Here is a 67080-nt window from a genome sequence, read left to right on the forward strand (position 1 = left end):
ATTATTAATTTACATTCGATATTTTAAGTGATAAATAATATTTTTTAACAAAGAATTTTTTGACGTAAACTTCAAATGAAAAATTTATTTAAATGGACCCAGACAAACCAAATTGGTGGATGAGGTGCAACAAGTTACTCTAGTAAAACGTAACAATTGTAAAATAGATATAAGTTGACTTATTCAAGATTAGTTACGTAGTTAATTAATCATATTTAATATATATGTTTTCAATTTCAATTGAAAAATTATTTCATAAGTTATATCATTCATATCTAACTAGCTAAAATTGATTTTTTTTTTTGTTTTGTTTAGGGAAGCTAAAATTGATTTTGTTGGCCGCCACAACTATGTACTAAGAACTAAACCAAAACAAGCATGAGTAAAAAAAGTTTGAAAATTCTACCAAAAAAAAAAAAAAAAAGTTTGAAAATAAACAAAACAATTAATAAGTGGTATTAGTTCTAGACTAGATTTCTACAAGCGCTTGGAATTTTTTTGCCGTCAGGTCTAAAACACTAACAACTCTAATCTTTACACACCAAATCCCATATTATAGTATCATTTCAAGCACTAGTAGTGGGTAAAATACTTGGTCAAAAAAATAAAAATAGTAGTGGGTACAATACCGATTGGTTAAGGTAGTACCTAAATATGTCCTTAAGTTCTTTTTTTTGACGTGAATATGTCATGAAAGTTGATTTGTAGCATTTTATTACTCTAAACTTTTGACAAACTTGCTTGTCGCTAAAGAATGCTTCCTCCTTGAAATAGTTAATTCCAACATTAATAAAAACATATATACTCTTGACCAAAAAAAAAAATCTAAAGTTTCTCTTAAAAAAATGCTAAAGTTTAACTTTCCAATTTTAACAATATTTAAAAAAAAAAAAGACAATGTATAACGTGTCAATTTTGCATATGTACATTTTCTAAACTCAAAATTACGTCCAAGTCCTTTAAGTTTAAATTTTTGTGTATTGATCCTTTATTAAAATTTATATTTTTTGGATAGATCTTTTATGTTAACTTTTGTTCCACCTAGAGATAAACAACATTAAGATGTCAATTCAATTCGTAAATTCGATTTATATTTTTGACTGAAGATATTGTTTTGAAAAATTAAGTACTCTGGTTTTAAGGTTTTTAAATTTGGGAATTTGGATTTAAAGAAGCAGAAGTTGAAGTGAAAGGAAATGAACGGGTTTGACATGTCTACATAAGTTTTTTCAATATTAAAAAATTATGCGTACTTTTTTTTAGCTATTAACAAGACTGGCGGCCGTGCAAACACAATGTAACATAAAAGACCAACTTAAGAAAAATAAAATTAAAAGACCAATCTAAAAATACGCTCAAATTTTAAAAAGGTTTAAATAGGTCTTTCGTCCCTATAAATATAGGTCATTTGAATTTTCGTCACTGAAGTTACTAATCATTCCAATCTGTCATTGCAAAATTTAATCATTTGACTTTCAGTCCTAATTAGGTTTTTTTTTGCTGAGGTGGGTTGTCATTAGCGACATGGTGCCCATGTGGCAAGTGATGATTGGACGGGGTGGTTGGTTTAAATAGGTCTTTCGTCCCTGCAAATATAGACCATTTGAATTTTTGTCGATGAAGTTACTAATCAAATGTAATTAAGACCATTTTTCAAATGATTAATATTTGCAATGACAAAATGGAAGGATTAGTAACTCCAAGGACGAAAATTCAAATAAGATATATTTACAGGAACGAAAGACTTATTTAAGCCTTTTAAAAACTGTTGGTAATTTTACTTTCTAAAATACTCTTGTGTAGTAGATATATGTGTTCAATTCCGACTTTACATCTCATAAGACACTTACTAGCTTAATTATGGGTATATTTATGAGGAAAAAAAAACTATACAATCTAAAATGGTATTTATATTTTGGAACAATTATTTTCTCAACTATAGCTTATATTTAATGTGTTTGGTTTCACATTATAGAGTGTCAAAAAATATTTTAGACGTGTAAAATTAATTGACTTATTTAGGTGATTATTATTTAATTGATTTTGCCTCTATAATTAATCGATTTTAACTTAAATTTATGATTTAATGTTCTTTATTATAAACATAATTTTTACACTCAAAATTAGTGTTCAATTCACTTATACGTGAATAAATTTATTGTTCAAACATAAACAATTTCATACTCAACTGATCGTGATTGTTAACTAAAATCAATATTGAAACAATTTATTTAAAATCATGTTTTATCATTGTAGAACCAAACAAACATTTAAAATATAAAGTAGTCTATGATATCAATGGCTTCCCCCTTCGACCCTTCCTATAAATAGATTCTTAGCTAGCTAGCTTCCCACACAGCAACATTCAATTCTACCAAGAACTCAAACATATATACATACAAAAATGGGAGTTTTTTACTTCATCGTTGCCTTATTGGCTTTAGCATCCTCTGTTGGTTTTGCCTATGATCCCAGCCCATTGCAAGACTTTTGTGTTGCAATCAATGATACTAAAACTGGTGGTATATATTTGTTGTTCAATTGTTCAAAATAAATGAATCCATCCATGTTATTATAGTTTATTTATTTATTTTTTTGTTTAAATGATGATGAGTTTTATGCTTCTATATTAACTAATTAGAAAGTGTCAAAAGTTCACTATAATAATCAATTTTTCTTGTGATTTGGTTTTTTGATTTACAGTGTTTGTGAATGGAAAATTTTGCAAAGATCCTAAGCTTGCAAATGCGGATGATTTCTTCTTTCAAGGATTGGGACCTGGGAATACTTCAAATCCACTCGGATCAAAAGTGACTCCAGTGACGGTTAATGAAATATTAGGACTCAACACACTTGGTATATCTTTGGCTCGCGTCGATTTTGCACCAAAAGGTCTAAATCCTCCTCACACCCACCCAAGAGGCACCGAGATTCTTGTAGTTTTGGAAGGCACACTTTACGTTGGATTTGTTTCCTCAAATCAAGACAATAACCGTCTCTTCACCAAAGTATTGAACAAAGGTGATGTATTTGTGTTTCCAATCGGTCTCATTCACTTCCAATTGAACGTTGGTTATGGGGAGGCTATTGCCATTGCTGGTCTTAGTAGCCAAAACCCTGGAGTGATTACCATTGCAAATGCTGTGTTTGGATCTAAACCACCAATTTCTTTGGAAGTTCTCACCAAAGCCTTTCAAGTGGATAAAAATGTAATCGACTATCTTCAAAAGCAATTCTGGTACAACAATAGTTAATTGTGCTTGAACGTTGAACACGTGATTTCCTTAAGTTTGCCTCATGTTGAGTTGAGTCTAAGAAAATTTGACTAATATAGCAAATAAATGCATGAGGATATGCAGTATGGTTGTTTTCTTTTGTAACCTTTGTTTTGTGTGTACTTTTAACTTGTTTGATTTATCATGCAAGTATAATAAATAGTATTTTGTTTCTGCTTTGGTACTTCATATTGCTTTTTGTCCTTACCACTATTAGAAACATTCTCAGAGATGCTCTTGAAGATAGACGTACAATACTTTATGCAGATGTTGAGTTCATATAGAAGGAATTAAAGGACCACATTTCCGCGTGCATTCGTAAATCAGAGACCCTCTGATTAAGATTGGACACTCCAGATTAAAACTCGATAGTTTAAATTATAAAATAAAAAATCAAATATGTATTTTCTTGAAATCAAGATCAGATGGCCAATATCAACATCAATGTGTGTTTTGATTGACCGCAGAGAATCCAGATTTCTAAATCAAAACAGGCCCCTTAAACAAGTATCATGGAAGATTTAATTTGTGAAAAATTCTCAAGAAGAATATGAAGAAGGATCAAATTATAACGATGTAACTAAGATTTATAAAGATTAACAATTTTCAATAAAAATGCTTATGACATTAATCTTTATACACCTTTTTTTAAAAGGACTAATCTTTATACGCCTTAATGACATACAATTAATCCATATTTATATAAAGGGAATTGTTGCTTATAGCGAAAAGCAACATCACGAAACTTTTACGAGCGTGTATTTAAGTTGATATTTGCAGTAAATTACATCCATGTCATCCCTTATTTTCTGGTCAGCAGGCAATGATACTGGTTAAATGATTGATCGTGATCTGCTCGAGACAAATTTCATCGGGAACAATAGCATTGTTCTGTTAAATTTTATAGAGATGATATATATTGATATAAACATTTTTTTGTGGTGGTCGGGGTTCGAACCCCCGGACCTTGCATAAACATTTAATACAATGGTAAATTTTGTAAAATAGGCATCCGATAAAAAAATTATTTAGCAGTTTAATATTACTTAAGTGTTACATCATTAAGCCTTGCTAATCTCGGCATGTCACAGCAACGTAATATCATTTTATATTTTTATTAAAAAAAAAGCATAGAGAAGGTTCACATGATAAAAATTTTCAAGACAACAACAATTCATGTTGTAATAAAGATATTCGATAAATGTTATTAACGAGTGTAACAATATTCAAACATTACACGAGTGTATCCCTAAAAAAGAAGCATTACACTTACACGAGTGTAATGCCATCTTTATGACTGTAGAGATATATGATCAATTGACATCAAATGTTGAAGTAAAAGCAACAACTTAAATGCATATGGTTAAGTATCTGATTTTCAAGTTGACATGAAGAAGCTAAAAACAAAAATATGTTTTTGATTTATTTTATCTCATATAGAGGTGACAATAAATTATTATGATTTTTGTGTTTTGATCACTATTTTTAATTTTTAAATTGTGATCTTTTTTGTATAATAATGAAGAAGTTCGAAGTACCACTCGTACAAACAAGAACCCCTCGTGTCACATGATTTTTTCTTTAAACATATATAGTATCTATGAAACAATTAGTTAGAAGTAGAATTTGTATAGACAAAAATCCCTCGTGTGACATGATTTCTTCTTTAAATAGATATAAGATCTATGAAACAAGAGTAATTTCTTGAAGTTTTCACTGAAGTTTTCCATGGGTCAGTTTTACATAGACATGATCTTTTTTCTCTCCTAAGGATTTCTCCTCTTACTAATTTGTTCTATCTTCAACCTTTGTGAGAGTCTTTTCAACCGTTTTGATCTTGTCAAAGCTGGTGTTTTTTGTTCTCCTTCTATTATGATATATATCCATTTCTTCCATGATGAATATATATGATGATGATAGAATGGCAGGTTTTATATTATGATTTCAAAGGGACAGCTTCATTTTCATTCTGTCAAGGATACGCTAGGAAATGCAGTTGCCTATAAACAACATGCTGTTTCTTTTGTTCACATGTTATACAGTTCATTATTTAGAAGATTTACTTTTGATGAGTTTTCTACAATGATTCACAACCACCGGATAGAATTCCAGGCAAGCACAAAAAGCTTTGGAAAATGTATTTGGACAATAGTGATTTTTTCTGTGGAAAAATTGAGCAAGGAGGTTTGGATGCACAGGGGAGATTGGAGGCTCAATTTTTCTACTCTTAAAATCATCTGGCGTCTTATTGATTGTTTAAGGGCTGGCACATGCTACATACTACTCTATGAAGATGCATTTTTACACATCAATCTGATATTGATAGCAGCTGATAGTCTGCTTTCATTATTGGATCTGTTCTATTTTCTATGGTACATTCTCTCTTCCAATGCTGACAGTATGCAGGTATGCTCCCTATGTTTCTATTTCCTGTCAGATCACAATATTGATGCCATGATCATAGGCAGTGTCACGAGTCCACACCAGCATCTCAAGCAACCCCTTAATTATTGGCAAAATTACACTAAAACAATTAATAGAGTGCAAGGAGGTATAAGGGGTAGGAGTAATTGGTGGCACCTCTATTTTTTGTTTAATTGTAAATTAATAGCCTTTCAATTAAGAGATCATCTCAGAATCATGATTTTAAAATGCTGGACGTGTACCCTTTATTCCAAGGTAAAGGTATGGAAGGAATTGATACAGAATGTTTATGAGTTGATTTTTCTTTCTATTCTGGAAAGTAACATGGCACAACTCCAGCTGGTAGTAAGCTGCTCTCTGCACCACGATCTATGGCTCCTCAATCACTGGAAAATTGATGCAGAGTTCTGTGAAATATGGTTCAGAGATGGAAATATTTTGACTATTTGCATTGAAGAGATTTTATGGCTCCACTCTCTCTGCAAGGAATTTCCTTATGCTGCGAAATGCTTTAATTCGTATGAGTTTTTGCTGACATCTATTCAGGGCTCTAATCCTATAAATAGCAAGCATGTGCAGGTCTTTCCTCATCACCAAATGCTTTACACCCCCCATTACAACACATTACAGAAGAGTTACATTTTCTTTGCATTGCTAGTCATCATGTCCCAATCCTCAAACTCTGCTCAAAATACCAACTCCACTGAAAATAGCCATCCAACACCCTACAGTCCAGATACGCTTGACTATTGTCTTGTTGGCAGACTCTTAACCACCAAACCTGTCCGTTTCCAAAACTTCAAAACCCGTATGTCAACTCTATGGCAACCAAAGCATCAGGTTGATATTACCTTGATGGAACCAAACCGTTTCATGTTTCAGTTCTTTAACTATGCAGATATGGAACGAGTCACCCAACAAGGACCTTGGTTGTTTGATAGCTACCCGCTAATTTGGAGCAAGGTTTCTGATGGAAAAGATCCGTTCACTATGCCCATAGACTCAATTGAATTATGGATGCAAGTCCATAATCTCCCCTTCGGTTTCATGACTGAGACTATGGGAATTCTGTTGGGCAATCATGTTGGGAAACTAGTGAAATACGATCATGATAACAACTATGGTAACTGGAGAAGATACATGAGGCTGAGAGTATCTTTGCCGGCTAAAGAACCATTAAAGAAGAGCTTTGAATTTGTTTTGGAGGACGGTGCTGTTATAAGGGTGAATTTCCGCTATGAGAAACCGGGGAATTTTTGTTATGAATGTGGTTTGATAGGCCATACAGATGGTTCCTGCCCAAAAAGATTTGAGAAAGGTTTTGTGGAAGGACAACAACAATGGGGACCGTATCTGAGGTCTGATTATGTTGGACCAGAAGGAGGAATGATTGAGAATCCGTGGCTGCATGATGGTAGGAATAGAGGAAGGAGAGCTTCGGGTCGTGCTGCTGAATGTTCTAATGTACACCGTGTTTTTGGTAGAATTAAAATTGGTAGAGACATGATTACTAGAGGACTGGTCTTTTATAGACACATTGGTGCTCTCTATGACTCTAATGAATGGGTGTGCTTCAATGTTGAGAGTGTTAGTCATACACCAGACGCTGCTCCACCGAATGGTTCAGGAACAATTCTGAATAGCAGTGTGCAGATTGCAGGCCCTACAACACGTGAAACTCAGCTGGTAGAAGGAGATGAGGCGCGAATTGCGCACTTGATACAAGAGGCCAGACTTAAGAATCCAGTTATGATTGAGACTGCAATGAATAATCCTTTAGGTTCTGAACAGAATGTGCTTGAACAGCAACCTATTTCTCAATTAGCAGTATCTCTAGCCCAGATTCTACATACAGGACTGCCTAAGGGTGCTGAACCACGAGTGAACGGAAATGGAGTGCTGCAGATCAACAATCCTGATGGTCCGAAGCAATTGAAGCGGTTAAGGTTGGAGGAAAGTGAAACAAGTGCTGAAGAAAATCAGAAAGCTGCAGAGACTGCCGAGATAAATAGGACAGATAGTAGTCATGTTATAGAGTCTGTCGATGTTGTAATGAATGAGTCTGCTACGGCAGCAAATGCTAATGTAATGGCGGGACCTGGACACCAGGCCCGCCCAGAACAATGAGTTTCTTAGTGTGGAACTGTCGGGGTCTTGGTAGCCCGAGTACAGTTCCCAACCTCAAGTACCTTGTCCGGACCTACAAACCGGAAGGGATTTTTCTGTCTGAAACAATGACAGCTCTAAATAAAATTGAAGATTTGAAGTATATTTTGTCTTTTGATTCTTGCTTTATGGTTGATCGAATTGGTAGAGGAGGAGGATTGGCTTTTTTGTGGAAAAAATCAGCTAACTGTAAAATTACTAATTACTCACAAAATCATATTGATGTCGAAGTGGAAGATAAATTACATGGAAACTGGCGTCTAACTGGATTTTATGGAATGCCGGAAATTGGAAGAAGAAAAGAATCATGGAATTTTTTGAGAAGCCTGGCACACACCTCCGCACTACCGTGGTGTGTTATTGGTGATTTTAACGATATATTGTCAACTGAAGAGAAGAAAGGAAGGTCAGAAAGAGCACCGTGGTTGATTCGTGGTTTCCGTCAAGCAGTATTAGATGCTGGGTTGATTGACCTACACATGTGTGGATATGCCTTCACTTGGTTTAAGAGCCTTGGGACTCCTAGAGCTGTTGAAGAAAAATTGGACAGAGCACTAGCAAATTCTGATTGGTGTCATTTATTTCCTGATGCAAGAGTAGAATGCCTCACAACAACTTCATCTGATCATTACCCACTTTTGCTCACCTGCAAACCAGCTATGAATGTACAAAGAAGCCCGCACCGATTCAAGTTCGAAAATTCTTGGCTTGTTGAACCAGAATTTAGTCAAATGGTAAAACAACAGTGGCAGACTTATACAGAAGACAACATCACGCAAAAGCTAAGCAATTGTGCGCATGACCTTGCCCAATGGAACCGCAGTAATAATAAGGTAAGGGGTCAAATAAATCAGGTCCAAAAGAAGCTTGAAAGAGTCAGAACACATGTGTCAGCCTCCAATGTTAATTATTATAATTCTCTTAGAAGGAAGTTAGACAAGCTACTTGTGCAAGATGATTTGTTTTGGAAACAAAGGGCAAAAACTTTTTGGTACCGTGATGGGGATTTAAATACCAAGTTTTTTCATGCTGCTGCAACTTCTAGACGCAAGGTAAATCGAATTGAGCATCTCGAAGACAACAATGGAACGATATGCCGTAAAGAGGAAGAGCTTCAGGTCATTGCTCGTGATTACTTCACGCAGCTGTTCACCAAATTTCCCAGCACTCGTGACACGGTTGTTTCAAAGGTTCACACCTCGATCAATCATGAAGACAATATTTCACTAACAGCAGATTTTACAATTGCTGAGTTTCGAGAGGCTGCGTTTTCTATGCAAGCGGATAAATGCCCGGGACCGAATGGTTTTAATCCTGGCTTTTATCATCATTTTTGGGACATGTGTGGCAAAGAAGTTTTCCAGGCAGGCTGTGAATGGCTTGCTAATGGTGTGTTTCCCCCTCATCTGAACTCAACAAATATTGCTCTAATTCCTAAAGGAGAGTCTCAAGCATCCATGAAAGATTGGCGCCCCATTGCGCTATGCAACGTGGTGTATAAAATAGTGGCAAAGGTTCTAGCTAATAGGCTCAAAGGAGTGCTAGACAAATGTATATCTACTTCTCAATCTGCTTTTGTACCAGGCCGCTCTATCCTTGATAATGCGATTGTGGCCATTGAAGTAATTCATTATATGAAAGCTAAAGCAAAAGGAATACAAGGTGATGTAGCCCTCAAATTAGATATTAGCAAGGCATATGATAGACTAGATTGGGAATATCTTCGGGATGTTATGCTTAAGATGGGATTTTCACATAGATGGGTCCAATGGATTATGTTATGTGTTGAGACTGTGGATTACACAGTGTTGGTTATCGGTGCTCAGGTTGGGCCTTTTGTTCCGGGTCGAGGAATACGACAAGGTGACCCTTTGTCGCCCTATCTTTTTATTATATGTGCTGAAGGCTTATCTGCACTTATCTCTGATGCGGAAAGAAGGGGTGTTCTCAATGGTACGCGTATTTGCACAGGAGCTCCCGCAATATCACATCTGTTATTTGCAGATGATTGTTTTCTATTCTTTAGAGCTTGTGAGCAGGAAGCTATGGCAATGAAGAACATTCTAACCACTTATGAAGCTGCGTCGGGACAAGCGATTAATCTGCAAAAATCTGAGATGTATTGTAGCAGGAACACGCACACAGATTGTAAGGAGAGAATAGCACAAGTGCTTGGAGTTAGGCAAGTTATTGGTACAGGAAAATACCTAGGTCTCCCATCAATGGTTGGAAGAAGCAAAAAAGCGACCTTTAAATTTGTGAAAGATCGAATTTGGAATAGGATAAATTCTTGGAGTAGCAGATGTCTGTCGCAAGCAGGAAGAGAGATTCTTATCAAATCAGTCCTCCAATCTATACCTTCGTATGTTATGAGTGTTTTCTTACTGCCAGGTACTTTTATTAGTGAAATTGAAAAAATGCTAAATACATTCTGGTGGGGACACAATTCGAACAACTCAAAAGGCTTGCATTGGATGTCCTGGGAACGTCTCTCAGTTCCTAAAGTCTTTGGAGGAATGGGTTTCAAGAGCCTTCGAGCTTTCAATTTGGCCATGATTGGAAAACAAGCTTGGAAACTGGTTACTCATCCTGATTCACTCCTCACTAGATTACTCAAAGCTAGATATTATCCAAATGGTGATTACTTTAGTGCTTCCATAGGCCATAATCCTAGTTATGTATGGAGAAGTTTATGGAATGCTAGAGAAGTGATTAACCAAGGGCTCAGATGGAGTATAGGAACAGGTGAAACTATATCTGTATGGAACCAACCTTGGTTACAAGATGTTGTTCGTCTTCAACCTTTAACGGAAGTTCAAGTCATGTGGGATGCTCTCACGGTTGCTCACCTTTTCAAGCCAAACACGAAGGAATGGAATGAGAATTTCATCCGGTATGTATTCGATACAGGAATAGCTACTCAAATTTTAAATACACCGCTTCTCCCTTCTGTTCGTGTGGATAAAGCTACTTGGCGTTTTGAAAAGAATGGGATTTATTCAGTGCGTAGTGCATACAGGAATATTGTTAATAATGATATTGTCATGCTGCAACATAGAGTACCTGGGCATCCAATTCTATTTGGAATCTTAAACTCCCACCAAAGGTTAAGAACTTCATATGGCGGGTTTGTAGAAATTGTCTTCCAACTCGGATGCGTCTCATTACAAAAGGGGTGAACTGTCCTACCTCCTGTGCTATCTGCGATATTTGCGATGAAGATGCTAAACATCTGTTCTTCGAGTGCAGCAAGAGTGTTGTGTGCTGGCAACAGGTTGGTCTTTGGCATACAATCCAACAGGTACGGTTACCCACATCTTCCTGCACTGACATGATTTTTACTTTGCTCAAGCATCTTGATATTCCCCAACAACAGTTGTTCGCGGTTATTCTCTGGAGTCTATGGAAACATAGAAATAACAAAGTTTGGAATAACGTCACGGAAACGGCTCGACAAATAGGTGAACGCGCCGGGAATTTTTTGAGCAGTTGGAAGAATGCTCAAGACGTGAGGAATCGGAACACCAACAGAAACACACATGGTGCGATTGACACTTGGGAAAAACCGAGTCCAGGGAGGTTCAAGTGTAATGTTGACGCATCCTTTTCCACTACCCTTAACAAAGTTGGATTTGGAGCTTGTATTCGTGATGCCGAAGGAAATTTTGTGATAGCAAGAACTGCTTGGACTACCCCTCTACTTGATGTCGATATGGGGGAGGCTATGGGTCTTTTAGCTGCATTGAAGTGGGTAAAAGAGTTAAACATGGTGCATATGGAATTCGAAACAGACTCAAAAGTTGTGGCTGATAGCATATATGGCAAGGAGGGTGTCTCTGATTTCATGGCAATAATCAATGATTGTAGACACTTGTTGAGTACCGATTTAGTGAACTCTGATGTGAAGTTCATTAGGAGACAAGTCAATGGTGTTGCTCATAGTTTAGCTAAGGAAGCACTACACCACGCTAGTCTCCACATTCATCTTAACATTCCACATTGTATTTCTTCTTTGATCAATAATGAAAAGCTATAAGCTTCTTTCCGTCAAAAAATAAAATAAAAATAAAAAAAAAATGAAACAATTAGATTTTGCGAACGACCTCCATGATCCTAAACTTTCTCTTAATCTAAAATCCCAAAATAAATTACAATTTGTGTTTTGATTACAATTTTTTATTAATTTTTTTTTTAAATTGCAATGTTTATTGAATTATATATATATATATATATATATATATATATATATATATATATATATATATATATATATATATATATATTAATGAAGAATAATCAATGCATATGCCTTTCAAGTATTGAGATTAATTCGAATAGACTGACGATATAAAACAACTTTACACGGACAACCAATTAAAATAACTTAATAAGACACATAATCTTGTTTTTTTTTTTTTTTTTAAATATAATCTTAAATATTAAAAATAGAAAAAATCAAATAAAATCTTTTGTAATAATTGTCTTCTACCATGTTTCTTAGTTTAAGATTGCTGTTTTCTCCCCCTCCTTTATCATCATTCTTGTTCGTCTCTTCTTCTTTTAAATCCCTCTAAATTCATGTAACTTATCTTTTCAATTTGTTTATTCCTGCAAGATTAAATGTTTTTCTTGTGAAAACACTTCCCCTGTTTTTTTTTTTGTAAATGGGTTGAGTTTTTTTTATTAAAAAATGAAATTGTTTAGTCTATGGTCATTGGGATGATCTTTTGGTACTAAATTAATGACAGAAACAAAAAGGGTTGTTTATAGGAAGAGATTTACTCATAGGAAATGCAAGTCAATCCATCGCGTACATGTTAGTAAGAAAAAAAAAATCCTTTGATTTTTCAAGATGATGTGTCTAATAGGATGATTGTGCATTATTCAAAAAAAAAATTGGTTGATTGTGCAAGGTTGTTTTACACCGTCAGTAATTTTACACGAGAGTTTTATGAATTTCAAAATTTTGTATCTTCGTGCATTCCACGTATCCAAACTTCATAGAACTGAAGCCTTCATAAAAATGTAGAGTAATAAAAAAAACGGGTAGAAGTTTTTTTTTTTTTTTTAAAAAAGATTAACTTTCAAAGAATATATATAACATTGTCATTAGGACAAATGTTAATTATGAAATATTTGTTTGACAGAACCTATACCAGTATATATGACTTCTTCAATACAATGAGAAATATCAACCATTTAAAATTTTAATAACAGGAATGACTCTTTAACAGAGGCTCCGAAGGCACAGAGCAAAAGCAAACATCTTCTAATAACATAAATATAATAAAAACGTCAGTTTTTTCTTTCTTGCTAATACAAGGCCACCCAACAACTGTAACCAAATACGCGACCCAATTTCAAGCAACTAAATTACAACAATGTATATTCTTTGGAATTTTTGGCAACCCTCGAACATGTGGGGTTAACTACAATTTCCTCTTGATTTTCTTATCTACATTCCCGTCTCTAATACGGTATTCCTATGTCTATTTATCATAAGGACATTCATTATCATTTTCAGTGACCTTAAAATGTTGTGGCCGTTGACCAGTGCAATGCAGGTTCCACATTTTAAAATATGCTCTGTCAAGATTTCTCACCTATAAAATTTTCAGCATCGAACTTCAGGTTAAGCAACCGTTTAGGGAACCGAAAAATTAAATTGTACAAAATATAATTTGAACTCACCCATCGGTTTGTGTCAAAGAGAGGACAGGTCAGACGCACAGATTTGAGCTTATCGGTTAGAGCTTGAAGCTTTGGGCGATTCAGAGCAAGTGATACAGCTCTATCTTCATACTCTTTCATACTACATGGTTTCATGGAAGTTCAAAATTACAAATGCAAGAAATTTAAAAAAAAAAATAAAAATTCAATTCCATTAGGCAAAAGCACAAAGGCACTGTCTAATATTTACAAGGGAGGTTAGGAAGTCTATATTCTATATCATCAACGGAACTCAAGCAGCAACTAACAAAACATTAAATTGGAAAACAGCTCACCTGCTGACAATCATCTCCTCACCCAGTCCAGTGGAAATACAGAGTGAGCCAGCAACCCTAGTAGCCATTTTCTCAAGAGGCAGAGTAACCATAGGCAGACCTGCCCATAGTATATCTGTTCCTGTAGTATGTGCATTGCATAAAGGCCTAAAAGAAAACATAATCAGTATATGTATGTCTGAAGAAAACTATGAGTGACAGAGCAACAGCAACTGCAGACTGACGAAACAAAACATGTAGATGAGGAGAATTACGTGTCTAGAAATAAGTCTGCTAAGGAACTCCGTCTAATGTGTTCACCCTTCATTGCAACATCTGTGAAGATAATTTGATCAGGTTGTACCCCTTGTGCAGCAGCATCTGAAAGAAGTACAATAATTATAGAGGAAGTCCACAAAAAAATTAAGCAGCACATACAAATAGGAAGATAAAATCTCCCAGTGGTTTTGAAATGGATAATGCCCACTGAAGAATTGATTAAAAAAAAAACCCAGACATTGCAAACACACACACACATATTTAAGTGCGTTGTGTCATTGTGTGAAAGTATTATGAAAACAAACACACGTACATGCCCTCAGTCTCATTTCTCCTGCTGCGGGAAATTTCAAGAGCCAAAGCGCGCTGTTGGGTACACGTTTAAGTATATTGCACCTAAAACAACACAAACATTAGCAGACATGTAAAGGATGATATGCCAAATATTGAAAACATAAAATACACATGGAAATCATATCTACACAAGAAATAGCTTCCTAGCATTACCATGTATTAAATATTTCAGGATCCATCTTGTAAAGTTGATTGAAGCATGCAAATAAAAACTTATCCTCAGGTAGACCATAATCTGATCGTTTCGGCTGACAGTTAGGATCCAACACATCCTGATTTTTCTGAATAAACAAGTTACCCAGGGCAAAGACATTGAGCGCCATGTATAGTCAACATACATACCTTACAACATGTACATAATTTTATCCAAGTTCAAAACAACAAACCTGTTTATAATCATTTACAAAGTAGCAATGCGGGAGATGGACAATCTTTTCAGAGTAGATATGTGCATACTGAAGAGGTGAAACAAACTACAAGAGAAGTAGCAATAATTCAGAAAGCATGTAAATGTGTAAATGAGTTAATAAGATGGCCAGGTAACACCCAATATTGCTAACCTCATCAGTGACTAAGTAATCTATGTATGTAGCTCCGGTTGTGCCAGGAAATCCCATATATGAAACTTGGACTGGTGCAGGTTTCATAGCAAATATCTCATTTCTCGCACCCTGAAAACAGAAGGACAATTGCACCATGCAATCAGAAATAACCAAAAGATTGAAAATATACCTACACAATTCAAAGCCTTCACTCAATAAGTAAGATCAGCTATATAAATTCATCAGGCCAGGATCTTGGTCTGGTTCCATATATATAAACAATCAAAGCTTTTACCCACTAAGTAGGATTAGCTATATTTATCAATTAGCTTCATAATGACCTCTTATGAAAAGTAGTATGGACCAAAAATTAATTCACAGATAGAAGAAAATTAATAACTAGGGATTTACATTGTAAACAAAACATACATGGATGTATAATCATATTTCATCATCAAAATTGCTAAGCACGATTAAATGTGAGGGACAACTCTATTTTTAGCACAAAACCAACAGAGTAAAATGATAAAAAAAAATAAACATGAGCTTGTTTTCAAGTTGGGTTTGACAATGGCTGAAATTTCCTTCACAATGCCAGTCTGTAACCTCAATATTATAATATGGTGACTTGCCATTGGCACACAAGAAAAACTTCACCTACGTGTGTCCATAAGAGCACTGAATAGTTTGAATTATTGTTTTTATTGGGCGCCCTCTTAACTAATGGGCTATTCTCCCTCTCTTCTATACCTTCCTTACTACTTACTGGTGCTGCTTCTATGAATATCCAGAGTAGACACCCAAACCACATGAGACAAAGCCATACCATCTATATTATAATAATAGGAGCAACATTACCCTACTTCTCATCAAAGGATATTCACTAATTCTGTCTTGTTTTGTGTGACCACTCATATCATAGTATTCTCATCTTAGCAGCAACACTATTTTTATTTTCTTATTAACTATTTACAGTCCAACACTTAATTCCATACAATATTGTATTGTAAATCTTATAGCTGTGATAAAGAAATCTTTAAGGTTGAGGAATACTTTGTTGTCACACATTACATCTGAAGCATTCCTCCATTTCACATACCCTTCACGGATGAAAGTACTAAACACAATCAGAACTGAGTTCAATCATCCATAAATATAACTTCAAATTAGAAAACAAGTCAAACAAAACTAACTTTGACATTAACAACAGCCTTATTTACGAATTTTGATTAGTTAAAAGATCATACAACAATACTCCGGCATAAGGGAGCTACCTTTGTATAACCATTGAGGTTGATAAGGATTTGAATCTTATCCTCGTTGATCAATTTTGCTATCGTATCTGATGTCATGGCAGATACATCCACAAAGTGCTCTGCTTCAGATTGAATACGCTGTCTCCATTCAGTACCATCATTTGGACTCAAGGCATAACAGAATACCTATATATGTATACATTGTCAATACATGAGAACAGAAGAATATTCGGAAGACAACAAGATTGAACGAAGCCAAATTAAATACCTCCACATTCTTTCTGTTGTGCATACCGAAAACAGATCCCATGAGATGTGACAATGGGTGATTACCAAAGTCACTACTCACATACCTGCAGTCCAAAAATTTCCCATGTAATAAAATTGTTACATATCTCTCACAAGGGGGGAAATCATTCAGAGATTTTGCAAAGTAACAATCACATACCCAATCCTTAGTCTTTCATAACCTCCCTCCTGCTTGATTGGAATAGGAGCAGGATGGCTAAACGGTGGAAGAGAGAAACGAGATGCAATTACAGAGCAGTGTGCAGCATATTTGCGGCTGTGAAGAGACAAAGGACATTAAAACAGGCATAGTGAGAATATGATAGAGCATTCCATTTGTTATTGAGTAGATCTTCTGTAAACAAATTAATAGTACCTAATTTCCAGAGCAAGCATTGGGTCAAGTGGGTATGCTATTGCATGGAAAGGCTGGACACTAGGAAGAACTGACATCTGAAAAATAGAAAAACAAAATAACTGAGGAATATTCAAAAAACACGTATGTTCATATTATATGTTGATTTATTAAAAAAAATATTCAAATTGTATACGAATTGCTCCTGACATTAATTTGTCTTCTGATAATCCCTTCTACTTCCTTGAACATTTGATCACGATCCTCCCAACAACAGACACACTGCATTATTGCAAAAGATTATACTGAGATGCAAAGAAACTGCATATATTACGATACATTAGACGCAACAAACATGTTAGGTTAATGGAGTGATAACAAAGGAAATGCCCAAGACTAAACAATAACTAATAACAATGAGAAACAACCACAAACAACAGATCATAACAATAAATACATCATTGAAATAATTATTTCATTTCAATCATTATGCTGAATAGTATATCCAAAATCAACATGACACTGGAGAGTATTATAGTCCAATCAGGTCAAACAGACAGCAATCAAGGTATACTACCATTTCATTCCAAGCGAATGACCCACCAATACAACGACCACTTCCATATTTGAAAAGAATAGAATCACCAAGAATGAATCGGTGATTAAGGCAAAAATAATGGGTTTCTAACTTTGTTGTCAATGCAGAATTGTGGGGCGGCCAACCCAAAAATTGGAGCGGGCGTTATTCAAGCGACATGGACACTAATACTAAAAAATATATTATTAATTAAGGACTGAGAAAGTATGAAAAAAAATATACTTAGCAAATATAAATGAAAAGTTAAAGATAATTAAATGATTTTTAGCATTGATATAAAATGGAATATATAAAAAGTTAAATACTTATTTCTAAATAATTAATATTCATATAATTTATACTGTATAAATAATTTATATTAAATATTTATTTACTGATACCAATTATACACAAGTTATTATTTTGTTATTAATATTTTACTATTCAACTATTGGTCTGTTGTTAATAAATAAGACTATATTCATCTAATTATGTTACTATTACTACTATTATTTTTTTTACCCATTAAAACACTTCACATGTTGCTCTCAAAAAAAAAAAAAAAACTAACATGTTTTAAGTCCACTATACTACAAATCTGGTTATACTACCATTTTGATTGGGCCTAAAGGGCCCATCTAAGTCTTCCTCATACTTAACCCTAGATCTAATCCTTCAAACATGGAGCACCGCAGCCGCATAAACAACCAACAACGACCTTCTTTCACTTTGCTTCTTCTGTTTTTCACAGTACAATCAATCTTCTTCACAGTTGTTTGCTTCTTCTTTCATTTCTTCTCCTACTCTTTGACCGTGAAAAAGGATGAAGCGGCCGCATTGACCCTGCGTGCTCCAAACCGGCCACTGCATAGTGGCCTGCTTTGACCGCTCTCCACTTCCAACATGCCCTGGAGCAGCCTGGCTTGGTGGTGTTGAAATTTTACTCTTCGCGCCGCTTTTGACAACAGAGGTTTCTAATAAGGTGCTTCAGTCATACACATTAAGAAAAGTAATGCAAGTTGCATACTTTCAAACACACTTTATGATTCGACCATATTCTAAAACTTGAACAGCTTTTTGGATAAGCAACCACCATAAGAGATAAGATAAGTATTTACTTTTTAAACAGCTATTGACTAAAATATAACAAATAGTAAAAAAAAACCTGAAGTGTATGTAGAAGATTGCAAGTTGCTTCAGGAAAGTCTGTACGAAGAATCAATGCCTGTCTGTAGCTCTTTACAGCCGCCTCTACATGTCCACTGAAATAAACATAATTTCAATGAGCATGCAGTTTTGACAAAGTAAGTAACTAGACATCATAGTGTTGACAGAAAGTCGCCAACATATGTTACGGATATATATTAAAAGAAGTTCTGGACAAAACAAGAAACCTAAAACTTCTGATGTAGACACAGGAAAAATAATCTCCAAATTAGGCAAAATAACAATTAGCATACCTATCTTTGTAGGCAGAAGCCAAATTAGCATGAGCTTCAGCCATAGTAGGCCTGACAGTGATCGCACGTATGTAATCCTGGATAGCATCACTGACTCTACCAATCTCCTTATAAGTATTGCCTCTGTTTACAAGACCATCAGCTGCCAAGGGATCAATGCGGAGAACCTCATTGTAGCAAGATATGGCATCTGCATAATTCCCCTACAATATTGTCCAAGAAATAAATAAGATAAACAACATTATATTTCTACCAACTTTTTCTCTTAAGTTGATAATCCTTGCAGTTATCCTATGTTCTATCGTGGGTATATAGAACAAAATGCTCTAGGTTTTCATACCTGCTGCTTATATATTATAGCAAGGTTGTTATACGGTGCAGATAATCCAGTGGTTACATTTAGTGTAGCTTTATAATATGAAGCAGCAGCAGCCACCATATTCCTGCATTAACAATTTCAATCAAGTCAATTATACCACAACCCACAAACTACTACCATTAGCATGAAGATAGAGGGATCACATACCATTCCATGTATATATTTCCAAGATTGGTCAACGCTTGTGGGTGGTTGGGCTGTAACGAAAGGCATTGCTACATAGAACCAAAAAAAAATTGAGTAGGAATCTAGTGGGTTGAAAGCATAATGAACTAATGAAAAAAAACTAATCTAACAAAACATACATTATAGCACTGGATTGCTTCCTCCACTCTGCCAACATCTTTCAGAGCATTACCCTAGAAAAACATAGATAATGTTATTTAATTGCATCTAATCTAAGATAGCACAATTAGGGTCTGGCTTTTGTTTCCGAGTGTTGTTTTTGGTTTTCATTACAAAAATAGCACCTTCTTTTATTTACTATTTTCAAAGCTCTGTATGAAAAATCGTGAAAACAATAAAAAACGACATTTTTCTGATACAAAACTTAAAAGACAAAAAAGAAAGTGGCCTTTTATAATTAAAACTGAATACAAAAAGTTTTCCAAAATGAAATCCTCAGCATTTTCAACTAAAAGAAAAACCAACCAAATTATTGTAAGCTTCCAAAAATCTGGGGTCACATGCAATAGCTTGTTTGTAGTGTAGAATTGCCATGTCCAGTTGACCTTGCTCATAATGTATACTGGCCAAATTACCTGTAACATCATTTGTAACACAGTAAAGTCAGTGCAACTAGCACGGATTGAGTTTACTAAATTGCAAGCCATGGTAATTTGAATTGATAAAAAGATACTGGAACTGCCATAGATATCAGAATAAAGGACAAACAACTTTCACCACTATTCAGTGTTTTACTATTTCTCCATTAATAAAAAGATACTGGAACTGCCATAGATATCAGAATAAAGGACAAACAACTTTCACCACTATTCAGTGTTTTACTATTTCTCCATTAATAAAAAGATACTGGAACTGCCATAGATATCAGAATAAAGGACAAACAACTTTCACCACTATTCAGTGTTTTACTATTTCTCCATTACCATCCTCAATTTGCAGCAAAGCATGGTCAACTGGAAATACTATCAAGTAGAACCAGCCATAATTATATATGAAAGCCATGAGGAGCCAACATAACTATGAAACTCCTTCGTTGACATTAATAATGACATGTTTATCAAAGAACGAAGCTCGTTCCCTAGCAAGTTTTTTTTTTTTTTTTTTAATATAAAAAAAGCCAATCCTATTAATATAATATGCAAACGAGTTATGATACAATACATCAATGACTGTTCTTTTTGAGTCATGTTAACATTAGTGATTTTAGAAATAGATACACATCAACCACATGATACTATATCACAGTTTTGCAATGGTTATACAACAAATGGAAACTAGAACTTTTTCGATAGTAATAACTCTTCAGAATAGTTCTATTTAAAGCTCCAGATAAATCCTGGAGACCAAGGTTATCGATCAGTGTTTAGAACACCATAACCATACATTTATAAAGAAAAGGAAAACAAAATGACCTTCAAATGTCCATTTCTTACTATCCCATATCTTTGCACTGATTTTATACAAAGAAAATAAAATTAGCTGCAAACATATAAAGAAGTAAAGCAACAGAACTCACCATAAGCCATGCCATAGTTTGGACGAGTCTGAAGAGCATGTTGATAACATGCAATAGCTTCTTGAGGCATCCCTAAAGCCTAATGAAGGAAAAAAAAAAAAAAAAAAACTTTTAAGGATCCATCAATGCCAACCAAAATTCTAGTTGCATCCAACCTATCATATTCTTAACACGTTACCTTGTATACATTCCCAAGGTTCAAGTATGCATCAGGGAAGGAAGGTTTGAGTTTAACAGCTTCCTGAAATTTTTAAATAATGTAAAATGAGAATATATAATGACAGATAGTCTTGTATACAAAGAAGAAGAAAAAAAACAGAATTAATCCTTGTTTCTATATCAGGTCTTCATGAGCGTGTAGCAAAAATAAGTAAATTTTAGAAAAGACATCACACCAATACATTGCACAACACTAACATATCATGCACCAAAACTGCAATTAGTAACTTCTACAGGTGAGCATTAAAAAGAAAGCAAAATATCAGAAGTAAATACATCATAGCTAATCGGACGGTCTGATTTATAAAAGGTACCAAACAGAAGTTCATTCAAGCATATGAATATGAAAGTAGAGCAGACCTTGTAATACTGCAGGGCTCTGTTGAAATCACCAGACTCCATGAACAGGCCAGCAAGATTTGACCATGCAATAGCAAAGGTGGGTTGTATACGCAATGCCTCGAGGTAACAACTGTATGCCTGCACAAAATGTTAGATTCTGACTATTTGCAGTCTTGCAGATGGAAGTTACAACAAGACCAACCATCATCTGAGTCCATGCTTTGAAGACAACAACTTCATATCTGTATCGAACTGTGAATTTGGACACAGTTCCACCCACCAATTATTTAAATCAGTAACTAAAATGTAAAAAAAAAAAGATGTAGGGAATAAAAGACTAAGTATTGAAGGAACCCTCCAGGCTTCCAGGCCAGCACATGGCCATTTTTATCAGGTATAAATGGGAGACAAGTATGATCGATGGAAGACATATTGGTGTTTTTCATTCTGGGAATCCCAGCAGAGATGTCTCAAACTGGAAGCCAAATTAAGGGTGTTTTGACTCTAACATCAATGTAGTTCCCCAAGATCAGGACTATTATTGTAGAAAACATCTTAGAAATGCCTAACCACCTACATAAAAAACTAAACAATAGATAGAGTACCGCTCATACTGGGAATCCAGTAGAGCCTTGTCTCAAACTATGCAGCAGAGAGAAACTGGACTGGCTATAGCAGCAGGTTGTGGTATAACAAAATCCAATTTCAGATATGTTGCACTGTGGCAGAAAGGTCATTAAGAAAAGACTAATATCCTTATCCATAAGATTTGACAGTTCATAAAATAATTATAGACTGTAAACAACAACGAAATTCCAAAAGATAGATATTAAAACATAAAAAAGCATTTAAATGTTAGGACTTACTTCTTGGACCAACCCTTGAGCTTTCATTAGATTACCCAAGTTACTATGAGCATCAACCTGCAGAACATAGTTAATGACAACAAAAACAATGATATGTCAACAAAGCTAGTAAAACCAAAGTTCAATTAATTAGAGAAGGAAGTAAAAGATTACACCCTATGCCTTAGAGATAATAACTTTTATGTCTATTGCAGTTACTCATCAAACAAATAGTAAAATTACCATTAGAGGGTTGATAGCAAGTGCTTGACGACAACATTGAGCTGCTTCAGTAAGTCTTCCTTTACGCATGTATGCACTAGCTAGGTTTGACCATGCATCAGCAAAATTGGGACGAAGCTGCAGCAGCAGAACCAACAGAGAGATAAATATTGAAGCAACTAATCAAGAATGGAACAAAGCGTATGACATAGCAAAAAAGGAAGAAAAAAAAGCATCAAATATGGGGGAAATACTAACAATTGAAAATGATAATAATTATAACATATATGCATCATTTTCTATTAATAATTGGCATCAAAAAAACTCAAGGTGAGGCTTATATGGTTGTTTATAATGGTAAATTAATGACTCCGAACACGGCTAACATTTGTGACCTACCATTACTAACGACAGCAACAATTAATAATATGTTATGAAAATTAACCAACAGAATCCAGCTTTTTGTTAGTACTTAATTCATACAAGATATAGTCAATCTTATTTTTGGTTATTGGACAACAATAATTGAAAATGAAATTCTATAATTTAGAGTAATGATACAAAAAGATAAAAACTAGACCAAAGCAACACGTAAGTTCACGAAACCATTACATGACAAACTACATTTACAAATCAAGAATAAATACCTCAATGGCAATCAAGTAATAGCGAATTGCAAGGTCAATGTTGCCTTTTTCCTGCAAAATGGGAAGTTCAATTAATTCGAGAAAATGTACTTATTCATCCACTACACACAAAAATAGTACACACGTCCAACAAAGTCATGGCAAGTTAGCAGTGACCTACCTTCCATGCATTTGCCATATTACCGTAACACTCGGCAAAGTGTGGCTCGATCCTAAGTGCTTCTTCATTTTTCGCCACACACATATCAAAATCATGCAGCTGAGCAATATAAGTAGTTCCACGCAATTCACGCAAAAACAACAAATCAGCTCTAAATATTATAAATATGAAGCCAAATAATTAACCAACAAAATAGAAACAAAAGTAGAAAAATAACAAACCTGGTAATAAATTGCACCAAGGAGTAGTAAGTTATCGGTGCGAAGCGGATTTCTCTCATAGACAGTGTTGCTGTGTTCCAACGCTTTCTTATAACTTCCACTCTTGTACATTTGATGTGCAAGAGTCAAATGTAAATCTTCATCAACTGCACAAGTACGACAGTACGAAATAAACGAGTTCACAGTTAACCAATTATATTCCTCGAAAGTGCGAAATTGATTCCACAAGAAATAATAAACTAAAAATTGATGATAAAAAAAAAAAAAATCTACTAAAAATCACCTAATAAACCCTAACTATGAAATTGAAAAACCAAAACCAAAGTATAATTGGCGCGTGTGAAGAGATAAACCACAAGAAGCATGATCTCGAGCTGAATTACAGTGAATTAAAATTCAAAACAAACCTTCACTGGAATCATTAGCGCGTAAAGGCAATAACGTAAGCGACGATGGCTCTTGCTTAACGGCGAACGGTTCAACGCGATCTCCGGTGAACGGCAACCGAGAGCTGTCGGATGAGCCAACAAGCTGAGAGTGGTGGTTGTAGTGGTGGCGATGGTGATCTCCCTGGACGGAGATCATGATTCCTGTGAACGGAGAAAGAACGAAGGATCGGGAAGTGAATCAGTGGACGAAGAAAGGGAACATGAAAGGAATTGGATCGGGAGAGAAGAAGAGAAGAGAAGAGAAAATTCTCAGACCCTAATTGAGAGAGAAAATTCTCGAGTGTTTCTTCTTCTCTACGATTTTGTAAGAGGTCTATAGAGGTGAAGTTTCTGTTAAGATCGGTAATGACAAGAAAACGCGAACTCGAGAAGGAGAAGTGTTTTTATAGGGAGATGAGAATCTTGGTTCGGAAGAGATCTGGGCCGTCGATGTAGGAAAGATAAAGACGCAAATCACGTTATCGTTCGGTAAAGTGAGGTTTCATTTCTGACTGACACGTAAACACGTTTAATATTTTATTAAATATATATATATATATATATATATATATATATATATATATATATATATATATTATTCGATTTTTTTAGAACCCAAATTCAAATGCATATGACACTTACATCTGTTGGACTTCCTAAAAACTAAGGAGAGTGCAATATAGTCGTATTTAAACTAAAGAATTTTTTTTTTCTCTTTTTTTATTGGTTAAAAACAATGGAGAAAGAGAAAAGAATACAAAGAATAAGGGTATAATGTGAGTATAAGAGAGAAAATTATCAAAAAGTGGTTGTACAAATATGATTTCTCTAAGTAAAATTGTTTCTAAAAGTGAGTTTGATCTCCTGAGAAGTAAGTAATGTTTGAACAAGATAAAACACAACAACATAATATAAGACAAAACAACACACGACAAATTTTTATTGTTTGAACAATTTTCATTCTTATAAGATTTTTGGTGAACAAAAGGTTATTTTGTATTTTATGCAACTTGTAATTTGGACAAAAAAATTGTGTGGTTGTTTAGTGAGAGACAAGAATATCGGTTTTTGTCATGTCTCTTGTCTCCATTTTGTTATGTCTCTACAACAGTTTTACAAATCAAACACTATACTATTGAAATTGTTTTGTCATGTCATTTTTTTCGCATATCAAACACTCTAAAAAGCAGGATATGTTGAGGGCAAGTGACGGAACAGAAACATAAAATTTTGTCTCTCACTAAAGCACAACACAACTTTTTGTCTCAAAAGAATCTAAGTTTGAACTCACCCATGCATATGGACATTATGATGTGTTTGACATGTTAAAAACTACATAAATTCTTGTCTCCCACTAAACTACAACACAAATTTTTGTCTCAAAAGAATCCAAGTTTGAACCCACCCATGCATATGACACTATGATGTGTTTGACTTGCTAAAAAATAAGGACAATACAATACAACTTCATTTATAATGTGTTTGATCGTAAAACTATTCCAAATACATAACAAATTTAGGGAAAATGACGGAACAAAAACATAAATTCTTGTCACTCACTAAACAAAAACACAATTTTTTTTTCTTCTCAAATACAGCTTATCTAAAATACCAAAATCGCAATTTATACGTCAAAATTGTATAACACAAAAAATTGTCAAACACCATAAACATTTGTCTTAGGTTAATTATTTATTGGCTAATATATAGTTTTGCCTAAATTTGAGGTTTCAAGCTTTCGCAGCCATATCAATTTTTAGGGGTTTAATTTTTTTTTTCTTTAAAAACTTGATATCCGGTTTAATGAACGATTAACCGATTAATCCAATGAACCAATTAAACCCTCTCGAGGTTTAATTTTTATATTTCTTACAAATATATGGTTTTAAATTTTAAAAAAAAATATTATGTCATGTTATTGGATTAAAATTATTTCAATTTTGCTCTCTTTCCGCTTAAATATTTATTAATTGAAATCATTTGAGCACAAAATTTAAACAATATTTCATTTTTTAAGTTAATAATATTTCATTTAAAACATCGCTAAATTATTAATTTTTTTAAAGAAAGAAACATCGCTAAATTATTAAAAGGAGAGGAAGATAAGAAACATGGATCGACAAATATTATTACATGCTAGCAACACTCACTTTTCAACATCCTCTAGCACTCATTATTTTATTGGATGAAATCAATGTCTCACCACTTTGTGTGGGTTCAATTTTCTTAATGTAGACACACAATGATTTAAACCAATAAGAGAACGAGTATTAGAGAGAGTGTTGATAACATTACTCTTAAACGAGATTAGTTTAAACTAGAAAAATAGGAAAATGAAGTGACAAACACTACCACCCGAATTGGAGAACATTTTTTGTGTGGTTTCCGGGGTTCGAACCGCAGACCTTATATATATTATGCATTATCTATACCAACTGAGCTCACGATGACGAATTATAGAACATTTAAACAAACACAAAACTAAATATACAAAACAAAACATAATCCAACAACAAAGGCGAACTTTACATTTAAAAGCGGTGCTACCACTAAAATTATTTTTTTACAAAGTTTATTCAAGAACTTTATACAAAAACAAAGAGTCAATTATTCTTCTATATTACTTGATTCTTGACATGGAGATAACAAAGATTGCTCTTTCCGTTGACTAGAACTTGTAAGCATTGAGACAACTTTACGCATAGTTGGGCGTCTAGAAGGAGAGTTGTCGGTGCACATTAAAGCAATTTTTAAGACATCAAATACTTGTGCAACATCAATTTCATGTAGTAGGTCCAATTTTGCATCAAGGATGTTGTCTAGTTTCAATGAATATTTGTTGATATTATTTGTCACCCATGTTACGAGATCACCACCACCTTGATCCAATGATTGGACTGGCTTCTTGCCTGTAAGTAACTCCAAAAGGACTACTCCGTAACTGTAGACATCACATTTTTCTGTGATTTTCATTGTGTATGCATACTCTGCATCAACGATGTTACAGTCATTATTATTTTACCATAAAATAAAACCTCTTAACATATTGAAAATATTTGTTTCTAAGATAGGTAAAATCACAATGTAAACATACAAATGAGAGTACTACATGTTTGGAATTTGGATCCTCTCATGCCGAATCTTAACATGAGAGTGTTATGTGATTGATCTCATTGTGTTAAAATTCTTTAGATCCAACAACTTAAAAAAATATGCAAGTAGATTTATTTGGCTAAAATTGAATTTCAACATAAGAATATTCAAATTCCTTAATGCTGACATACGATTTGAGTATAAGAAAAATGAATGGAATAACAATACAAATAAAACAAAAGAACAAATATTTTAAAAAATGTTTGTGTTCGCGCAACATTAATGTTTTTGATGTATGTTTGTCTACAATGCAAGATTGCATTAAACAATGTTTTAAAAATCTGATCAGAGATTGAACTAGCTAATGAGATCTCTAAGTCATGGTTCAATCGGTCCAACTATGGCTAAACATGACAAATAAATAAAAAATAACATCAGCATAAAACCTTGTATAAAATGCAACAATGATTGAAGATGAAAAATAAAATAGAATGTGTTTGGATGAATTCTCACCAGGGGCAATGTAGCCATAAGAACCAACAACAGCAGACATTGATTTAGACCTTGAGATATCAACTAGCTTAGCCAAACCAAAATCACCAACATGAGCTTCAAATTCATGGTCAATAAGTATGTTATTGGACTTGATATCACGGTGGATAATTCTAGGCTTGCAATCATGGTGCAAATAAGAGAGTCCTTGTGCAGTTCCAAGTGCAATCCTAAACCTTGAATACCAATCTAGACTAGAGGAAGATTCTCCATGAAGTAACTCTCCCAAACTACCCTTTTCCATGTACTCATAAAATAGCATACTTGAGCCACTATGGTTGCAGAAACCATATAACTTCACAATGTTTCTATGCCTTATTTTTCCCAAAGTTGAGATTTCGGCACGGAAACAGCTATTTAGATCAATGCTGTTGTTGTGACTGTTTGATGTTAGCTTCTTTATAGCAATTGAATTCATATTTGTATGATCAGTTAATATATCTGCTCTGTATACAGTTCCACTACCCCCCTTTCCAATTTCATATTTGGAATGGAAATTTTCAGTAGCTTCAACCATGTCTTGGAAACTCAACTCCTCTTTTGGAAAAAAGTACATGTTTGAAATATTTGGAGAATTTGGTTTATCTATAACTTGTTGCGGCACAATGAGATTTCTCATGAGATATATAACAACTAGAATTAAAATCAAAGAAACAACACTAACAATAGCTGCAACTATAGCTAGAATTTTTCCTAGTTTATTTGGAGGTGAGTGTGATGGTGACTTTGGACAAGGGACAAGGTTTCCTCCACAGAGACCTTTGTTACCCGAAAAGCAGCTGAATGTTGAGTTTTGTAAGAGTGGTAAAGAAGGTAAAGGGCCTATAAGATAATTGTACGAAAAATTGAAAGAAAGTAAACTTGAAAGTCTGTTAAAAGAGTCTGGAATTTCGCCACTCAAATGGTTGTTATTGAGTTGAAGGGATTCTAGCATAATAAGATTCCCAAGTTTAGAGGGTATTTGGCCTGAAAGTTGATTATAGCTGAGATTAAGTGCAATTTGCAAGGATGAAAGGGAACCTAACTCTTGTGGAATGTAACCACGAAATGAGTTTTCGCTCATTTGTAGTTCGGTCAACCGGAAGAGTTTTCCGACTTCCAATGGAATATTACCAGAAAAGTTGTTATGTGAGAGCCTGAGAAGCTCTAACTGTGAAAGAGTTCCTATCTCACCTGATAAAGTACCTGCAAAGGCGTTGTTGCTGAGGTCAAGTCTTTGTAACTTCCTGCATTTGAAAAGTTCCATAGGCACTCTACCAAAAAGATAATTTGATGAGACATTAAAGTACACCAACTGAGAAAGGTTACCAATTTCTTTGGGCAGTTCAGACGAAAAGTGGTTGTTCGAAATGTGAAGTCTTTTCAAATTTTTGAAGTTACCAATTTGTGGAGGAATAGGGCCTGTGAAGTCATTCTGATCCAAATCAACATTTGAAAGATTTACAAGCTTGCATAAATTAGAAGGAAACTTGCCCTTCAAGTTGTTACTGAAGAGGCGAAGATAAATCAAAGACTTGCAGCTTGTAATTCCATAAGGTATATTTCCGGCGAGTTTGTTTGATCCTAAGTTCAAGATCATCAACTTGGATAGTTGGCAAAGATGAACTGGAATTCTTCCAACCAAAAAGTTGAATGACAAATCAAGCACCCAAAGCGGACTATTTGCTCCAAGTGCATAAGGAATTCTACCACTTAATGAGTTGTTGAAGAGTTGCAAAGAGGTAAGGTTAGTTAAATCTTGAAATCCATTAGGAATAGTGCCATTGAGATAATTGATAGAGAGATCAAGCTCAGTCAAGTTTTTCAATGTGGTGAATTCATTTGGAATCACACCGGTTAACTTGTTCTGAAAGAGATGAAGCAGCCGCAAGCCTTTTATATTAACCAACTCGATCGGTATCTCTCCTGTAAGAAGATTCTCTGAAAAATCAATTTCAATTGCAACAGAAAGGTTTCCAATCTCCCTTGGAATATTACCTGTCAACTCATTCCTGTAAAGGTATAGTTTCTTTAGGACATCAAGGTTTCCAAGCTCCTTTGGAATTGATCCCACAAGCTTGTTCTGATAAAGAGCAAGAATCTCCAAATTTGTACAGTTTCCAAGCTCTTTAGGTATACCACCATGAAGATTATTTTCCCTAAGGACCAAACATTGCAAGTTCTTGAGTAACCCAAGTTCTTTTGGTATTTCACCACTTATCTGATTTTGAGTCAAACCAAGATACTCCAAGCTTTCACATCCACCTATCTCTTGAGGTAGACTTCCTGAGATCATATTCTGTCCGGCTCTAAACCGGATCAATCTTTTAAGGTTCCCGATAGAAGGCGGAAAAGGTCCACTGAGATGATTGGTGTATAGAGTAACTATTGAGAGTGAAGAAAGGTTACCAATTGCATCTGGTAAAGGTCCAGAGAGCTGGTTGTTTGAAAGATGCAACTCGGTTAAATTCGAAAGCCGGCCTATTTCTACAGGAATTTGACCTTCAAATTCATTGATGTTGAGGCCAAGAACTTGCAAACTTGAACAGTTTCCAATTTCCTTTGGTATAGAACCAGAGAAAGTGTTTTGAGACAGATTAAGGTGAAGCAAGTGAACCAAACCACCAATGCTGGAAGACAATGAGCCTGAGAGATTCATTGCATGCAAGTCAAGAGACTCCACCATTGGATTGATGTCACTGTTGCAGATGACACCTTTCCAACCACATGGTGTGGAATCAATTGAATTCCAATTCACAAGATGATTGTATTTGTCAACCAGTGTCACTTTTATGGACATAAGGTATTTTCCCTCTGCATTAAGCCCTTCAGATAGAGAGAAAATAAGAGTAAATATCAACACCACAAATAATGTAGATACATTCCTCTCCATCTGCATCATACACCAAGGACCAATTGCACATGAAAAATATGCACAGGGTTCTATTGGAGGTGAAGTGCTTACTTTTTTTTTATTTCTCCTCTTGGAAGAAAATAGAATTGAAGCACTAGAAGATTCATTAAAACATGCAAATTTTTAAGGAATATTGAGAAGAGGAATGACACTTCCCATAATAATGGGAAGGTGCATAGAACTGTGGAATTTAATTGCCAACTAGTCAAAAGATAATAGTTAAAAATGGATACATAGCATATTAGCATATTGATGGTTGGTGGACAAATGAAGCATTCAAAGATCCCACTTTCTATGAATGGTAAGTTCATCATATAGAGGAAGAAACAGTCTCTATTGGCTAGGCAACCATAACCGGTTATATTTGCAATTTCAGAATCTTATCTTAATGGAAGCCTCTCTAACCAATAATATAAATGATTTAATTCATATACACTTCCGGTGTAAAGAGTTTTTGATAAACTAATCGTAATTCTTAGATCAATAGAAACATTTGACTTTTATCGTAATAATTTCTAAAGTCACATGCATGATTGATTGCGATATGTTGACTTAGTGTATGAAAATAAACTCCAGTGTAAAAAGGATGAAATATTGATTGGAAAGTGAAATGATGTATTAGACAAAAGGATTTATTTGTTAGTTGAAGCTCCATGAAGTTGAAATCCAATTGACTTGAAGTTAAGTGGAATTTCAACTGGCACCACGTCCACTGATCCACATGGTTTAAATTATCAACTTAGTCAAAAAGTTATTATTCTTATACAAACTTAAACCCTTGTGATGAAAGTAAAGCTATCACACACATCATTAAAGATTGATATATTGAAAAGAAAAAAAGTAGAGAGATGGTGAACTATATAATAAACGGCGTAGCACAAAAATTGGTATAAAAAAAGTGGAACAAAAAACAATGTGTTAAATAGTTTATGTTCAAAAGTAGGTTTATTGTAACTTAGCTTGGATTTAGTCTATGTGCATTGCAATGAACCTTTAAACAGACCAAAAACAACTTAAAGATTAACTTAGGAATCTTGTGAGTGGATTAATGACAATGCCTTCCCAAAACTCACATTAAACAATGTAAAAATTCATCTTAGGAATCTTGTGATTAAAATTTTCATGGTATAACATTCTTCATAAATGCTGAAATATAGAATACTTGCTCTGGAATCTATCTCGCTCTAGTTGTGACTCAATGAGAGGTGATGATGATTATGAAACTTGTTTGTAATGACTTTTTTTAGTGAGAAGGACCTGGCAATTTGATGTTCGGCCAGAACATGAATAAAGTCTGGCCAAATATGGTTCCAACTAAAAATTTAAACTTGGAAGCCACAAAACAAAAAAATTAAACTTGGATTCTCCCAAACGATTCGTTCAGAACTGAAACTCATTAACCACTTGAATTCAATCACTTACTTACTTGTAATGGTGTGATCAACACCATTAAGTTTAGCTTTGTTTAAACTTATTGGTTGTAATAGAATATGGTGGAAGTCAAATAAAAGTGAAAAACTATGAGTAGAATAAGCGGCACAAAAGATCTACAAACTTTGTAAGTTTTCAGGTACTGATTCTATACATTAACAGCTCTACTCAAAATTTTCACAAGACTACAACAATGAAATAATTATTATTACATGACAATCAACCACTACCAGTCTCTTTTCCCGTGTAAAATGTTACAACATGAAGGTTATAATATTACAGTCCAGCATCCATGCCATCATTTGAAGGATTGTCAATCCCCTGTTTAGCAGAAATCACCCTGTCCAGAGTCTGGTCTGAAACCAAGATCCCCGTGGTCTCCAAGTCTGCCACAACGGCAACAGCTGCATCTAGTTCCCCAAGATCAAGGCAGAGAGAGATGACCTCGTCATAAAGCGGTCTGCAACATAGGGGAAAGAAGGGAAAACATCAGCTAGAATGCAACAAAGATATCAAGAGTTTTGTTGGCACCGAGTGAGTCTCTATTCTTGGAGATTTCAACTACAAGAGTCTTGTTATATATAGAAAATAGAGTTACCTCCCAAACTTATAACCAAGACCATGAGTTGTCTGCAAAATTGTCAAGAAAGCTGAAGGTAGAGGTGCACTTATAGCCGCACGCAAGATCACGGCACAATCTCCAATAGTTGGCGTCCCTCCCAATTGTATGACCTGAGTAATACAGCCAAATTATGAATATATCTCAATTATGATTTGATACATTAGTCAAATTTCAAAATTGAATGAAATATGCACTATGCTTGAACAGGAACCTACAAGCAGATACATAGACTTCAATGCAGTCTTTTTCTTTTATACTTAATGCCAGACATAAATAAATATCATATTATAACCACGTCGAGTATTTATAAATTCATATTTGAAGCAGCATAAAATCATTCTTTCTAGAGTAGCTGATAATACGAATAATAGAAGTCTGTTATAGACACTTCAAGTTCCTTTTTAGATTTCCTTCTTGATCAATGACGGCCGCTGCATTATCACCATACTTAATCCTTACGACATAGCCAACTTTTAGTTCTTTACACATACTTAGAATTACAGCTCGGACTATTTCTTTTTTGTTCAATTTATCTAAAGGTGTATTTGCTACTGCTTAATTATAGCAACATCAATGTCACCACTATAACAAGCATATCTTCAATTATCTGCTCATATTACACATTAATTCACGGGCTTAGCTGTTCAAATTCAAATGAGTTTGAAGTTAAATCATATAATTTTTTGCTCAGTCCAAAGGTTGGAGTAAAACAATACTGCGTTCACAACAAAAAAACCAGCAATTGCAACAAAATAAAAATCAACTATTTTTTGATTGGTGTTGTTTTCATCTATATAAGATGTACCAAATGTAATGGGTATCCTATATATGCCACTAACCAATACATAGATGGTAGTGATGCTTTAATGGATCTTTCTCACAATATATTTACATAAAATATTCTTTTAGTTTTATGATATTTCAGAATTGAGTGAATGAATAAACTCAGAAATTGGAAGCATACACTGAAACTTTAAAAGTTTACAGAGTTAGCAACTTCACTTAAAACTCTTGAAGTACAGGAACTTCCACAAAGATTTTAAATAGTTTCCATTTTATTCACATGGAGAGGCAGCATTTCTTAAATACGCCTCTTGGAACTTAGAAGCCAAGGCATCTTACCATTTCAAACCAATTCAACAAGAGGAAAGCTTGCAATAAAAAAAAAATTGTCCAGGTTAAGTTACTTGCCTTCTGCATAACTTTGATTGCCAAATCGACTTCCCATTCCTGTGACCACCTATGAGGAGGTCTGTTCTTCAGTTCTTTCTCCCATGTCCATCCCCAAGCATCTGCTAAGGTATACATGTCTGATACATCAAACACTCTTCGATTCCTCATTTCCTTAAATGCCTCAAATATGTCCAAAGGAAACCAATCATCGTCGGCATCATCCTGTAAGGAAACAACTTTAGGTTCTCAAGCAACGCCAAAGTATTCAAAATGTAATGCTGCAACAAAGAGTAAAATAATGTAACATGAAATTCAAGCTCAAGGTCCAAAACAGACTCAGCCTCTCATGCATGATCCCTCAAGGTCCAAAAAACAAATCATCCTGATTGTCAACCCCCCCCCCCCCCCAACCAACCAGAACATGTGTAAAGAAAAAGAAGACACCAAGGGATTATCATACATCGACCATATTCCGTCTTGATCTTCTTCTACTTGACTTTTTAGAAGTGGCAGAGGGTTCATTAGAATCTTTCAACAGCTGGACTCCAATCATTTGAAGGGGTTTTTTAGATTCAACTTCCTTTTCCTTTATCCTCTCTACATCTTGGTTCTCTACTTGTGCTATTTCCTCTTCTATCTGTTCTACTTCCTCCTCCTCGTCCTCATCTGCTTCATCATCTTCAGCCTCTTTTGCATCATCCCCTACAACATCAATATAATCTTGAACATCAGGGGACTCTGATTCACCTTCATCCATTGCATTTCCATTATCACCATTTAAGCCTTCTCCTAAGAAGCGACGTTTCCAATACTCTGTATTTCCTTCCTCCAGCTTTATGCGTGAGATCAATGCTTCCAGCTCTTCATCCACCTGCAACACGAACCATATTTAAGTTTAGGCATTATATATTAAAGATCAAGATGGCAGACAAAAGAAAACGACATTCAAGCACAACAGGTAAAGAATCAACCTCTTCTTCTTCCACTTCAATGGGAGGAACCCAAAGCGGCCGACCACGAGATTGATTTATTCTCCTTGCTTTCTGAACACGCTGGTAAAGAACATTTCTGGTTCCATCGATTGGTAAACCTTGTGCTTCTAGTTCTTCCTTCAATTCATTCACAAGCATTTTACTAGCCGCCTTAGGCTTTAATGCATTCTGTTCAGGCCCCTTTATGATTTTCTTTAGCCACTCAATCACTCTAACATAATCGGATTCAGATGCACCATCCCCTAAAGCTACAATTCCTTCATACCGCAACTTCTTCAGAAGCTTCTTATGGTACACCTTCTTCTCCTCAAGGCATCTTTGTTTGAAGGAAGTCTCCATTGGGTTTGAATATATAAATCCATCAGCATCAGGATCTAGAGGTGTTTTACCACTTCGGGGCACCCACCGTTTGCGCTCTCCAGTAAGGCCACCTTCTTCAACATATCTGTTTCAATAAATAGCAAATTTGCAATCAAGACATCAACAAACATAAATCAATATAATAATATGTACGGAGTCAATTAGCCCATTAACTAATATATACTAGACCAGCGGTAGGACGTGCCTGCATTAAATAGAAAGAAAGGAAGCCAAAATAAAAAAGTTTGGAAATTTTCTAGCAAGAAAAAAATTCAGGAGCTTCTTCAGACCATCACTAGGATTTTGGTCTGCCTATTTTGCCAATAGTCCGATATTGGGTACTACAGAGATTCAGAATTTTATAGTATAACACTGGGTCTAGTGGACATATTGGCCTGCACAGAAATATGAAAGCTATAAAACACAATTTACCATCACAAGGTGAAGCCTCGATCAAAACTAAAAATGACGAGTCAGTTCATTATGATAATTTCAGTTTGGGGTTTAGTGACCTGGCAAAGATTAAGCAATAAAAGTATGTGCAAAAATAAATAAAATTAAAAACTTAGGCCATAATAATATTAAAATAACCAAATACAAAATAGCAACTATTTGCTTACATAAAAACAATACCTAGCAATATAATCAATCTCATAACCAAGTTCAGCCTCCTCTTGTAAAGGTTCAATCCATGAGCTCACTAATGTCCGGTATTTTCTGCTCAAGATCATTGCCCGTGGGGGGATTTGCTGGTTATCGTTGGCCATAGCTTCTAATGCTTCAAGCATGTCAATAATCCTTCCTATAGTAAAAAAATGTGTACCGGCTTGTGTCAAAGCATTCCCAGACACAATTTATGACACTACATATTGAACTCCACAGACAATTACATTTACCATGATCATTATCCATAGTATTGTAAATTATCTGTTTCACCACATAAGCAACAAAATGTAAGAAAATAGCTTCTCAAGGAAATGATCATATCTTGTGGAAGCAAACCTTCTACACAAGATGAAATAGCATATTACCCTTCAACTAGTATACCATGAAAATAATTCTTTCAGCTGAACGTATTTTACACCCTATAGAATGCATGCGTCAAATGCTCTAACATTTTGTACAAAATATTAATGAAATATTAAATTCTTTAACAATAAAGACAACAACTCTAAGAATGACAATAAAAATAAATAACCAGTATAATCATACCTTCCCGACACAATGCCCGAAGGTACAAAGAAAGAGGATCTCCGTGGTTCCCATCCATATGAAGAATTTTTGTACCCCCTTCAAAGTTTTTAAGTGCTCGGAAATGCCTGATAGCTTCTCGTACTACACAGTACTTGGTAAAACACTCCACTAACAGCCTACAGAGACACCAGTTCACAGGGTTACTTAGTCATTGGTCAAAGTAAACTCCTCGTAGAAGGATACTTCACTAAAATCTATACATTAAAGCAGGATACAACAGGGCTTCTGAATTTAAATAGAACAAAAAATCTCAACCTTAACACTCCCCCACCACCAACACTCTCACAGATTATGTTGAATTGCTTGTTTTTTCTGTATTTTAGCAAAAACTTTTTCCACAAAAGGGAAAGCAGCTCAAACTTCCATAAAAAAGTATTTAAAATAATAATTAAATTAAAAAAAACTAATTTTCTAATTTTTAACATAATAACTAATTTGAAGTAAATTAAAGTATCCATAGTGGCAAACTGTGGTGTATTATTTGAAAAACTATTTGAAGTGAAAATTGTATTAAAAAAGAATTTATATAAGATTGCATAAGTTTATCCTCTTATATCAATTTATCTGCTAATTTTGCTGAATATTCTTAGTGGCAGACTGTGGTGTGCGGTCTTTGTGTGGTTACCCTCCGGAATGTATAGTTAGAAAGGAATGCTCACATTTTCAAGGAGTCTCTTAGCGCATACAGTTGTTGGCCTTAAGGTTCATATTTATGGCCTCTATTGTAGCTTCACTCAATGTTGTTTTAATGGAAATCTCAAGACTGATATTCAATAGCTTTGTGATACTCTATAGCCTCATCGCTGATATCTTTTATACTCTGTGGTTTAAGAACCTTCCCCAAGTTTATATTCCCTCTTTGACGATGTTTCTTCTTTTATACAAAGACTCACATATTAAAGCTTCTTTGCAATCTGTTGCTTTGTGATGGGTCTTGATGCAAACTTCAGCTCATTATAACTTCAAATATTTTTCAAATAATTCAGCTACAAATACTAATGAATACAGCTAATAAAAAGCAAAATTCTATACTAATGAATTCAAATTATTCGACATTCAATAAGCTAAAATGGTCAGGTTCGTAAAAAAAAATATAAATAATGTATCTTACGCATGGGTCTTCACATTTGGCTGTACACGCTTATGATCTTCAACCATCATGCCAAGCAACTCAGCGACATCTTGAACTCTACAAGCCAAACGGAAACAAGTTTGATTAGATCAGGCAACAACAAATCCAATTCAATCCAGGAAATATTCATTTTAAGAAATCCAATGGGGACCTCAACGCAGTGTTCTTGAACAGCTATAGCAGCGCTATAGCCTAGTGAAATTTAAACAAACCACTGTTGTTCCACAATTTAGCACAGTGTTCTCAAAAAGCAGTTGTATCAGAACTACAGCACTATAATGTAGCGGAAGTTGAACAGATTTCTATTTTTCAGGATTGACAACACTGCCTCAACTATTAAACTATGGCAGGTGATAGGAGTCAGAATCAAACTCCAAACGTGGACTGTGGAGATATCGACAAATAAAAAGGTAGAATACAAAGATCAAAGAACAATTCTAAACTGTTGAAGAAAAAAGATTATCATGCAATAATGTTGCCTTTTGCCTCTTATTGGCCATGGACACACAACAAACTAACCTGTCATAAGAGTCGGCTCTAGTATACGCTTGAATGACCCAATTGTATGTTTCTGTATCAGGCTTCATATAATCTGTAGCAAAAGAATTAAAGATAATTCACCTCAGATGTAGTTCATAATGGAGAAATAGGCTTATTCAATCTCGAAAAGGGCACACTTATCCCGAACAATATTCATACGTAATTGAAGAAATGAAAAAGAGAGGAAAATTAAAATTTAAAAAGAAGTATTTCACAAGCAATAAGAAATAGAGAAGTGGAATTCAAACCTTCTCCATATTCCATGTTCTCAAATGTTGTAAAGGCTATTTCAGGTATTCCGCAGGTAGCCTATTTAATTTGAAGGATGTAATATTAAGAAAAAAACATAACACAAACAGTCAGGTCAAGACCAAACACACTCATAATTTGTTTTTCCACAGCTAATTGAAATTTGAAAAGTCGAAAAACTCAGCATTGTTCACTTGAAAGACTGAAACATGTAAAAGGGAAGTGACATTACATAGTATTCTATATCAGCAACCTTAACATATTTTACAGTCACAAAAAACCACAATCCATGAAGCAAGGATTTGGTTGGTGTTTTCAGTATGAAATTCATCTAGATAATGATGTATGTATTATGGCTAATACACATGAGTTAATTAATTAACACTCAAAATCAGTTGAGTAAAGAGAACAGTATTTGAACGACGTGTATGATCCCTAAGGGTGTGTTTGGATGGAGGGTTTAAGAGGGGAGGGGGGGAGGGTTTACTTTTCATTTTTAAATTACGGACACTGAAATGTTTTATAAAAAGTTAACATATTAACATGATAAACAATCATATAATACTTCAATAACCCTTAGTTTATTTTAGAAAAAAATGTTATATAGTCCGTAATTTAAAAACGAAAAGTAAACCCTCCCCTCCCTTCCCCTCATAAACCCTTAATCCAAACACACCCTAAATATCTGCAGCCCCATTTTAATAGTAAAAAAGCTAACTTGATCTTATTTTCACCATTACATTTGGGGCTAGAGACAATATACGATGTGAAAAACAATACGGCAGCAATTATTGTATTCGTTTATAAACAGACGCATATTAGTTTATTTAAAATGGAAAGAAAAAAAAATGTCACCTAATAGTTTCTACTTTCTACACCCATTTTTATTGTGATATGAAACTGAACCTTAGAACTGCTCAATAAATAGATTGGGAAAGTTGACCTGCACAGAAAGTAGGCAATTAAAATGGAATGTTGTTGCCATTCGTCCAGCAGCTTCCATCTCATACGAAATTTCCAAAGCATTAGAATGATCTCCAGCTTTGCAATCTTCCTCAATTAGGAGATCATAAAGTTCATCAGTAGCCCTGAGGCCACCCTTAGCACCCTTCAAGAACACTTTGTTAGCATCTTCCAAATGCTTGTTCCGAACAAGTTCCTCTACATCACATAGGATAACAAACACACCATAAACCAGTCATTAACTTAAATAGAATAAAACCATCATCAACTGAGAGTGGAATGAATAACATCATAACCAAAGTAATACCAATAAGAATTATCCAAGCATGACGAATATCATAATTTAGGTTTTCCATAGCTCCAAGTATCTCTAAACCTCTAGTTGAATGACCTTTAGACCCAAACAATCTCACCAATGCAACGAAAGTTTCATGAATCGGTCGAAGCCCTGCACCTAACTCTCTCCTCAACGAATCCATCTGTATAATATTATTAATCAATAACTACGCCTTGTTTGGATAAACAACATAATTAAACGCATATAGCACAAACATTTATCATACAAGTTCTTATTTATAAGCTATTTCTATAACAAAATACAATAAATTGTAACATTTATGATACAACTTGTTTTAGTACTAGCTATAAGTTGTGTTTTCATAAGCTATCCTAAAGAGCTTATGTAAATAAGCTAGCTGAAAACAGCTTATGGACATGTCATAAGTTGTTTCCTCGAGTTCTTCCAAATAGTCTCACGAGTGTGTACGATACTAGATAACTACTAGATAAGGTCAAATAAGTCAATCCAAACAGACCCAAAATATAAATAAATTCAAATTGTTTCAATATTAGCTATAGGTTGTTTTTCACAAGCTATACTAAATAACTTATGTAAATAAGCTGAAAACAGCATGGACACCACATAAGTTGTTTCCTCAAGTTCTTATCCCAAACAATCTTGGATGAGCTTTCGCTACTAGATAAGTTCAAATAAGTCAATCCACACATACCCAAAATAGAAATAAAGTCAAACTTTTCTTACATTAGCTATAAGTTGTCTTCATAAACTATCCTAGAGAGCTTACAAAAATAAGCTGAAAACAACTTATAAACATACCATAAGATTTTTTATTTTTTTTAGGGAATACCATAAGATGTTTCTATAAGTTCATCCAAATAGTCTCAAAAGTACCTACGGTACTAGATAAGTTCAAATAAGTCAATTCAAACAAACGCAAAATATAAATAAAGTCCAAGTGTTAAACATATCTTATATTGGCTATAAGTCCATTTTCATAAACAATCCTATAGAGCTTATAAAAATAAGCTAAAAACTGTTTATGAAAATGTAATAAGATGTTTCTATAAGTTAATCCAAAGAGTCTCAAAAGTATTTACTTCTGTAAATAAGCTGAAAACAAGTGAATTGAAACATTACCGCGGCTTGTTCATTGCCATTAAGAGCATAGGAAACAACCAAACCATGAAACGAGCGAGGACCAGGACTCAAACCAGCAGCAATCATATCATACATAACTTGAGAAACTCCGGTTGAGTCACGGTTCCTAGCCCGGTTCATGAGCTCTTCCATGAAACTGAACCGGAGACTGTTCTCAAGTAAAGTGTCATCATCTTTCACTTGCTTCTTCTTTCTGGTTCGCTTCTCTGGAGAAGATAGCGCTGCTCGAACTGGTCCGGTTCGAGGAGTTAAGCGGTTTAATTTGAAGGGGATGTAAGTGGAGCCGTAACTGTAACATGAATGCATGTGTAAAGAGTTTTGGTTTGAGAGTAGAGTGAAGTGGTTATAGCGTTCAGTGTCGGAAGAAAGAACAAAGTGGTCGTGTGTGTTGATGATAAGGAGATGATAGTACACAAATGACGTTTATCTAAATTCGAACTAAATCCAACTGTGAAGCTTGCTATTTTGAAATTCTTTCCGGAACACATGGAAATGACCAAAAACTAAATTATACTTAACTATAGTTTTCAAGTTATAAGTTAGGGTAGTTAACCACCGCTGGAATGTTTGTGTAAGTTATAAGTTATAAGTTAGGGTAGTTTTCATGTGTTTCTAGAAACAATAAATGTCAAAAAAACAATTATCTAATTGGGTCTTGTCTTTGGACATCACCCCCGCTACCACTTTACACTTTAATTTTGAAAATTTCTCATGTGTTATGCTCTCTAAAAATTACTGAATTTACTCATGTCTGGATTATATAATTCGAATAAAAATTGAACAGATCACTAAAATTTGGACGGCAAAAATCTGATACTAAATTGAACTATGCATTTTGTACATTTGGACTAATTGATTTGGATGTATTAGGAAAGACAAAAACATTGAGAGAACCATAAAATATTAAGTGAATATGCTTGTTTGTCCTTGAATTTGACTAATCGGTCAATTCCATCATCAAATTAATTGAAATAGTTTAAACTCTCTCACAATTATAATGTTCAATCAACATGGTCCCTCCGTTTAGTTGGGTCATTAACGATGGTACTTGTTAACAGCGCTAGCGTTAACCTTAAAGGTGAAGTATGTTATCTGAAAAATGACAATTGCGTCCATGTCTTATAAGCACTTACATTCATTTAGTCATCGTTGGATAATATTTGTTGCAAATTGCAGTAAAGACCTTGGGTTAACTAATACTTGCATAGAGAAATTCTAATATGGACACAAGCATAAATGGATAGTGTTTGGACACACACATCAAAGTAGTTTTTTTTTTTTTAATAATAAAAATGAAATTGATAATATATTGATTTAGTACTTTGAGGGAAAACATTTTTATGTATGTGTGATCAAACACTATACATTTATATTTATTACTATGAAAGAATGTATCTTCTTGTATAATTGATCTATCCTCCTAATAATTATTTCTCACTTTCACCAAGCATAAAAATGAACGATAACAAATGAAGTGGATGATTAATAAGACTCGACATCCCCAACCTTGCCTAAGAAAGAAAAAACCATTTTATCGCAAGACCGATCTAATAACTTTTAATAGTTATTAATAAATGAGACTTAAAATAAGTTTTAATACATGATAAATTTTTGTTTGCATAGGTCTTTTTTGTTTATAAAAAGCTAATGAAAATAATTTTTTTTGTTGGTAACCTTACTCTTGGACCAACCATGTTTATAAGAACTTTTAAGACAATATTCCCACATAGCTTACCAATTATAAGAGATGTCCCAATATTCATCCAAATCAACATAATAAGAATATGAAATCACAGCATAAGTGTAGTGTAGTGATGAAGATTTAAAACAAGAACATATTGAAGGCAAAAGAAAAACACATTTAATTATTATTATTTTTGTAAAAAAGGGTAGTTATTATTCAAACCATAACAACATATATACTACGATACATATTACATAACATTTTTTTGTGGACTCAAAATGATACATAAAACTTATTATTAATCAAGTTCCAATATAGATAATGTACTTATTATACATGGAATCATAATATTGATTGGTGGTTTAGCTAGAGAGGGATCTTAGAATCCAAGGCCAAAATGGTGCTGAGATTCATTGGGTATATAACATCTGTGGAACCTGTCATGATTTGCTTAACGATCATTTTGTTGGCTCTTTCAGATGGATGAAATGCATCCCAAAATAAATGGTCGTCACGGTTTTGACATATGCTTGATGCCAATGTGCACAGTCCAATTCCATTATAAGGTCCTTGACCGCAACATGCCACCTTTGATGTCTTGAATTCTACATATATATATATGCACAATTTTACATCATTCATTTAATAAATAATAATGACTTCTTTAATTAATTGTTAGTATATCAATATTGATAGTATATACTAACAATCTACGTTCATCGAATTAATTCCACATACTAGATATATATATATAGATCAAACTAGGTTTCAATTACGTTAGATTTCACTTATAACAATATCTTAAAATTGATACTTTTTCAACAAAAATAAAAATCATGGTTTAAATATTTCATTAATAAAAACATATATAATTTCATAATTAGTTTTAATTTTGTATTTAAAATTTATTTATTTTTTCTCTTAAAAAACTAATTTAAATCAAATTTAAAACTTTTGTAAAAATATTTTCAAATAACTTTTACCTTATATATAATTTCAGTCCGAAAACAAGCTAAGCTATATATTTGTCCTTATTGAAGTTTAAAGTTATTTGATGAATTATTAAGCAGAAAAAACTAAAAAAATATATTTAATCTTAATAGTTATATATATATTTACTATACCGTTTCCAAAAAGACTGAGTGCATCTATGTTAAGCACAGAGAAAACATCAGATCCAATTTGTTGATTGAGTTCTGTGATCAACTGAACAAGTTTTGGATTGTATAAGGACGCAGCAAGCTGTAACTCAGGTGCACATTCACCATCTGTGCCTCCTATAGCTAATGCTGCTGGAGCACAACCCATTGGACCTGTTCCTGACACCAGAACCCTACGTGCTCCAAGATGATATAGTCTCTGGAAATCACATTTCAAACTAATTACTCAATGTAAACCATTATTATTATTATTAGTATTAATATTATTATTACCATCATTATTATTATTTTTAATTCGAAGAAAATCATGCACACATAAAATATAAAAATTACCCGTAAAATCTTCTTGTACTCAGAGAGCAAATACGTGACATATTCTGGTAAAGCATACTGGCGGGATCTTAGGGAGTTTGGCACCAAGTAGTAGTTATTCACAAAATCATTACCTCCACATGTAATAAGGATTAGTGCTCCATTTATTAATTTCTTAGCTTCTTTTTTACCAATTAGATCACTCACCCTTTTCTGGTATTCTTCGAAAAAATCTAGCTGTTTGTACATTCTGATTACTTCTATCTGCAATAATATATGTATACAATATGATTTCATTGCATCCATAAATAATAAAACTATATACAAAATTCAAATTAATGTTACTTATGTTTCATCAATTTTCACATACAAATTGAAATCCAGTGTCATTGAGAATTCCAATGCCGGCAGAAGCAAAGTTGGCACCATTAAGCATTCTATGCCCTCTGAGCTTAGGACTTAAATATGGCAAAGGAGGAGATGACCCAAGTTCTTTACCTTTAATAATCACAAACATAAATAATTACTATATGAGTTAACTAATTTACACAACACAATGAAAATATGAGAAATGATAATAAAAAAATTGTTTGAAAACGGAGAAATGATCAAATTAATTTACACAACTGATTAAATCAGGAACGTTTAAGCCATTGGAGAAACGTCCAGTGGGTTGACGAGTTGGAAAATCAATGCCATAAGGTGGATAATTGGCTCGCGCCGAGGTAGCCAAAAAATTGTTATTGCCATTATCAACAAGTGAGTCTCCAAACACGAAGAAAGCACGGCGGGCATCTACACCAATAAAACCATTTGCTAGACCAAAAATCACAACAATGCAGAGTGAGAAAACAAGAAAATTAACCATGATTATTTGAATTGGATGAATATGGCTAGGAGAAAAAGGTTTTGATAATTAGTGACAACACTACAAAAGTAGATGTTGATTCATGTGTAACTGTGTATGATAATATGTCTTATTATATATAGTTAGGACTCTAGGGTTGTCACATTTTGAAAACGAATGCTCGACAAATTATACAAGGTATAGTTAGTTACTTTGCATTTATATATGATTTATGAATGATTAACTGTTTATATTAAAATATAAGGTTGTGACTTGTGAGATTATACCAGACAAATTCAAGCAAAAATATGTTCGATATAATGTTGGTAGATTGCACTCACTTTTAGAAGTCACATTTCAGCTTTTAAATGTAACTAATCATGACTATGTTTAGCAATTTCATTCGATTTATATTTCTTCTAGGATTTTCCCTATCAACCAAGTAGGACAATTGGATATTTGTAGCACATTTCGTCTTTTGTTCTGTCTCTAGCCTAAACAAAGGTTAGGAATAATATTTTTGGAGAAATGTTGTTTTCACACGCCTTCATTTCACTTTGTTTTTTTTTATACTTAAATTTGTTTGCATCTTTGTTGATCTCGTACCAAACATCTCATAATTAAAAATGGACATTGTTAGTGCAGTGCAGTAAATAACTAGATTCTTTAATTCATTAAGGATATATGGTTAGAGCATCTATAATGAAGCTTTATATTTTGGATGCTTAAATGATTTACTTATGTACACAACTCTCATTTTATAATTTTTTAAAACTAAGAATTAACGATATTCATTTATTGATAGAGTACATCAATATAATGCAGATTCGTTAATAATAAAAAAATGAATTTGCGAACAAACTCATAAAATCCATACTAATAGCATAAAACAACAAAGCTCATGAACCTACAAATATAACTATATTCAAGTGTCTGTAATATTCATGTTTTCGGATCTGTAATATTAACGACACCAAAGTCATTGATTGGATCTTCATGGATGAAGCTGAGGTGACAATCTGAATCGAACAAACACTATAACAAGACGGAAAAACAAAACAACATTGCACAAAGACGACGAACAAATCAACGTTGCACTAAAACAACAAAATCACAAAAGAAAAATTAAATACACATGAAAATCAATTATTTAAATAAAAGGAAAGGAGAAAAATAATTTAAGGGGTAATTTCAGGTTACAAAATTGACTTTAAGTCATCTCTCTTTGGTAGATAAAGGAGAAACACTAAGGTTGTAAGGAAAGGGTGGCGGCTCCCGGGAGAGTTTATTTATAATTTTATATCGTTACTATTTAGTAAACATTCAATTTCTTCAATAAACATCTTAATTTTTTTTTATTAAATGAGTCTCATAAATAACTTTATATAATTAAATTTCAACACGATTCGTTTATTTGAATACAATTTATTAAGCGGGACAAACTATAAATGAAGAGAGAGTACTCCACAGTAAGAGTAACGTAACACTCATCATGGTGGATGCTTTAGGGGTTAAGAAGATTAGATTAGATCAAATACTTCATTAAAGGATGTGAATTTTTTTTCCCTCAAGTGAATGGTCTACAAACTATAGGTGATCGAGATAAATTAAGTTAGATAAATTTTTTGGATCAATTTTTGTAGATCTTTATTCCGGTGTGAATTGGATATCCACTGCTCGCAACTTCACATAGACTAATATATCGAGCTGAATATGATCACAATGAATATTAAAACTCTTCACTAAAGAAAATTATTGTTCAATCTATCTATTATTATATTAATATTAATGTATCTAAATATAAATATGTTTATATTTAACTTATTTTTAATCAAGTCAATTTTATAAAATTATTTTATCAATTACATGTGGCTAGTTTCATATGTGGTGGGTAAAACTTGACTAGTTGTTCGTTGCATGTACAATAGTAAATTCAATTTTTATTATGAACAATAGTAAACTCATTTGCCCATAATTTGAAAATTCGCAATACATTTAAGAGCTGCATATAAAGCTAGCTCACACCAAAGAATAAAACATCTGATTACTGGCAATAGAAATTTAGGATAAACAAGCTAGCATATTTTGTACCACAAATCACTCTAGCTAGGGACTAAATAAATGGTAACACATACACATATTGTAACTTAATTAATCCCAGCTAGAGATATCTAGAATCAAACCATGGAATCCATGGCGAGAACAGTGCTAAGATTCATAGGGTTCATATACAGGTTGGATCCAATGAACATCTGTTGGACTATGATTCTGCTAGCTTTTTCAGATGGATGAAATGCATCCCAAAATGCATAAAGGTTTCGATTTGGGCACAATTTTGAAATAGGTGTACACAGTCCAATCCCGTTGAATCGCCCTTGACCACAACAAGCATCCTTTGCTGTAACAAATCCTGTTGGTGTCCAAATTTTATTGATAAGTTCAAATATAATTAAGACCTAAATTTAAATAATTGGTTAAAAACTAACTTGGTGCACATACCAAAAGCTTTAGGGTTGGTAATAAAATCCATGTGCATTTTATGTGCATTAACAGCAATGAAGACATCATCACCAATCTCTCTGTTGAGTTGTGTGATCATTTGAACAAGTTGTGGATTATATAAGGACGCAGCTCTCATGAGTTCCGCATCACAATCACCATTTCTACTTTTCAAGGCTAACTCAGCAGGTGCACACCCCATTGGTCCTGTGCCCGTAACAAGAACCCTACGAGCTCCCAAATCATAAAGTCTCTGCATCGATCGTTAACGTGTGTTAAGCATTCTCATAACAGTCGAATACTTAACACGAAAATGAGCATTATATAATAGTTATGTTTTTCCTATGTGAATCTCAAATTCCAATCGACTGTTTGTGGGGTAATGAATGAAATAACACATGCCCTAAAGAGAGTATTTATTGGGAATCAAATAATTACCTGCAGAATTTTTTTGTACTCAGATATGAGATAGGTGACATAGTTTGGAAGAGAAAATTGGCGAGATCTAGCTGAAAATGGGACCAAATAATAATTATTGACAAAATCGTTGCCTCCAAGCATGATGAGTACAATTGCTTTGTTGACTAGTTGTTTAGCTCCCTCTGCACCAATTTGTGCACTTAATTTTTGCTGGTATTGATTGAATAGATCCAATTGCTTGCCAATGTGGATGATTTGTAGCTGCCAAAACATTATTTAATTTACAACTAATTGTCATTTTTCAGTTAAAACTTTTGAAATTGGGTAATAAAGGCCTATATTTAAAAATTTGGGACTAAAATTATGTTTCAGTTAAAATATACCAACCAAAACTGCATTTAAGAAAGAGGTTTAGGATTCAATATATGGAGATAATCTTATATATTGAAGAGGATCCTAATTAACCCTAAAGTATTGGTTGATATCTTTGGTGTATTCTGAATTGTTGTAAACTTGCAAGTGATTGAGTTGTTATTAATAAATTTCTTTGCCTATTCAAAAAAACAAAGATAAAATCATCAATTAAATAGACTTACAAATTGAAATCCGGTATCATTGAGAATTCCAACACCTGCTGATGCAAAATTGGCACCAACTAAAAGTTTTTCACCAACTAATAAGGGACTCAAATAAGGAAGAGATGGTTCTAAACCAAGTCTCTCACCTGCAATTTAATCATTTCACAACATCAAAATTCATCTTAATTTAAGAAATGTATGCAAATGAGAGAATATAATCAAATAAATAAGCATTGTTAAGCAAACAAATATTCTGAACATAGTAAGTAGGCTAATAACAAATTAAGCACATACTAGTTAGGTCAGGAATATTTAGGCCATTAGAAAAACGTCCAGTGGGTTCGTGTGTAGGGAAGTCAATGCCATATGGTGGAGCATCTGCACGAGCTGTGGTTGTTAAGAAATTATTATTGCCATTGTCTGCTACTGAATCACCAAAAACAAAAAAAGCTCTTTTTGGTTGAGCATAAGCTAAATCAAAACCCACAAACAAATTTATCATTAGTATGTAACTGCAACATAACATTAAAGAACTAGCCATGGCTAAGTATGAATAAGTGAATGAAACTTTTTATGCTATGTTGTGGTTATATATCTAATGTTTGAAGAACTGATACGTACCTTCAAAATACATTCATAAATGTTTTCTTGAATTTTCTACCACCTTCCAAGTTTAAAGCAATGCCGAATCAAGTAACAAAATAATTGCACTTGTTCAATGCCCAATTCATAAATATAGTTTTTCTATAAAAAAAATAAAAAATTAAGGTATAGTTTTTTTAAAAAAAAATTTATATCCAATCAAAGATCGATAAATCTGAGAGATTCAATCTCACTGTCTATTTCAGGACCTCATTTAAAGTCAGAGCAAAACCCTATATATTATTCCACCAAAATTGACACCGAAAAAATTAAATCTTAGAAGCACATTCAAAGTCTCAAACCAACACCATCGAAGGTCAAATTATAATAGTTAGTTACATTTGCATTTATATATGATTAATTTTTATTTATATATGATTAATGAATGATTTAACTGACTATATGTATTGAACTTTAAGCCCGTGACTTGGGAGGTTGTACCAGACAAATTCAAGCAAAATGTGTTTGATACAAGGTCGGTAAATTACACTCTCTTTTAGAAGTCACATTTCAGCCTTTAGATGTAACTAATCATGGCCATGTTTGGCAATTTCATTCAATTTATATTTTTTTTAGGATTTTCCCTATCAACCAAGTAGGACAATTGGATATTTGTAGCACATTTCGTCTCTTCTCTGTCTCTAGCCTAAACACAGCAAATAATTGTATATTTGAAGAAATGTTATTTTCACACGCCTTCTTTTCACTTTGTTTTCTATGTACTTATACTCTTGCATCTCTATTGATCTCGTACCAATTCGCTTATTATTTAATTAAAGAGCATTGTTATTGTTATTTATTTAGAGAGATTTTATCAATAATTGATCAAGAAAATGATTTGTAGTTTAGTATCAAATTTTGAACATGATGATAGACACAAGTTAATGTGCATAATATAAATATATATTAAATTTTGGGGAGAATATTAAAAATTGCATATAAATTATTTGCGACAGAATATCTTATATAATTATGTCCCAAAAGATATTTTAAAAAATAATCAGATTTACATTAAGTCCACATCATCACAAACTCTGTCATATCATTGGGACGAAATATAAGTATTTTGTCACAACCTTGGGGGGAAACAAAGATGTGCTAAAAAAATAAATAACTACATTCTGTTCCACATTCCGTCCCCAACCGATTGCGACAACACTATTTACGACGAAAGAAAATTTTCGCAAATTCTGTTCCAGATTTCAATTGGGACGGAAATTTACACTATTATGCGACAGAAAATTCTGTCTCAGATCAATGTTTTTCTTGTAGAGAAAGCTTGTCTGCAAAGAACCTAAACCACCCACCGCTAATATAACTAACTATGCATAAAATATATCGCACAAAACGACTGAACAATAACACCAAAGGAAAACTTGAAACTAAAGTAGCAGTGCAGGGAAAAAAATTACATACATAAAACACACGGTGCAGCATAACACACACTGACAGAGCATCACCTTCTCATCAAAGTCTCACTCTTCATCATCTTCAACCTATGAACTCAAATAGAGCCACACCACCATCCTTCGCATCAAAGTGATATACCTGCCACATTCTCAGTCCCCTCCACTCTTTTTCGGTGCATAATTATATTGATGTAATCAAGAACTACATAAAAAAACAACCAATAAAGCACGAAAAACAAAATACATAGTACAGGTGCAATTTTACTCTTAAAACTCACTAAAATAAAGAGTAGTTATAGATAAACACCCTTAGGTGGACATACACTCTTGTACCACCCCCAAGTGGCATTTTTTCTATTAATTAGAGTGGGGACAATTTTGTAAATGACTCTTCTCATCCTTTCTTCTTTCTTTCTCTTTTTTCCCTTACCTTTTCTTCTTCACTGGTCAGTCCCACCACCACCACTACCGGCAAGCCCACCCATGACCGCCGTCCGCCGTCGTCAACATCAAATCTCACAACCACCAGTCGCCCTCAGATCTAACATCATTCATCCACCACAATCAACCCCATCATCAACAAGGTCGCCTCCGTTTCCGGCGACCTCAGATCTACACCCTCCATCCACCTTCGATCCCCTACGACCACCACCCTCGTTCCCCCTCATCAACACTGTCGCTGTCGTGTTCACCGTTTTCATCACCACCCACGTTTCAGACCTGACCTCTCTTCCCTCAGACTTCCTCCCTCACCAGCCACCACCATCGGCCATACCCACCCCATCTTCCGTCGTCCTCCCCACCACTAGGGGTGGGAATGAGCCGGGCCGAGCCGAGCTTTGCTTATATAGGCTTGGCCTATTTGAAAAAACTAAGGCCTAAGCCTTGACCTTTTACATGTCAAAGACTTTATTTTAAGTATGGTCTGGCCTTTTTAAAAGTCTGGTCTGGTCTATTAGCCTGTCTAAAACCCTAGTTTGTGTTACAAATTTCTAACAGAGTCGATTCATCCATTTTTCTTTCTTTTCAATTTGTGCAACATACTTAATGTAGAGATAAACATTAGTTAGATACACATTAAACTAATAAAACACAATCGTAAAATTTATATATGGATATAAACTCAAGAATATTCATGTCTTATAACAAATTTCAAACTTAATCTGATAATCATACTTAACTTTAGGCATATTAGTACCAAGCCTAAAAAATTCACACAAATCAAATCACAATATGGGTATTTAATGATAACTAAACAAGCTTTCAAACCGTAAGAAACTGAAAACAAAATCAGCACTTAAGCAGGAAAAAAATGCATAAAATCTTCAATGTGATAAAAAAATCACCAACTTAATATGATAATTTGAAGGAACTCTTATTATTATTATTTATTAATATATGAATAATAAATATAGGAAAATGTAATATACTCATATACGGACCAGCTTGATAGGCCTGATAGGCGTTTTTATAAGCCTAAGCCTAGCTCATTTAAATTAATAGGCTTTTTAAAAGCTCATGTCTAACCTATTTATTAAATGAGTTAGGCTGGGCCGGGCTTTTAATGGGTCGGGCCAAAGGCCCCTAACGAGCGGCTTGGCCTATTTCCACCCTTACCCACCACCGTCCTCCACCACCACCATTACTATCGTCCCTCACGACCAACCTCTTCTCCGGTGACATTTTCTGAGGTTCCGAAAGAGAAAGAAAGCGTGGATGGAGCTTCCATGAGAGAGAAAGAGAGCCATATGTTTTGTTTTTTTTTTATTACGAAGTCATTCCAAAACAATTTTTTAAAATTAACACTTGCCACATCAGCAAGTGGTACAAGCTCTGTACAAGTTGGAGTGGTCGATTTATCATTTCCCAAAATAAAAGCTCAAATAATAATGGATAAATTTACATGGACACCCTTTAAAGTTGTACACACTTTGTACCACTCATTATTTGGCAATTAAACCTTTAAAAATTGATCAATGCTGACATGGTAAAGAGTAATTAAAAAACAAAGAAAAAGGAAAAGAAAAATCAGTATGCCACCACCGTTGTTTCCCCTGCTTCTCTCTCTTCGCTTTTTTTCTTTTGTCCTTACTATGCCACCACCACATCGTTACAGTGTTTCACACTTCCTTGAAACATTTGAATGTGAAAACAATGGTTTCAAAAACTATTAGTTGCTTGGTCAACCTTATGATGGTACTGTCTTTCATCATAATAACAATTAACATCACCAGATCTGAATATGAAAACAATGGTTTCAAAACTGAGAGATAACAACAAATTGATTATGGTTGTAAGAAGGTGAATTTGTAAAGGGATAAGCTTCTGTTCAAGAGGGTGAATTTTAGATCTTATAGTTATTGGTGAATTGGAAACAGAATTGGTATTTAGATCTATTCTAGCGAGAATTGGTAACATAAGGTTGCTGAAGCAACTCATGTTTTTTGCGAGGCATGTGAGAAGGAGAACGAACAGTGAAAAAGGTTGCGGCGTTACCGGAGGTGGTGGTTAGTTAGATAGTGTGAAGGAGGGACTCTAGACTGTGTGTTTGGACAGAATTGTCCCTTGTTTTTTGTTAATGGACAAAATTGCCCTGCCACATGGGGGGTGTACAATGATGGTATACCATATAGGATGGTTTACCTATCACCACTCAACAATAATAGGTACAAAATTAAAATCAATACAAAACATTTGTCATGACATAACTACCACAAAACCAAAATTGATTAATTAAATCTTTTGCACCTAACTATTGGGAGAGTTACTTTTCTATCTAGTCTTTTTATTTCCCTCAATTTAAAGCTTTCTCCAACACCAATAGTTGATGGGTCCTCTTGTTTTACATCAATATTACAGTTAAGTTATGCATCCCTCAGTAAACATAATCTAACCGAAAAGGAAAACCTGCAAAGGTGAAGAAAATATAGGGAGAAAAAAAAATCAGAGAAATAATTAGATGGGAGAGAGAGATCAATACATCCAATCCAAAATCAATGAATATTACGATGAATGCCGATCTAGATCATCAACGATCATGACAATCACCTTCCAATGATTTTTTTTGAAATCCCTCTAATTGCTTTTATGTATTGAACATTCACCTTCTGTCACTGTCTTCACTCCCTCTGATTCATAATGGGAGGAAAAACTATAGGAACACGTTCAACAAACACTAATCTTTTGTTATCCCTCATTAAATCAGTCATTGATCACAATGTATAACCATGCATTTAATGATAGCAAGGACGGGAAATCTTTGTTGATTGGGGTTAAGCAATCGCTTAACCTAATAAGCTTTATTAATAAGAGATAAGAGAAGAGAAGAGATAAGATATGGTAACACATACTAGTAGACATATTGTAACTTAATTAATCCCTCAGAGAAATATCTAGAAAACTAATAGTACAATGCATGAATCAAACCATGGGATCCATGGCCAGAACAGTGCTAAGATTCATAGGGTACATATACTCATTGGAGCCATTCAAGATTTGTTGGACTATGATTCTGCAAGCTTTTTCAGATGGATGGATTGAATCCCAAAATGCATAGAGGTCTCGATTTTGGCACAAGTTTGCAAGAGGTGTGCATAATTTAATCCCATTGTATGGGCCATACTCACAACAAGCTTTCTTTGATGTAACAAATCCTGTTCACCAATAATTCGTTGTAAGTTAGAAAATAATTATGAAACCCTTTAATTCCACACAAAAATTCCGTTGATTTAAATTTTTGAAAAAGAAAAATTTAGAGTAATAGAATGATATTTCAATCCAAAGTAGAGAAAACCTTAAATGACTATTTTTTTTAATTAGTTACAATTATATAAAAGAAATAAATCAGAAAGTGATGAAATAGTTTTTCTAAATAATTTTCATTTATGCTTTTTTTAAGCTTAAGTAGTACCTCAGTAAATTGAAATTTAATTTCTTACTGCAAAATTAATAGAAAGATTGATACATAGAGGTTTAGTGCACATACCAAAAGCTTGAGGGTTGTTAACAAAATCCATGAACAGTTTATGTGCAGTAATAGCAATGAAGACATCAGCACCAATCTCTGTGTTGAGTTCTTTGATCATTTCGACAAATTGTCGATCATATAAAGAGGCAGCACTCACGAGTTCAACATCACAATCACCGTTATTACTCCATAAAGGTAACTCTATAGGAATACAACATCCCATTGGTCCCATGCCCATTACAAGAACATTACGACCTCCCAAATCATAAAATTTCTGCACCCGTACGTTAATTAAACATCCTCATAAGAATCAAATATTAATTTAATCGGTCATGCTAACTAATGTCCTTGAGACATTAATTAAGGAAAGAAAAAAATATTAGTTTTTTGGATTCGGATTCTCGGCAGCTCATATTCTCATCCATTGGATTAATCTAGGTGCACATATGTTAGCAAAATTCTTGTATTTTTCAAACAACAAAAATCTATTATATTATTTATAAATTATTAAAAAAAAATTAGCACAAAAAAAATGACATCAATGTTGTTTTTTAAAGAGAAACATAAAATTGGAAAATGCTAACAAGTGTCTTTGGGGTATTGTGTAATTATGACATTTACATATGTTTGACTTATATTTTCAAGATATAATTTCTTATTATGGATTTCTTAAACAATTTTCTTAGGGCACTTGTTAACCTAACCATTTTTTTAAATAATAAAATATATTATGGATGTAACCCCGACATACACTTCTTATTTCGATGATGTGTTCCAAGTACAACACATGTTAGTATTTGAAAGCAACATAACTCAGACATATGTGATTATATTATTTTATTACTTTCTCAAGATATTAACGATATTGATGTACTTCTTCCAATTCTATATTTAAGCACACATTTGACTTTATTTTTGTCCCTAAACGCAAACCCATTTTCAAATTACTAGATGCATTTATTATTATTATTTTCTAAACATACCTTTAATTAATACTGTTAACTTGTCTTAAAATATGAAAAGTCAAATTTAATACACATACAAACAAAAGACAATTTGATAATATTAACACACAAAATAGATACATTACTTACACTAACAACTTTTAGTAAGAAATATGAAAAAAGCAAAAGGGACTTACATTACATATAGAGATAGAGGGAGTATTAGTTTGTATATGATGTATTCCCTCCGTCCCATATTAGAAGCAAAAAAAAAAAAAAAAAAATAACACTTATTAAGAAAACTAAAACATAGTAGTTTGCAACATAGTTTCTTGTGTTATCGTTGAAATAAATTTTATAGAAAGATGTAAAAACAATTTTAATTGGTTATTGGTTATTGATCAAATGATAGAGATAGCAAATTGAATGCACTTTGAATTTAATTTTTCTTTGGAAAATATAATTTTTTGAAACAACATAATTAAATATGATAAAAGTTGATCTTTTTTGCTTATAATTTTGGACAAAGAAAATGAATTCTTGTTTTTTTTTTTTTTGCTTATAACTTGGGACGACATAAGTATGAGTACTATACCAATATAATACATGAATGTCAAAACATGATTTAAATAATAAAAAGAGGAACACATAGAGCAAAAATTTGTGTTACGATTAATCTGAACGCACCTAACAATGAAGTTGTTTTATAAAGCCCTAAAAATGAGATTTGAGATAAATAAACCCTTAAAAATGTTTTTTTTTTTTTTTTTTAAGGAATAAACCCTTAAAAATGTTGAGAACGAGATTGAGAACAACTGAAAACTAATACATTCAGAGACCTAGTGGAACAACATGAGTAAATTGGCTTGGGTATAATTGAGGAATCATTTTCAGTTTTTTTTTTTCAATTGTTTCTAAATCCAATCTAATAGTAAGTCAATTCAATGGTTGATATTAGGCTGCAAATACCATGGCAAACTTGCTAGCTGTTGAGGATCCACACGCAGTTTTTTCATCGAAAACAAGATTTTATACTTTTTCCCTCTATAATAATACACCCTCCGATCACTAATATAAATAAAAATCTAATTTTTAGATACATTCAAAGGTTAAATATGTTTTTAGTCCCTATAAATATACCAACTTTTCGTTAATCCCTCTAAAATTTTCCTTCAACTTTTAGTCCCTTAAAATTTTTTCATCTTCACTTTTGGTCCCTCTTTTAAAGTAAACTCATATATAGAATTAATATTTTTTAATGAAATTTTCCAGAAAAATTCATAATATTATAAGAATCTCTCCCATAAAAATTTAGAATTTTTTAACAAAACATGAATTTAATATAAATTTTTATATTTTTGAAGGTCAAAAATTCATATTTAATTTGTGTTTTGCTAAAAAAATTCTAGTTTTTTTTGGGAATTTTTTTTACAATATTTTTAACATTTCTGCACAATTTCATTTAAAAATACAAAAATTAACTTAAAAATAGGATCAAAAGTAGTGATTGAAAATTTTATAAGGACTAAAAGTTGAAGGAAAATTTTAGAGGGACTAAAACGAAAAGTTGGTATATTTATAGGGACTAAAAACATATTTAACCCTATATTCAATTAATGATGCATGTGGTCTTTATAATATGTCACATACATCATTAATTGAATGTATCTAAAAAATGGATTTTTGCTTATAGTAGTGACCGGAGGGTGTAGTCGTTTAAGCGTTTATGCACGATTATTAAGAAAATGATTAATTGTGTTGATTTTGATGGTAAAATTAGTACTCCCTCCGTCTCACAATTATTGTCTCTTTAGCATTTTTTTCTCAAAATAATTGTCACTTTACAATACCAATGAAACATTTATTAGTCTTTTTCACTATTATACCCTTATTTATTGAATTTCATCTAACTTAACTACTCCACTAACTACAATTAATAAGGGTGTTTTAGTAAATGCTTGTGGCTTTGGCGACCAGACACAATAGTTGGTTTCACAGTTCGTGGAGCGTATCAAATGCTTGTGAGGCAGGAGATACAGGCTGATGATGTCGCTTCGATTGCACCATGACACAAGAATGTCCCTTTAAAAGTCTCTATTTGTGCTTGGCGCCTCATCCGCAATAGATGGCCGACAAAGGACAACTTGGTGCGTCGAGGTGTTATTTCTCATGAAAATCAACTATGCATTTCACGTTGTGGTCAACAAGAAACTATAGATCACTTAATAATTCATTGTAATTTTTTTGGCAATCTTTGGCATCTTGTAAAGTCCTGGATTGGTGTTTATTCAGTGGATCCTCATCAAGTTACGGATCATTTCCATCAATTTATTTACTCTTCAGGTGGTTATGCTCCTCGTCGATCTTTTCTACATTTGATTTGGCTATGTTGCATTTGGGTTATTTGGAATGAAAGGAATCAAAGACTTTTTGCGAACAAAGCCAATACGATGGTACATCTTTTGGAAAAGGTTAAGTTATATTCTCTTCGTTGGTTGAAAGCTAAAAATGTGTGCTTTCCTTTTGGTTATCATTTATGGTGGCAGCATCCCCTTGTTTGTTTAGGGATAGGCTGAGGTTACTTTTTCACTTCTTTTGTAGTTCCGGACAGGTTGTTATTTTGTTGTAACTTTGTTTTGCTTCTTAATGCACTCCTTGTGCTAGAGAGCAAGACTTTTTGTTAACAATATATATCTCATTTTGATTTGTTAAAAAAAAAAAAAAAAGTAGTAGTACATTCACTGTTATCATAAATGCAAAGTAGAAGAATTGAATTGAAAGTGATGCAATTAATATAAATTAAAATGTATAATTTGAAACCAGATGACTGTATTGTATTGAAATATGAAATGAGTTGTTCATTTTGGGACAATTTCTTTTACAAATAAATCATTTTTTGTGAGAGAGATGGAGTAATTAATATGTATTAGATATTTAAGTTTTGGCTTAAATGCTCTTTTGGTCCCTTAAATATTTAATTGGTATCGCTTTGGTCCCTTAATTAAAAAAAATTTGTTTGAGTACTTTAAGTTTTTTTTTAGTCTCGTTTTGGTCCCTTCTGTTAGGTTTATAAAAAACGTTAAGTGTGGACACGTGTCACTTTGTCATTGGCTCTGAGATTTTTTTTTTTTTTTACAAATTTCTTTTTAGTTTTTTATAAAAAAATAATATTTTTAATATATAAAAAACGTTAATAATATTTTTATTTTTTTGACAAAACAAAATATATTTTTTAAATATATATATGTTTTTAAAGTGACACGTGTCACTTTGTCATTGACTTTGGGATTTTTAAATATGTATATATATTTTTAAATTTTTTTTTTTTTTTTTTGTAAAAAAAAATCTCAGAGCCAATAACGGAAACCTAACAGAAAGGACCAAAACGAGACTAAAAAAAACTTAAATACTCAAACAATCTTTTTATTAATTAAGGGATCAAAGCGATATCAATTAAATACTTAAGGAACCAAAATACTCCCTCCGTCCCAAATTGTATGACGTTTCGGCCATTTCACACGTATTAAGAAATATAATTAATATTGTGTAGGGAAGAGAAATTATGAGTTGTTTTACAAAATTATCCTTAATAAATGGTATGGAAAAAAGATAAATGAAATAATTGAAAGAAGAGAGAGTAATTAATAGTTAAGGATATAATAGGAAAAGTAACATTAATATTTCATTGGTATTGTAAAGCGACATATAATTTGGGACAATTTTTTTTTCCAAAACGACATACGATTTGGGACGGAGGGAGTAGCATTTAAGCCTTAAATTTTTTAAGAGAAATGATATTTGAACAATCATTTTTTACAACTTTTGTGACAACTTTCTATCTCATACTCACATTGTCTTTTTACTTTCTCTCTCTATTGCTTTGATTTTTGTGTCACTACCTCATTTCCTTTATAAAATTTTGGTTGTCACAAAAGTTGTCACATATATGGATGTTCAAATAACACACCTCATTTTTTAATTAGTTAGTTAAGATTTCAATTTGTAATTAATGTACACATAAAAAAAAGTTAAGAGAAGTCAATCATGACTTCTCAAAAAAAGAAGTCAGTCTTGACTTATAAAATGAAAAAGTTATTCCTTAAAAATCAAATGTTTAAACTTTCAATTTTCAATGCATTAGATACATATTTTTTATTAAAAATTATTATTTATTATTTTTAAAGAGTGTTATGGATACACTTGTTAACAAGACCATGCTCAAACTTTATATATTCTCTCTAGGCTAATCTTTAGCCAACATTGGAGTTGTACTTTTCTGATGTGAATGATACATTCTCCAATGTGAATTATAAATTCTTGACAATTGAACTATACATGGCACATGCTTCAAAATAATATTTATTGGGAGGTAACAATACTCCCTCTGTCTTAACTTATAAGTTGCTTTGAAATTTTTTTTTTTTATAAATTATAAGTCACTTTACAACATCAGTGAAACATTAATATTATTTTTTATATTAAATCCTTGATTGTTTATCATTCTCTTTTCTTTCAATTCTTTAATTTATATTTTCAATACCATTTATTAAGGATAATTTTATAAAACAATTAAAAATATTTTTTACATACAAAATTAATTACATGTGAAATGACAAACGTCTTATAATTTAGGAGAGAAGGAGTATTACCTTTAGAATATTTTTGAATTCAGATATGACATATGTCACGTAGTCTGGAAGAGAAAATTGGCGAGATCTTGCTGAAAATGGGGCCCAATAATAATTGTTAACAAAATCGTTGCCTCCAATAATGATGAGTACAAGTGCTTTGTTGACTAGTTTCTTAGCTTCCTCTGCACCAATATGTGCTCTCAACCTTCGCTGGTATTGTTCGAATAACTTCAATTGCTTGTGAATGTGTAAGATTTGCAGCTGCCAAAAAATTATTTAATTTACAACTAATTGTCAGCTTTAGTTGTGAATAAAGAAACAAGCGAGCCTTCCATACTCAAACTATGGGCAGAAGTTTTAGACACACTTACATGAAAGCAAAATATTAAAGAAAAATATTAATCAGTGTCTCTAGAAAACTAGCTAAGGAATTAAATATGATAAAACTTTTTTAAAAGATGTATAGTCAAACTCTTAAGAGTTTAAAAAAATGTTTTTTCAATGTAAAATATTTCTTTTTGTTCCTTAACTAGTGTTGTGAAAGCACTAGTTAGCATGATTTAATATTGAAATACTTTTTCAATCGTTCTTTCTAAAATAATTAAAAGATTAAAAGTAAAGTTAACATTTTGTGAGTATGTGTAAGTAATTTATATTTATTCTCATGATCATGTAAGAATAATCCATAAAGAAACAATCATGCACTCTTTATCTAGTATAAAATTATTTAACACATAAATTTAAAGGACTCAAAATACATTATAAAAAAGCCCCCAAATTTGTAGCCCATTGTGGGGATACTTAGGGACGGATCCACCGTTAAGCATAATATGGATATAGCCAACCAGTAGATTTTCCGCAAAAACATTTAAAATTTAAAAAAGATTTTTCCTAAAACAAATAGGATTCAGATAGAATCGTGGGAGACGAGAGGATCTGGACAGTAGAAGGAGAGAAGATTTGTTCACAATTTGAATGAATTAATATATAGAGGGTGTTTGTTTCAAGTTTAAAGATGACATTCTTGGAAATACATGGCTAGAGAATGATTATACCCATGTTTGTTATAAGGTTTTGAAAATATATTCCTGAGTATAGACGTTCCTGGGAATGAAGTACCTTCCTTTATTCCCATGTGAGAAAGTGGGAATGTGCATTCCCATGAAATCCTACATATTTTTTTTTCTGGTTACAAAAATTTTAGGGTGAGGTGAGGGGATGGTGCCCCAGTCCAAGGCAGGGAAGAACTTCGGGCTCAAAGAGCACTTACAAAGGTAATTACATTTACCACTAGACCTGTCTTTCTCCCAGGTTCTTCCTACATAGATTTTTTTTTAAAAAAAATGTAACTTCCAATTTTTTCAGGAATGCCAACTTATTTGTCAAACACTTTTTAAATAAAAATATATCCAGGAATGGAATTTTCATATTTTTATTTTCGGGTAAGTTATTCCTGGGTATAATTTGTGTGTCACCGAAACAAACGTCCCCATAGTATTTAATTTAATTGGACAATTGTTTTGACACTATTATTTTTAATCACACAAAAAATAGTCATGGATCCGCCTCTTGAGACACCGAGGGAATATTGAAAAGGATGATCAAAGTTTGATTCACGTCACTAGCAATTTCGTCATCCTATAACAAAACTAACCAGTCATATTTATAACAATAACAACTAACTAAACTTACAAATTGAATTCCTGTATCATTAAGAATTCCAACGCCCGCAGAAGCAAAATTGGCACCAACTAAAAGTTTTTCACCAAGTAGCAAGGGACTCAAATAAGGGAGAGTCTGTTCTAAACCAAGTTGCTCACCTGCAATTTAACCATTTCATAAAAGCAAATCTCATCTTTAAGCAATGCATGCACATTAGAGACTATAACCAAAACAATTTGTCATTGTTAAGCAAGTAAATTACATGCACTATTTTCACTAGCTTGTATTTAAGTTAAGAACAAGTTAAACACATACTGATTATGTCAGGAATATTTAGGCCATTAGAGAAACGTCCGGTGGGTTTGTGTGTAGGGTAATCAATTCCATATGGGGGAAAATCAGCACGTAATGTGGTAAATAATAAATGATTGTTGCCATTATCTGCTAGTGAATCACCAAAAACGAAAAAAGCTCTTGTTGGTTGAGCATGAGCAAAATCAAAGGCCATAAACAAATTTGTTATCACTATTAAACAACACCTAAACACTACAGAACTAGCCATGGATAAGTTACGAAAATAAGTGAAGTGGAACTTTTTGTGTTATATGCTGTGGTGAGTGATAGTTTGGAAATGTTATGTGTGTGTATATATATACACAATTTGAAAGACTACTACAAGTCTACATTATTTTATAAATAATAAAAATGAAATGAATAGAGATTAGGTTTGTTATTGAAAGCTTGTTGAAAATAATTTCTTGTAATAATTTTGTATTTCTCTCTTACTCAAAGTAAGTCAATTTAAACCAAATTATATAAATAATTCTTTGTGTGATTGTTTCTCTTCACTCTTCATATTTTGTTTGTTTCCCAACCCAAAATTCTCATCCAAAGACACTCAGCTCTTATCCTTCAAGTTTCCCTAAAAACTTAGAGGCTACTTTAATTGTATTTTTACTAAATTCTCCGATGGGAATCATAAATTCTTGACAATTGAACTATACATGGCACATGCTTCAAAGTAGTATATAATGGAAAGTAATAGTATTACCTTGAGAATTTTTATGAATTCAGATATGACATATGTCACATCCTTCTTTAATGCAAAAACCGTAAAAGGCTTGGAAAGAGTTAAGGGAAAAAAAGAAAGAAAGAAAACATGAAGTAACTAATCTTGATATGAACAAGATGACATTAATATTCAACATGGTTGTATGGTCAAGAAAGATCTGATTGATTTGGAACAATGTCTAGTTAAATGTTACTTTCCGGTATCATATATATTAATCTCGCGAATAATAGTAGGAATGATAAAATGGAAGAATTGAATGGATGTGAATTTGGATCCTAATAAATAAATAAATAAAAATCAATGAAATCATTAAAATTTCACTAACTTTTTTTTAAAAAAAAATCATCCAATCAAATCCATCAAATATTAAATTAATTTGATTCATCCATTATTAAATTATGGGTTAAATATGTTTTTGGTCTCTATAAATATACCAACTTTTCGTTTTAGTCCCTCTAAAATTTTCCTTTAATTTTTAGTCCTCCAAAAATTTTCCATCTTCACTTTTGCTCCCTCTTTTAAATTAAACTCATATGTAGAATTCACATTTTTGAATAAAAGTTTGCAGAAATTTATAATATTATAAGAATCTCTCCTAAAAAAATTTAGAATTTTTCAACAAAACATGAATTTAATATGAATTTTTATATTTTTTATGGTTAAAAATTCATATTAAATTTATGTTTTGTTAAAAAATTCTAATTTTTTTTGGGAAATATTTTTACAATATGCTACACATTTCTGCACAATTTCATTAAAAAAAAATACTAAAATTAACTTAAAAATAGGGACTATAAGTAGCGATTGAAAATTTTATAGGGACTAAAAGTTGAAGGAAAATTTTAGAGGGACTAAAACGAAAAAGTTGATATATTTATAGGGACTAAAAACATATTTAACCCTTAAATTATTAATGGATGAATATCCATCCGATCTATATATTAATGTCCATTACTTTTTTTTGTCGAAATTAATATGTATTATTTATTTTTCCATGAATTCAGTGTAAATACTGATTTTTTGTTTACCCCATTGACTTTTTTTTTGGCATAAGGCCAATTAAACTAATAGATCAGAAATATTTGATGTTAATCATTAAATAATAATTAATGGGGTGGCAGTCGGTGGTCAAAGGGCCGCCGTCGACGTTGGCCACTGCAGAGCTCTGGTGATTCACGACAGAGCTCCGATCAAATTCCGACGAGTCACAATTGAGATATGGTGGTCCGGCGGCGGAGCTTCGGTGACCGTGGTGGTTCTCCAGTGTTTTGCAGGTGGTGGTGGAATTTTAATTTTTTTATTTTTATTAAAATAACAAATTATTAATCATATTAAAATTAATTTAAAAATCTATAGTTTTAAACAAATCAAGAAAAAAGTTTATATTTTCAGATTTTTTTATTCCTTTTTCTTATTTCTAAATTAATTTAATAATTTTTTAGTATTTTAAATCGGTCCTAGTCGCTCTGATACCAACTGATAAGTGATCGATTAGGAACATCTTGAAAACAGGCAAGAAACTTGACCCTAAATACGACCTATCGGTAGAATCAAAATTATCAAACAAAGTGCGACCATAACCACGACTTACCGTTAGAACCAACACTATAAAAGTTCTTGGACCAAGAACAAAGAAAAAGTTCTCACAATATTGAAAGCTCAAATTGATTAATCTTCAAAGTGTCATTTGAGAAGTACACGAGCATTTATAGTCTAGGCTTGAAATACTAGAAATAAATTTCCATTACCATGCATTTACCACATACATTGATAAATGCATGGTTATTACCTAGAAAAAAAAGACACTAACATATTAAAATTCCCACTAGCCACTATAATTAGGGGTGTTCGTGGTACAGTTTGGTTCAATTTTAGGGTTAAAAGTTATTCGAACCGTAAGATTAAAAAGCATGCGGTATAGTTTGGTTTGTTTGACTTTTAAAATAAAATCCGAACCAAACAAAACCAAACTAATCCGGTTTGGTTTGGATCAGTTGATGCGGTTTTTATGAGACAATAAATTTTTCCCAACATTAAAATCAAGTTATAAATATATTTTCAACAATGTTTTAGATTTTATCCAACATTACAATTTCATTTTCAAATAAAAAATTCCCAACTACAAAGACAAAATTTAAAACGTGAACAAAAAGTAATCATATTTTATAAGAAATACAAAAGTCTAATATTTTAACATTCACTAAAAGTTCAAGTAGCATATGAATACACTTTTGAATTAAAGAGCAAATAAGAAACTTTTTAATAGGAAAAAATATGTCATTTTATAAAAGTTTCCATTGAGTTTCTATAAGTATTGGTCAAGATGGCATATGTTTAATTAATGTTTTTCTTATGTTGGCAGTTTGGTTTGGTTAGGTTGGTAAAATAAAAACCGCAAACCAAACAAAACCATGCGGTTGAGTAAAAAAATGATCTGAATACATTCGAACCAAATGTGGTTTTTTGCGATTTCGGTTTGGATTGGTTTGCGGTTTTTCTATTGCACTGGTTCAGTTTTGAATACCCCTAACCATTACTTTGAAGCATTTAGAGAGCCTAAGAGAATATAAAAGATCATCTAAAAATCCATCCAAAAATAAAATCGAAAATTACATATTAAAATGAAGAAAATTAAACTTTTAATGATTATTTTATTTAGCACTAATCAGCCCACTAAAGTTTCTTGTCATGTGAATTTGGGCTACACACCATATGTCTTCACACACTAAAGAATACAACATTTTATTATTGGCAATAGAGCAATTGCAATTTATGAGATACAAGCCATGCGTTTTGTACCACAAATAACACTAGCTAGGGGACTAAGGAGTCAAAATACATAGAATAAGATACATGGTAATATCCCTGAGAGAAATGTCTAAAAAACTAATAGTGCAATGCATGAATCAAACTATGGGATCCATGGCGAGAACAGTGCTTAGATTCATAGGGTACATATACTCATTGGAGCCAGTCAAGATCTGTTGCACTATGATTCTGCTAGCTTTTTCAGATGGATGGAATGGATCCCAAAATGCATAAAGGTCTCGATTTTGGCACAAGTTTGAAAGGGGTGTGCATAGTCCAATCCCATTGTAAGGGCCTTGTCCACAACAAGCTATCTTTGATGTAACAAATCCTGTTGATTTAAATTTTCAAAATTACTATATTAGATATAGGGTTTCTAAATTATGTTTTTTTACTACAAAATTAACAGAAAAATTGAAAAAATTGAAGTTTAGTGCACATACCAAAAGCTTGAGGGTTGGTAATAAAATCCATGTGCATTTGACGTGCATTAGCAGCAATGAAGACATCAGAACCAATCTCTGTGTTGAGTTCTTTGATCATTTCGACAAGTTGTGGATTATATAAGGAGGCAGCTCTCACGAGTTCCACATCACAATCACCATTTCTACTTCTCAAAGCTAACTCTGCAGGTACACACCCCATTGGTCCCGTGCCCGTTACAAGAACCTTACGACCTCCCAAATCATAAAGTTTCTGCACCCATTAATTAAACATCATCGGAAGAATCAAATAGTAATTTAATTTATTATGATGTTATGCGACTTCGAATTTGCAATTCTTAACTTTACTACACGAATGTGTTTGAGTTTCATCGCTAAGAAGAGTGTTATCTAAGCTTTATACTCCATGTTTTATTTGACTAATGTTTTGCCAACATGGGAGTTGTATTTTTCCAATGTGAATCTCAAATTCTTGACCATTACGAGTAATGAACATATAATAATTACCTTTAGAACTTTTTTGTACTCAGATATGAGATAGGTCACGTAATCTGGAAGAGAAAATTGGCGAGATCTTGCTGAAAATGGGACCAAATAATAATTGTTGACAAAATCGTTGCCTCCAAGAACGATGAGTACAATTGCTTTGTGGACTAGTTTCTTAGCTTCCTCTGCACCAATATGTGCACTCAACCTTTGCTGGTAATGATCGAACAACTTCAATTGCTTATCAATGTGTATGATGTCTAGCTGCCAAACAATTATTTAATTTACAACCTATTGTCAGCTTCAGTTGTGTGAATAAAGAAACAACCATGCATTCTTTATGGACTACAAATTTACTTAACATATATTCCTTCCGTCCCTTTTTACAGGAGTAGTTTATAAAAATAACGGCTATTAAGAAAAGTTGATGGAGTAATAAAGTTGTCTCAAATGTCTGTGACCATTACTAGATTACCCTTAATTAAATATAGATTTAATGTTAACTTTTCATGTACCAAGTCCTTCAAAAAAACTTTTCATATACCAAGACAAATTTATATTAATAAAGGGCATGTTAGGAAAAAGAGTAATCAATGCATCTAAAAATTTGTATATAATCTTATATCTAAGGACAAAACTTTTTCGTCAACTACTCTTATAAAAAGGGACGGAGGGGGT

General features: G+C 33.2%; 8 protein-coding genes across 10 annotated transcripts in view; 1 reads left to right on the top strand and 7 right to left on the bottom strand.

The window, feature by feature from the left end:
• The first annotated feature begins 2338 nt into the window (after positions 1 to 2338).
• On the top strand, positions 2339 to 3464 carry LOC11425078 (germin-like protein subfamily 1 member 16). The gene is made up of 2 exons (XM_003590856.4): positions 2339 to 2522; positions 2704 to 3464. Exons 1-2 carry the CDS (start codon positions 2405 to 2407, stop codon positions 3252 to 3254), a joined length of 669 nt encoding a protein of 222 aa, XP_003590904.1. The 5' UTR covers positions 2339 to 2404; the 3' UTR covers positions 3255 to 3464.
• A 9627-nt stretch (positions 3465 to 13091) lies between these two features.
• Positions 13092 to 24539, bottom strand: LOC11431731 (probable UDP-N-acetylglucosamine--peptide N-acetylglucosaminyltransferase SEC). Of its 3 annotated transcripts, XM_003590857.4 has the most exons (28): positions 24105 to 24539; positions 23698 to 23843; positions 23477 to 23575; positions 23317 to 23367; positions 22691 to 22807; positions 22469 to 22525; positions 21621 to 21740; positions 21220 to 21282; positions 21042 to 21120; positions 19991 to 20100; positions 19645 to 19698; positions 19487 to 19554; positions 19301 to 19403; positions 18961 to 19163; positions 18666 to 18762; positions 17134 to 17205; positions 16945 to 17021; positions 16729 to 16845; positions 16549 to 16633; positions 16299 to 16466; positions 15043 to 15153; positions 14869 to 14955; positions 14636 to 14763; positions 14442 to 14524; positions 14125 to 14230; positions 13871 to 14017; positions 13557 to 13677; positions 13092 to 13468 (listed from the first exon to the last, which is right to left on the bottom strand). In XM_003590857.4, the coding sequence occupies exons 1-28, from the start codon at positions 24280 to 24282 to the stop codon at positions 13355 to 13357; spliced, it is 2961 nt and encodes a 986-aa protein (XP_003590905.1). In that variant the 5' UTR covers positions 24283 to 24539; the 3' UTR covers positions 13092 to 13354. The 3 variants fall into 3 exon arrangements, with proteins under 3 accessions (XP_003590905.1, XP_024637519.1, XP_024637516.1); XM_024781751.2 differs by lacking the exons at positions 23698 to 23843; positions 24105 to 24539 and having other exon boundaries at positions 21621 to 21854; positions 23477 to 23492; XM_024781748.2 differs by lacking the exons at positions 22691 to 22807; positions 23317 to 23367; positions 23477 to 23575; positions 23698 to 23843; positions 24105 to 24539 and adding an exon at positions 21805 to 21854.
• Positions 24540 to 26648: 2109 nt separating this feature from the next.
• Positions 26649 to 30823, bottom strand: LOC11431732 (probable leucine-rich repeat receptor-like protein kinase At5g63930). Its single transcript, XM_039829009.1, has 2 exons — positions 27732 to 30823; positions 26649 to 27112 (listed from the first exon to the last, which is right to left on the bottom strand). Exons 1-2 carry the CDS (start codon positions 30649 to 30651, stop codon positions 26733 to 26735), a joined length of 3300 nt encoding a protein of 1099 aa, XP_039684943.1. The 5' UTR covers positions 30652 to 30823; the 3' UTR covers positions 26649 to 26732.
• Positions 30824 to 32168: 1345 nt separating this feature from the next.
• On the bottom strand, positions 32169 to 41312 carry LOC25484618 (uncharacterized). The gene is made up of 13 exons (XM_013613482.3): positions 40818 to 41312; positions 39687 to 39858; positions 39360 to 39577; positions 38416 to 38476; positions 38147 to 38219; positions 37607 to 37684; positions 36454 to 36611; positions 35875 to 36043; positions 34861 to 35326; positions 34350 to 34760; positions 33908 to 34111; positions 32693 to 32826; positions 32169 to 32554 (listed from the first exon to the last, which is right to left on the bottom strand). Exons 1-13 carry the CDS (start codon positions 41142 to 41144, stop codon positions 32371 to 32373), a joined length of 2655 nt encoding a protein of 884 aa, XP_013468936.2. The 5' UTR covers positions 41145 to 41312; the 3' UTR covers positions 32169 to 32370.
• A 1422-nt stretch (positions 41313 to 42734) lies between these two features.
• On the bottom strand, positions 42735 to 44960 carry LOC11431733 (GDSL esterase/lipase At5g18430). Its single transcript, XM_003590860.4, has 5 exons — positions 44622 to 44960; positions 44365 to 44492; positions 44016 to 44258; positions 43647 to 43881; positions 42735 to 43127 (listed from the first exon to the last, which is right to left on the bottom strand). Exons 1-5 carry the CDS (start codon positions 44860 to 44862, stop codon positions 42889 to 42891), a joined length of 1086 nt encoding a protein of 361 aa, XP_003590908.1. The 5' UTR covers positions 44863 to 44960; the 3' UTR covers positions 42735 to 42888.
• A 1818-nt stretch (positions 44961 to 46778) lies between these two features.
• Positions 46779 to 48943, bottom strand: LOC11431734 (GDSL esterase/lipase At5g33370). Its single transcript, XM_003590861.4, has 5 exons — positions 48633 to 48943; positions 48357 to 48484; positions 47779 to 48021; positions 47341 to 47593; positions 46779 to 47251 (listed from the first exon to the last, which is right to left on the bottom strand). Exons 1-5 carry the CDS (start codon positions 48877 to 48879, stop codon positions 47019 to 47021), a joined length of 1104 nt encoding a protein of 367 aa, XP_003590909.1. The 5' UTR covers positions 48880 to 48943; the 3' UTR covers positions 46779 to 47018.
• Positions 48944 to 53719: 4776 nt separating this feature from the next.
• On the bottom strand, positions 53720 to 62196 carry LOC11425080 (GDSL esterase/lipase At5g33370). Its single transcript, XM_003590864.4, has 5 exons — positions 61909 to 62196; positions 61624 to 61751; positions 59950 to 60192; positions 54375 to 54630; positions 53720 to 54042 (listed from the first exon to the last, which is right to left on the bottom strand). The coding sequence occupies exons 1-5, from the start codon at positions 62153 to 62155 to the stop codon at positions 53810 to 53812; spliced, it is 1107 nt and encodes a 368-aa protein (XP_003590912.3). The 5' UTR covers positions 62156 to 62196; the 3' UTR covers positions 53720 to 53809.
• Positions 62197 to 65382: 3186 nt separating this feature from the next.
• The window catches only part of LOC11411580 (GDSL esterase/lipase At5g33370), a 2498-nt gene continuing 800 nt past the window's right edge, over positions 65383 to 67080 (bottom strand). The window contains exons 3-5 of the mRNA XM_039829016.1: positions 66424 to 66666; positions 65917 to 66169; positions 65383 to 65804 (exon numbers count right to left, since the gene is read on the bottom strand). Coding sequence (XP_039684950.1) covers positions 65572 to 65804; positions 65917 to 66169; positions 66424 to 66666 — 729 coding nt within the window. The 3' untranslated portion in view covers positions 65383 to 65571. The remainder of the gene's footprint in view (positions 65805 to 65916; positions 66170 to 66423; positions 66667 to 67080) is intronic.

Source organism: Medicago truncatula, chromosome 1, assembly GCF_003473485.1.
Source record: "Medicago truncatula cultivar Jemalong A17 chromosome 1, MtrunA17r5.0-ANR, whole genome shotgun sequence".
NCBI classification, from domain to species: Eukaryota; Viridiplantae; Streptophyta; class Magnoliopsida; order Fabales; family Fabaceae; genus Medicago; species Medicago truncatula.

Coding starts and splice junctions, on each gene's coding strand:
- LOC11431731 (XM_003590857.4), bottom strand. CDS start 24,282: ATGATCTCCGTCCAGGGAGATCACCATCGCCACCACTACAACCACCAC. Junction 21,283..21,620: donor GAGCCCTGCAGTATTACAAG/GTCTGCTCTACT, acceptor TAAAAATTTCAG/GAAGCTGTTAAACTCAAACC. Junction 14,231..14,441: donor AGAAATGAGACTGAGGGCAT/GTACGTGTGTTT, acceptor TACTTCTTTCAG/ATGCTGCTGCACAAGGGGTA.
- LOC11425080 (XM_003590864.4), bottom strand. CDS start 62,155: ATGGCTAGTTCTGTAGTGTTTAGGTGTTGTTTAATAGTGATAACAAAT. Junction 60,193..61,623: donor ATGATACAGGAATTCAATTT/GTAAGTTTAGTT, acceptor ATTTTTTGGCAG/CTGCAAATCTTACACATTCA. Junction 54,043..54,374: donor TAACAACCCTCAAGCTTTTG/GTATGTGCACTA, acceptor ATTGGTGAACAG/GATTTGTTACATCAAAGAAA.
- LOC11431732 (XM_039829009.1), bottom strand. CDS start 30,651: ATGATGCAGATGGAGAGGAATGTATCTACATTATTTGTGGTGTTGATA. Junction 27,113..27,731: donor TTATGGCTACATTGCCCCTG/GTGAGAATTCAT, acceptor TCGTTGATGCAG/AGTATGCATACACAATGAAA.
- LOC11425078 (XM_003590856.4), top strand. CDS start 2,405: ATGGGAGTTTTTTACTTCATCGTTGCCTTATTGGCTTTAGCATCCTCT. Junction 2,523..2,703: donor CAATGATACTAAAACTGGTG/GTATATATTTGT, acceptor TTTGATTTACAG/TGTTTGTGAATGGAAAATTT.
- LOC11431734 (XM_003590861.4), bottom strand. CDS start 48,879: ATGGCTAGTTCTTTAATGTTATGTTGCAGTTACATACTAATGATAAAT. Junction 48,485..48,632: donor AAATATTCCTGACCTAACTA/GTATGTGCTTAA, acceptor ATTAAATTGCAG/GTGAGAGACTTGGTTTAGAA. Junction 47,594..47,778: donor AGTACAAAAAAATTCTGCAG/GTAATTATTTGA, acceptor CGATCGATGCAG/AGACTTTATGATTTGGGAGC.
- LOC11431733 (XM_003590860.4), bottom strand. CDS start 44,862: ATGGTTAATTTTCTTGTTTTCTCACTCTGCATTGTTGTGATTTTTGGT. Junction 44,493..44,621: donor AAACGTTCCTGATTTAATCA/GTTGTGTAAATT, acceptor TGATTATTAAAG/GTAAAGAACTTGGGTCATCT. Junction 44,259..44,364: donor ATGACACTGGATTTCAATTT/GTATGTGAAAAT, acceptor ATATTATTGCAG/ATAGAAGTAATCAGAATGTA.
- LOC25484618 (XM_013613482.3), bottom strand. CDS start 41,144: ATGCATTCATGTTACAGTTACGGCTCCACTTACATCCCCTTCAAATTA. Junction 39,578..39,686: donor TGCTTGGATAATTCTTATTG/GTATTACTTTGG, acceptor TATGTGATGTAG/AGGAACTTGTTCGGAACAAG. Junction 35,327..35,874: donor GAGATTGATTATATTGCTAG/GTATTGTTTTTA, acceptor TTATTGAAACAG/ATATGTTGAAGAAGGTGGCC.